Consider the following 66,367-nt stretch of genomic DNA (forward strand, 5'->3'; position numbering starts at 1 on the left):
GAACTAAGTCTATATATGGGAAGCTGATCAGAAAAGGTAGCACTGAGAATGCAGCTCAACAAAATTTTTGGAAAGTAGTATGGAGTATGAAGATACCTCATAAGATAAAGACTTTCATATGGAAGCGTGCTCACTCGACTCTACCCCTTAATGAGAGAATAACAAGGATTCTCCCCCATGTAAAAAAAACGTGCTCCATGTATGGAGAACAATAATAAACTTTAGCATGTCTTTTATGTTTGGCGCTTTTGCTAATTCTGTCAATATTGCTTTGGGTATAAATGATATCATGTTTCTAGATGGTCATGAGAATTTCCATAGTGGGATAGCAATTTGGTATGATAGGGCAGAAAAACCTAACATTGGAATTCTCGTTTGGCATGAGTTTTTAACAAAAAAATTTTGTGGGGAGTATGGAGGGCTAGATGTAATTTGGTGTTTCAGAAAATATAACTGGATCCGATTAAGACAGGTTATAGCGTAACAGTCATAATAAGTAGTGTAAGGAGGTCTTTAAATAAGACTATACAGGAAGAAGAGGTACAAGTGAAAAGTAGACTCGACCTATTAGGATAGACTTCTTAACAATAGAGTTTTCAATAGCTATAATAGTAAGTATTAATTATCTGAATGGAGGAATGGCTCTAATGTTATCTAACTATGCAATAAGATATTTTGGAACACAATGCGAATGCATGTCAGACAACTCACGAGAAGATGTAAAGGAAGAGGCAGCTTCAATGACGATCCATTGGTTACACCAACTAAAGCACCCGGCAATTCAGTTGGAGAATGACAACGTGACAGTCCTCGAAACTGTCAAAAGGAAACTGATCACCAAATAAATACTTACAAAAATTACATGAAGGCAATAATAGTAACTATAATCTATGTATGAAAGGGTTAAACACTTTAAGATTGATCCCAAGATCAGAAAATTTTTATCCGGTTAAGCTTAGGTTCTTTATGCTTAAACCAGCAAGTATGTAACTATCGGGATGATAATGCGATTGTTCCTCTTTTGGTTAAATTGCAGAATCTACATTGTAAAATAACTGAATTCATGTGACTTCCATAATTATCCCTCCGATTAAAATAAAATTCACGTAGATTTGCCATATGGTTCAGATGCATTATTTTTGATCCTATCAATACCATTAAACTTCTTAGTATGCCTCTGGGTAATCTTCTCTTCGTTAGTAATCTTCTCTTCTTATCAATAGTTCTTTTCTTTTTCCTCTACTCTTCGTTATCTTCTCCCTGATAATGGAGTAATCTTCTTAGTAATCCTTTGGGTAATGAATCAGTCATGAGCAAAGAATCATGGATTTGAGTATTAGGATAGATGTTTTTAGTTTCTTTTAGGGATTAATCATCGTTTTTTTATATTTTACTTTCTGTAGATTTATGTTCGGTTTTTTTAAGATCTGCAGAGAAAGTGTTTTGCTCAATCAAACAAAAATTTTTATATTCTTGGCAGTAATGGGTTTTTTTAAACTTTTCTTCAAGATTAATTTGGGGAAAGTGAATCTACATATTCCGGTATCAACAATAGAGAAAGTGCGGTGTTTTTTCTTCAAACACAAGACTTTTTATGGAATCGGTAGGAGGCTTTCCCTATTCAGGACTTTTTTTCTTTCTCTATTATTGTTTTTAATCTTCCGCTTCTGTTTGCTTTGATTTGTTACTTTATTTAAGATGGGTGAAATATACATATTCTTGTACTTCATTAGAGAAAGTGAGGTGTTGTTCTTCAATCACAAGACTTTCTACGGAATTTTGTAGATGGCTACACCTATTCCGGGTATCTTTTCTTATCTTATTTTTAATTTCTACTTTTGATGCTTGATTCGTTACTTTTGAATGGAAATCTCTGAAATTAAGTAGGAATTAGGGTCGGATTTAGAGAAATCTTTTGAATGTGTTGTGTCTTTGGACATGATTAGTTGGTTATGGATCGTCAATTATCCGAATCATAGTCTTTCTTCTAGTTTGTTTCCTCGGTTCTGAATATGTCTCTGAACTCTCCATTCCATTGTAGATTGGTATGTTTTTAATTTTTCTTATCAATCTTAAAATGTTTGTTGGCTTATCCCAATTTTGATTGGGTTAGTGTTTTTAATTTTGTATTGGTACCTCCCCTATTGATTTTGATGATCTTCCTATTTTCTACCCTGGTGATGATTTCTAAACCAAATTTTATTTGGTTTTCTATTTTAAACTGTTTTCTATTTGTAACCAAAATCTTTTTAGTTTCTTTTAGAAAAATATCCTTAAAGTTGGCTTGGTCTCCTTCACCACGGTATGTATTGAGGCTGTGGTACGGTAGCATTTAAAAAGGAAGGAGATCAACTATTTTTCTTGTTTAGATTAGTAATGAAAAATGTTTTTTCCTTATTATTTTTTAAAAAAAAAACAACAACGGAATTCACGAGTTGAAAAGGAAGATTATGGGTAGGGGGTTGATCTCTCTTTCAACACATTAGTGTTGTTGACTGTGGCAATTGGAAAGGGAAGAGGATCTTGCTTTGGTTATCAATTTATTAATTAAAAAAAAGGGGAAGTCCTATTGTTTATTGTTAAGTTGGTTTTTGAAAAATTTGTCATTTGGATAGTAAGTTTAAGTTTTTGCATGAATGGAAGGGAATTCAATTTATCGGTTCCATAGGCGACTCTAGACAATTCAAATTGATTGTGCAAATCTTTTTCTCTTTCCTGGCTTCTTTTTCTTTTTTGTGTGGCATCTTTGCCTCTCTTTGACAATGTTTACATTTTTGTTTCCTTGTTATCCTTTAGGCCTCTTGGTTGTTGCTTAACCTAGGAGTTGGATATTTTTCAACTAATTTTTGTTCAAATGCTTAGGATCTCTTTTTGTTTAGTTGATCGTGTGCCCTTTTCTGTTTATTTGCGATGTTAAATTATTAGGGTGTTGTGTAGCTTGTCTTAGTGTTGTTATATGTATTAATCAGTTTGTCTGGATGATTATCTACAGGTTAGGTTTTTTGTTCTTCGTTTCTTCTTATCTTTATTTTCTTGATTGTTAGTGTCTTTTGGTTCTATTATTAGTTGTCATTTGCATATTGTATAGTAACTCAGATCCACACTTTTGCTCCGCTGACCTTTCAGATCCCAAAGGCTTGCTGATTTTAAATTTTTGTTTTCTGCGTTCCTTTTTTTTTTTATAGAAAAAAAATTTATTATAAATATTTCAATTTGTTTCTTTAGTCTTTGGAACCAACTTATTCACTAAAGATTTGGTCACAACTAAGGCACATAATGAATTCATTTCAAGTTCACTAGAAAAAAAGCATCGAACAGGACTGAGCTTTGGGCTATACAGAGGCCATTTTCTTTTTAAACTTCTTAAAAATTATATGCTTTGCGCTTCTAGATTAGCAATGTTATTTCAAATGTTTATTATTTAAGTTCAATAGTTTTGTCTCTGAATTAAATTAACATCCTTAGTATGAATACTTTGGGTTTCTGCATTATTATGAGCTTTTCTTGATTTTGAGAGGTTTTAAGTCATCACCTGGTCATTTAGCTTAGGAATCTTAGATCTACTTAATAAAACAATATCAACAATTAAGTGTCTTATCATTTTAATTCTTTGAACAACGTTTTCTGCTAATCTTTCGATTATCATTTATACTTTGTCTTAATTCTTCCTTATATTCTTAGTATTGTAGTATTTAGTGTAGCCATTAGTAATTCTTCCTTTCAAGAAAGTATGATTGATCCTTTGAAACAACATGATGTTGAAATCAATGTTGGTTTTGTATTGTCTTGGTCTGGTTTTATAAACCTTGACCCTTCTACTTGTATTTATTTGGAGATATATTTCTCATTTTATAAGTTCTTGATTGCAGATAAGCGTAAAATGGCATCTACGATCGCCAATAGGACGAATTACTTATCATGTACAAGCCATCATGACACTTATGTTAATCTTTCTATTGATAGAAGGGCTCAGGACAATACTTTGATAGTTTTATCGCGGGTGAAAACACTCATCTTCCACAACTTGCTTGTGACGACATACATGCAGCCAACATTAGAAGACAACTCATTGGGTACCGATGGAGAACAAAGATTTTCAATGAACTTGAGGAATTATAAATGTACTTTTATCTTTTTAGGTAGTCTTACTATAGTTTTATGGACTTTCGGCGTTGCACTCTTTTCCTTAGCCAGGGATTTACCACAATGGGTTATCCTTGACAAAGTTTTTTATGAGGCAACAAAAGTTAGTCATTCTTTCCAAATTTCCAATTTTATTTGCCATGTATTTTTTATTGTGCTGGTGATTTGGGATGACATTGGAGACATATCCCTATCTAGGACAACCTTTAATGATCATGTTATAGTCACTTAGCCGATTTATTAATATAAATCGATTTATTTCCAAAAAAATCAATACCATTAAACTTGTCGTGATATCTCGAGGAAAAAGAAATGGTTTGTGAGCTTTGTTTCTGATTCAAATCTTCTAAATGTGCACGATTTATAAAGGAGGATACCAGTCCTAAGTGCTGATACCATTTCGTCGATCCAACGGTTAGGATCGGTGGGATCTTTTTATCCTATATGAAACTATAACAACACTTAATAGAACTGATATCCCCTTTATAAATCATGTAAATGTGAAACAAAACAAACGTAAACTTTAACCAGCACTCATCAGTGTGGTATGGTGTGTGACAAAACACTGCGTCCTAAATAACACAGCGTTTGACAACTGCCCTGCATCCTAATAACACAGCGTCACACACATGATACACCCACAAACGAAATTCTCGCCTGAATTGCTGGACTAACTTTAGCTAACCCCCAAAATCCCTTCTCCACCGCCTCTCCCCGTAAACTCGTTTTTCTCCCTGAATTCTTGTTTTCTCGAGATTTCCGTTCTTTCTCGGCTGCCGTTTATAAACAACGTGTCTAAACGCCACCACATTCCCCTTTTACGGTTTTTGCTTCCATATCAAATTCCGATTTCTAAGCCACGATTTCATTCCCTTTTCTATAAACCGCCTTGTCCATATAAAATCTTCTTTCTTCTTTTCATTCTTCAGTTTTACAGTGATTTTCTTGACAGTAATCAAGATCTGGTAATGGCAATGGCGAGATTGAGTCTCTTCTTAGTAGTTTTAGGGATTCTTCTTGTTACAGATGTTTCTTGTGTAGTAGATCCACCAACAATTGCTCCAGTAAGTGGTAACGATTCTCCAGTTTCACAACCTCCGATTCAAAACGTTGAAGCTCCATCACCAGCAGCAATTCTGACATCTCCACCGTCTCCTCCACCATCAGAAGATGTTTCCTCTAAAAACACCTCTTCTTCTCCATCACCATTGCAGTCGGATTCTCCATCGCCGTCGCCAGAGAGTGATGTTGGTAATGTAACAAAGAAATCTTCTCCTCCTCCTCCTTCATCATCATCTTCTTCGATTTCTTCAGGAAAGAAGGCTGGAATAGTAGTTGGTGTGTTGATCGGTGCGGTTCTTGTTGGATTAGGAGGATTTGTCTATAAGAAACGTCAAGATAATATCCGAAGAGCTCAGTATGGATCTTATGTTTGAAGATATCAAAAGATATGATGAAATCTTTTTTTTTCCGATTCTGATTTTCTGATTATTCAATTCGATTACTTTTGTTTGTTAATTCTTTGTTCTTGTTATTAAATTCTCAGTCAAATACTTTTCAATTCAACAGATTTTGTTGAAGAAATACTTTTCTATTCAATAGATTCGATGTTGTTGAGGAATTTTGGATTTACATTGATAGTCAAATTAGGTTTCATTATTTGGTTTCTTCAGTCAAGAAGATTTTAGGCTTTGTGTTAGTCCAGTCTCTCGTCAGTGTCAAAGTCCGGTACCTTCACCGTACCCAAAACATGTTATTGACTAGCCTCGATAGGACCAGGTTCTAGGTTATTAATGTAGCATCTTTTTTTCTCTTTGTTTTCCAGATGTGTTGACTTAATTTTTTAGTTTTGGTTTAGCTGAAATTCAAACGATCGATTGGATGCCAGGTGTAATTTGAGTCTTTGAATATCTCAGTGTTAACAAGATCTCTCGAGAAAAATAGAGTGTTTTACCAATCACCATCATAACCTACTAGGATATGGAATCACCTTTGTGAACTAATGAAAGTATTGAGAGGACTCAAGTAGGCTTAATTTGTGTGCAAAAACTTCATGAAGACGGACCAAGCATGTCAGCTGTGGTTTTCATGTTATGTAGTGAAGAGTACTACTCGAACCCGAACAACCCTTGTTTTTGTGGAAATCAAGTTAACTATTTCATTGGGGCCAGGTAGAAGTAATGGATCACTTGATCTTAAGTTTCATATTTCCTTGGATTGTTTGACATACTAGTTTATCAGCACGGGTCTATTGCTTATGGAATATTGAATGCTCTTTTTATAAACTCTTTTTATATATATAATATATTACAAATTACAAAATCGGAGTAATCCAATAAGTGTTTATGGAATATTGAATGCTCTTTTTATAAACTCTTTTTATATATATAGAATATATTACAAACTTTTTCTGAACTCTTTTTATATATAGAATATATTTCAAATTACAAAATCGAAATAATCCAACAAGTGTTCAAGAAAATAAAATGAACCAAAAAGGGCCAAACACGACGATTATTAAAATTTTATAAGCTCTGATAAAATTATCTGGCATATAAATTATCGTCAAACAAAAACAAGCTCTAAATTACACGCCAAAATTATTTATAGCAACACAATTTTATTTCTTTTAGTTATGCAGCCAACAAATAATTGATCTTTTGTCGTCTATGGTTTTGATGTCTCCTTAGCTGTTTTCACGATGATTAAACTTGTTTTGGTTGGTTGAATAAAATCATACTATTCTTATCAAATCGAAGATTCACACCCCTTTCGCCTATGATTTCTTTGTCGTCTTTGTATGTCTCTTTTTTCTTTTTTGTTGTGAAGTTCTTCAAGGTAGAGATAAGTATACTTTGCCTTTTCATATTGTTCCGCAAGTCTTCTTTGTTCTTCTTTTTGTGAATATGTTGTTTTCTGCCATTTTTTGCTATTCTTTTTTATTACCGCGTGTAGGTAGTAACCTGTATATATTACGAAGATTTTCTAGTTTCATCATGTGTATTTTTTTTTGTGCTAAAATCACTTACATTTGATTTATTTATGTAGAGGATAATTAGGGTGTAGTGTTTTTTTTCCATATTTTGTTTTAATATTTTATCTAAATTCTGAATTATATTCTTAAGATATCTTATTTGTTTCCATATTTTTATCTAAATTGAGAAACCCTAATTTTTATCTAAGGTAAGCAAACCATCTTTTCGCACGAAAAATATTTTGGACAGTGTACCTACTCAAATTTTACGGCAGCAAAGATCTAAATGCATATGGTAATTATAATCCCATACCATTTAAAGGATGATGGGAAGATTTTGGGCAATGTAGCTACAAAAATTTACGGCAGCAAAGATCTAAATTCTAAATTCATATGGTAATGATCCCATACCATATAAATTCATAGGGTTTTTTCTCCAAGAAAAATTTGCCTGCATAGGATTTGAGCTTAAATTTGCGCATATACCTTGGACATCTGGTAATCAATTTATCTAAAGTCATTGCACCGGGAGGGCTTTTCAGATGCGTTATTGTTTGGAAATTCACGAATAACCACTTCACAATAGCATATATCAAGTTAAACAAATTATTCTGAAAATGGTAGCATAAGTGCAAAACTAGAAAAACCATAACATTTACTAAAAGGGAATCCATAACAAAGTTGGAATTGTTTGTGATATACAAAAATCACATCTAAACAAATCTATTCCTAAGAAAAATAAAACAAATTCATTCCTAAGACAAAATAAAAGCAAATCTCTAATTCAAGATATCTTAACCTTCTACTCATGAGTCTCATTCCAATAGGTCACTGCTTGGAGAATAATACGGTCTATAGACCCGAAATTTTCAGGAATGTGTTGATGAACAATAGTTTTGGTATATCCATCTGGTAAATCATTCTTTCTGATGGTAGTGATTTTTGTTTTTGATGGCTCCTTAGCTTTATTTGAAATGCCAATGTATGTGGGATTGTCATTTTCATCGAAAGCCTCATCAAAAGCCCCTGGTTTCAAGTAAAACCCAACACTTTGTAAGCTCTGTGCCTTGCATCTGTCAATGTGCATTGCAAAGACAATTTTTATTGGAAATTGACATCTAGTTAGTGGTATGGTGTTCTTGATTTCATCACACTTCTTCCTATCACCACTTCTTCTCCAACTGCAGCTCTTGTTAACACTTCCGCAACAATTTCATGTTCTAGTAGCTTTGTTATAATTAACATTGTGCCCGCAACAATGTCTTGTCCCCTGGTTAGTCCACTCAAGAGAATAATTGGCAGTCCAATTTTTAATCTTAGTTCATGAGGCGGCATGTACGCATCTTCAACTTTGTTTAGAAATTCTTTGGAATACAACCGCACTGCTTTAGTGTAATTATCAGTAGTAAAAGACACATAATCCCTGCTCAGGTATTCACGTCCTTCTCCTGGAAACAGGGCTGCGATGCGCTTATTTATTTCATTGATCTTGTCATCTTGATAAGCGAGAATAACAACATGAGCGACGTACTTTTTTCTGAATCTATTTCTTACCAAATCCCCATATGAGGATGAGACTGGATTGAGAAACTCATTCTCAGTGGATAGAAATTGAAAGAACTTTGTCCGCGTAGTAACCACTGCTTGAGCTCCTCCATTAATGGTATTTAAAAGATTTCTCAAATATTGATTTTCTGTCATACCTGTGGTTCAATAAACAGTATGCCACACGAAAAGATTCCTCAAATATTGATTTTCTGTCATACTTGTGGTTCAATAAACAGTATGCCACACGAAATTGATAATACATCATGTTTATCATACGATCTAACATATATTATGCGCCATTAATATGTTTAAATTATGCGAAAATTTTAAAACACACAATGCTTATTAAACGATCGACTATATACGCGATTAATATGATTAAATCATGTGAAAGGTAGATGAATCTCAAAAGATAATGACTAACCTTGTGTGTACTCAGAAAACGAAATCAATCGTGTGAAACCCGCAACGATGTATTAGTCATTTCCTATTTATATATAATTTTTGAAACACGGTTATATATGGTCTATTTTATGAAGGCTACATATGATGACCATTGGTAATTGGAATCTTGAAAACCAACGTGTTCCATGTTGATCTGATTGCTAGCATTTCCAACCTTGAATCACTGCCATTCCATCAGTTCACCGGTATATTAGGACATTCATTTTGACATAGTAACCTCATGTCCAAGGTGATCAATTCTCTCATTAGGGACTCTTGTTGGTCTATCCTTTTCACAACTTGCACATTCTATATCCATCCCAAAACAACAATAAAACATTAGGTTAAACCCTCATCAAAGAGCAGCGGCATTATGAGATAATATGAAAAACATATAAGGTTAATGTTGGCCATTGTGACAAATGGAGTTTGTGTCGTGAAATCACAGCTAATTCGATTCAATACACCTAAGCACAGTATTCCATTTACGAAATTCAGTTAGCATTGTTTGCTGGTCTTATTTTTCCTTTACTTGTCACCAAAAATGACAAATTTCCAGATCTAATTATTGGGTATCCCAATATTACTAAACAAAATATCATCGATAATCCTCTTATGGAAGATATTTCACACTATGGACAATGTGAATATGTGCAAGAAGGGTTTATATATGGTGATAACAAATGAAAAACATTACAACTGTTTCAGTTTCAAACTACTCGTCCAAATACATTAAGCCCTATATGCAAGATATTTAAGACATTTACAACATACAAAAACTTTAAAATATTGAAAAGTACTAAAGAAACCATTATCGTTATCAAGTATGTGTATTCTCTTCCACATAAACTGGAGATCGATGTTTGAGATAAGTCCATGGAACTTGGGTAAGAAGTTAAGAACGTCCCTTATGGATAAAAAGAAGGAGACTATATAATTCCAAATTTTCATGATAAATTTAAGTTTTGTCAAGAAAATTTGAGATATAATTGGATAAAAAGAAGGAGACTACTGATGACTTTCCTTTCCGCCACATCATTGGATTGCATGACATGCTACTTGAAGAGATTGAATTAATTGTTTCGGTAGAAATAAACCCTTTATAAACACTTCCAATTCCTTCTCGACTCCTCCATGGCTCTATCTGATCGAAAAAACATATACAAATTTTTATTTTAAATTTGTGCGTTAAACAAATAAAAACTACTAAGTAGGCAAAATAAAAATAAAATGATGGAAGAAAAAACCAAAATTGTGTTCCATGTTAGTTACCTTTTTCTCTATTTTTCTTTAAAATAATCCTTGAAAAAAGAATCAAAAGAAAATATAACAAAAATATCAAAACCAAAAATAAATGATATTAATGGTCTGCGTAACTAAGAAAATGAAGAGAAAAAAAAATCAAAAATCAAACCAAACTATTTGATACAACAACGATATTAGCATGATATCACAACAATATTAGCAGAATGAATTTATACCTCGACGTTGTTAGATTTATGCCTCTTGCCTGGTTACAACAGCTTGGGTTAGTAGTCATAAATCTAATCACTTTGAACTATTATAATTCAGTTAGCATTATAGTAGAACCTCTATAAATTAATACTCGTTAAAATAATAATATCGCTAAAATAATAAAATTTATTAGTCCCCTTGTTAGGCCTGTAGTGCTAAAATAATAATCTCGAAAATATAATAATTTAATACGTTTCAAAATTCTCCCTTAAATATTTATAGGTCCGAAATATTATATAAATTAATAATTACTAATAAGAAAATTGCAAAGTTTTTTATACATATCAAACTTTAATTAGGGTTATTGACCGATAATTTCCAATGGATGAATACGTATCTAATTTTCTATAGGCAAAAGTCGTAGAGTACTTCAAATTCCAAATCCTTCAAATTAAAGGAGTAAATTCAATTTATGGACCTTATCAATAGGAAATATTCTCTAAATTAATATATTATTGATTTATCTTTAAAATAATAAATTATTAATTTATCGATAATTTAATATCTCTTTAAATTAATAAAATTTAGTGGTCCCAACATTATTAAATTATAGAGGTTTAACAGTATTTGTTTCCCATGAGGTTCATCATAGAGGTGTGTACTACCATGGTTTATGTAGTCACCCGAAGACATCCACTAAAATCGAGCAATAACAAAATTTAATGCATCGACAACAAAAACATAACTATCAATTATTCTGGCAAGTGTCACTTGTCCTCACCGGAATTCTTCAAAGCCAGTCGCAACAAAAATGAGAACATAAGGAATACGTATAAACATTATAATACAAATCAAAATATGGTAATATATAAGGGCAAGGTAAAGTTGAGAAACTATAAGCTCCGTTTTGCATCAAAATCTAAATCGTTCACGGATGCATATTTTACCTTATTAAAATGCATCTCAGCTATAATAAATACCAATGTTGCAGTGATATGACGCGAATAAGACATAAAACACAGAAGATTAGCACTTCAACCATGTCCACGATCTCTGGCCTATTGAAGACAACATTGGACTTGATGGTTCCTGCATGGCACCTGAACATGATTATTATAATCCACAAATTCGCATGCAAGTGGAAAAAACTCTTCACTTTTTTGAAAGTTCGAAAAAACTAATGGAAACAACTCCCGTATCACTTCCCAGTTATGTGGTCACGTATACTCTTCCGCGTCACTAAGAAGGTAGAAAAAACATGTCAGAAACAATATCCATGATAAGGAAACTAAACTAAATATACATATTGCAAACCGCTATACATATAGCAAACCCCAAATTTGAAACCGATCACATCAAACCCTACAAAAACTGCGAGTAAAGATAATGATACCACCAGGTCAAAATTAAATATTAAGAGGGATGAAACGCACTTGACAATTAAAGTCATATTCATCTATGTATACAGAGACACATCTCAGTTAACTGCAATGCCACCGCTTAAATCGATTCTCCGCCAGGTTAAAAAAAAGTATCGAGAGAACACTAATGCACATAACCTTTCATAATGGTATCCGATCGAGGCATCATAACCAACACCTAACGCGGAACATCTAATACCCCTTCACAGGCTGCACTATTAAATCATTAGTAGGTTGCAATAAATCATCAACATAAATCAAGTTACATGAGAAATTTAAAAGCTAAAGAAGCAAAATCGAATTTAATAAGGACTTACTCCGTGAATGGTTGTCTGAACACTAAATGCAACAGCAACAGAGGGAGGGCAATGCTTACAGTAACTTCTTTTGCAGTAACTAACAGTAAAATAAATTAAAGTGCTATTTCATATGTACACAGCAATTAGAATAAAAAGAGGAACACAAATAGGGAAAAACAAATACATGGTTCTAGCCACAAAAGAAAAAACAAACAAACGATAAGTCCCATTAGAAGTTCAAAAAAGAAAACAAAAGACAAATCTAAAAGACGAAAAACAAAATATTAAAACCACATGAAAAGCTAAAAAACCAACAGCTAGTTTATTTTTCCTCCCTATAAATGGAACGCTCAATAATGAATACTTTTACTTGTTTATCTATTCATCATCATTAAGACCGCGAAAGAGAACAATTATGGATTACTGAAAAAATTAGTGTTTTCTCACCACAAAATAAAACCACATCTAAGCTAAGAACTTAAATCCTAAAAGAAAAAAAATCACCTTGTGACATGAAATACACTTTCTATGGTACCAACAAAATAAACGACAACTACAACACCTAACAAAAAATTAATGTAGACAACTATGCAATAATAAGATATTCAAAATTTGCCTTTCCATCATGTGCATATAAAAACTACTAAATATTAAAACATTTATCACAGAACAAAAACTTACCGATATTCGATACCAACAAACTTCAAAGCGAGATAAAAAAAAAATCAACCGAGTTGTTTTTGAAAGAGAAGCAGCGCCAATGATTAAAAAAATCACCTAAGTTGTTTTTGAAAAAGAGAAGCAGCGCCAATGGATTACACTTAGAGGATACCTGCAAATCAAACGACGACCACGGATTAGAAAATTAAAATCAAAACCAAAAAGAAAAAGTATTCAAGCCGCCATCAAAGAAGCATCGTGGACACAATGAATTTTGGCCTTAGCTCGGGTGCTTTATATAGAGGGTTACCAAGTTTAGAGATTCCATTTAAAAAAAAACTCTATTTAGGTAATAATACCATTTATTATCTTAAATGTTATGTAGTATTTATGATTTCAGATATTGACTATATTTTTTTATATCCACATTAATTGTTGCAATATCTTTGTCCAAAAAATATCGAGCATATCTGTAGAATTTTCTTACTTTTATTTTTTATTTTATTTATTTATGGAATGAATATTATTAAAAATATTTTTTTTAAAAAATAATATTGAACCTTGTTCATTGTTATTTTCTCCTTTTTTTTTTCTTTTACAATATCATACTTTTATTCTCCACGATTTTCTATTAATGATTTTGTATTTCGACTACTGCACAGGACAAACAATGGATTATTTAACGAAAAAGGAAGCACGCTTCGATCAGGTAAGTATTCATAACTTTTATATATTTTGAGTTTAAATTTTAATTCTTAATCAAAATTTGATCAAAGCTTTTTAATTTTTTTTCTTGATTTCTTTGGAGTCGTAGTTGGAAACCACAATTAGTTTATTTTTATTAATAGAATTGTAATAATTAGGTTTAGTTTATTTATAAGATGTGTAATTGGACATTGAATATTATTTATTTTTTTAAAATTTTATCCGTACTTTGGAGTTGTAATTAGGCGGTTTTATTACAAACACTATAAATGGACATTGGATTTTTTTTAATTCACATGATTGATCTAATTTTATGATGAAATCATGATGAATATTGCATATTTAATTTTATCATGATGAAATTATTTTTTTCTTTTTTTCTGGTAATGTTGAAATTGTTTATATTTGTTTTATTATGTTTCCAAGATTAATAAGATTTAGTAATTTTAGGTAATTATTTTCAAAAATATTATTGGTAAATAATATTTCGCGGGACCAAAAGATTCCCTTCAATTTCTATTGGCTGAAATTTTAAATGGTGGATCCAGAATCAACCAGAAGCTCCGGTTAACCACATCGCTTAAAAAAATTCTATTTTTATATAGAGAATATATTGGTAGGATGCATTTCACTTGTAATATTTTAAAATACCGGGAAAACACTTTTGTATGTCAATTCTTTGTTTCGATTATTAAATTCTAAGTCAAATACTTTTCAAATTCCGTACATTTTGTCGAAGAATTTGGATATACAATAGTCAATAGGATTCATATTTGATTTATCAGTCAAAGAAGAATTTAGTTTGGGTATATGCCATTATCTCGTAATTTTGCCAAGTCCGGTACCACCATACCCAAAATATGCCTTAGGCTCTCGATATACCTAGAACTGTCGACCTATCAAGAACACAATTTCCTGATGCATTGACCTTTGTTTGTGATGAGTTCGTTAGTTAGCAGCTTTCAAAATTCAAACTGGTAGATCGATCAACACTTGTACGACTCCATTTCTTTCACATCTGGATAGTTCTTGTACTGCCAAATTGAAAAATCCTAGTCTTAGTCTAATTTGTGAACTTTGAACCAAGTGAATAGCCATTGTACCTAGTGAAATTTTTAGAAAAAGAAAATTTTAAGGAAATGAAGATGCCGATGGCTGTGAAAATGATTAAGGTAGTCTACAATGAATTAAAAATAGACACAACACGAGACGAAGGATTAGCTGATAACATCTGCAACTCGGTCTAGTCTCTATGATTTATACAATTGCATAGATAGATACTCGGTCTAGTCTCTATGATTTACCATACCAAACATTTGATTTCTAAATTCCATGTTTAAATGTTCAACATACACATAAGTTAGCTATCAATTGCTTTTGACTTCAATTTCTTGCTTTTGCGAATATCATCAGCGATCATGTCGCTGCTGCTTCTTTTTTTCTGCACTTGTCTGTTCTTATTCTCGAAAACCTCCAATGCAAAGGATACCATGGTTCAAAACGAATATCTCGGTGTTAACAAGACCTTAGTGTCATCTGGTCAAACATTCGAATCAGGCTTCTTCGGTACAAATAATACCAAGAATTTGTACTTGGGAATATGGTATAAGAATATAACACCAACTTTCGTTGTATGGGTCGCAAACAGGAATCATCCGTTGACGGATGTAGCTGGGGTTTTTAAAATAGTAGATGATGGAAATATTGTTGTTCTCAATGGTTCAAAAAGGATTATCTGGTCATCTAATTCAACAAGGTTAAAGCCCGTTATTCAACTCTTAGAGTCTGGAAATCTTGTTTTCAAGGACGGGTTTTTTCACAACTCACCAAGTTACATATGGCAAAGTTTTGATTATCCTACAAATACTCGATTAACTGAAATGAAATTTGGATGGGACCTAAAGATTGGCCTAAATCGTTATCTGACATCATGGAAGAACGTCAACGACCCTTCTATTGGGGATTATTCTTATGGTGTTGAGCTTACTGGATTACCTCAATTTGTTTTACGTTATGGATCGGTGAAACAGTTTCGTTCTGGGGTGTGGAATGGAGTTCAATTTAGTGGTCTTCAAAATATTAAGCCTAATGAAATTTTCAGCAGCACTGTCGTCATAAAAATAGAATCGTACACAGGGATCTCAAAGCCAGTAACATTCTTTTAGACTGAAATATGAACCGGAAAATCTCAGATTTTGGGTTGGCAAGATTTTTAGGAGGCGAACAAACTGAAGCGAAGACAGAGAGACTAGCTGGAACTTATGGTTATGTCTCCAGAGTATGCAGTAGATGGTCATTTCTCTGTGAAATCCGATGTTTTTTGCTTCGGGGTACCAGTGCTAGAGATAACAAGTGGAAAGAAGAATAGAGGGTTTCACCATGACAACCACCATCGTAACCTATTAGGACACGCATGGATATTATGGAATGAAGGTTACCCTTGCGAACCAATGGAGCCAGGTTTGGGGGACTCAAATTCTGCAACTTCTCTTGAAGTTTTGAGATGTATTCAAATAGGCTTATTATGTGTGTAAAAACTTCCTGAAGACAGACCAAGTATGTCAGATGTGGTTTTCATGTTAAGTAGTCCAAATTCACTACTACTCGAACCCAAGCAACCAGGGTTTTTCGTCGAAAGAAGCTTAGACGGTCATGTGAATACTAATCCTAGAAATTCTGGAAATCAAGTAACTAACTCATTAGAGGCCAGGTAGAACTAGTGAGTTACTTGTTTGTAATTTTTCATATTTTCTTTGTATTTTTGTTTTCTGACATGAAAGAGGCCGGTACTAGGCATACTGAAAAGGCCAAAGTAAATAAGATGCAACCAAATAAGCCTCTTAAAATTGAATTTACATAATCCCTCCGTTCCATTTTAATATGCTGGTTTTGTTTTTGGAGAAAATTAAGAGAACTAATCATTGAAAGTGGTCCTCATGACACTTGTCAATAAAAGAAGTGAAGTGAAGTGAAATGGTCCCCATGACACTTGTCATCAAAAGAAATATAGTGAAATGGTACACATGACACTTGTCATCAAAAGAAATTAAGAGAAAAGTGGTTCCACAAAACTAAAGTAACATTTGACTTTTCCAATTAGGAAACCAGCCTATTTTTTTGAAACATTTATTTTAGGAAACCAGCCTATTAAAAAGGAACGGAGGGAGTATGTATTATGTATACGTTCAGTTATCGCCTCAATTAGCATCTTAATATTGACTTAAGTATGTGTGTGAAGGAAATGGTAGGTCTGAAATTAGCCAGGAAAGCTAAGCATTACCTTAATTCGTTTGTCATCCTGGCACTACACTTTCTGTCAAGACACCTAAAATAAAAATACTAGCAAAATTACTAACTCGAGTCAATTCTCAAATTTGAGCAAAACGGGGTTGCATCCCCAGTTGATGGGATAGTGTTACAGTTACTTGGTGAAAAAATCCTAAATCTTGAAACCACCTTAGTCTTGGTCGAATTTGAGCATCGTGAATGAAGGGGTAGTCTTTGTATTCGTGTACCTATTGAGAAAATATTGAAAACGAAAATTCAAGGAAATGACCATTTCATTAAGGCAGTTCTACAATGATCTAAATTAGGAGAAATTCATATCCTGAGACGAAGGTGCAGCTGGCAATGCTTGTATAACATTTTGCGACTCAGTCTAGTCTCCTAAGAATAATATAAATGCTTAGATAGTGACAGCACTATTTTAAATGGTCATAGTTTAAATGTTCAAAATACAGATAAATTATCGGATTCATTACAGATTTTGTATTCATTTCATTTAACTTTTTATGTCATTGACTTTTTGACTTTAGTCTCTTGTTTGAACTATCTAGGAAATTTCTTAGCGACTTCGGTTTTAGACTAAATTGTAGTTTAGCCTATCAACTAGACTTTTTTGCACTGCAACGAGAATTATTGATATTCAAGCTATCATGTCTCTGCTTCTATTCCTCTGCACTTTTTTATTCATATTCTCGAAAAGCTCAATTGCAAATGATATGATGGTTCAAAACGAATATCTTAGTGTTGGCAAAACCTTAGTTTCATCAGGCCAAACCTTCGAATTTGGCTTTTTCAGTAAAAATAATACCAAAGAATATGTATTTGGGAATTTGGTTTAAGAATATAACACCTATTACAGTCGTATGGGTTGCAAACAGAAATCAGCCGTTGACGGATTCAGCTGGAAATTTTACTTTTAACAGATGAGGGGAACATTGCCATTCTCAATGGTTATTTGGTCAACAAGGTCAGCAGTAGGCAACCCCGTTGTTCAACTATTAGAGTCTGGAAATCTTGTTTTAAAGGATGATTCCGCAAGTTATATATGGCAAAGTTTTGATTATCCTACGGATACTCGATTACCTGGAATGAAACTTGGGTTGGACCTAAAAAATGGCTTCAGTCGGAATCTGACATCATGGAAGAACGCCGCCGACCCTTCTCTAGGAGACTATTCTTATGTCATGGATATTACTGGCTTACCTCAATTTGTTCTTCTCAATGCATCAACGAAACAGTTTCGGTCTGGGGTATGGAATGGAGTTCTATATACTGGTCGTGTAGGTTTTAAGCTTTTAGACATATTCAGAAACATAAATGACATAAACGCCGATGAAGTAACTTCTTCATTCGAAAACGGGGGCAACCACTCATCTGTTATTACAAGGGAGCTACTCAACGAACAGGGAAAACTTCAACGATTTCGATGGGATAAGCAGACTATGAAGTGGATTGAAATGTTGGTGCTCCCAAGAGATAAGTGTGATGATTACAATCATTGCGGTATTAACAGTATTTGCAACATAGCTAGTACCCCAACGTGCCAATATTTGCAAGGTTTCACAGCGATATCACCACAGCAACGGAGCATCAACAACTGGATAGATGGTTGTGTTCGAAAAAAAAATCTAGAGTGTGCAAGCAATATATTTGTACAAATTAAAGGGCTTAAATTGCCTGACATGATACATTTTTTGGTGAACAAGAGTATGAGCCTTAAAGAATGTGATTCAGAGTGTAAGAGAAACTGTTTTTGTACAGCTTATGCTAACTCAGATATTCGTGAAGGTGGAAGTGGTTGTATACTCTGGTTTGATGATCTTTTCGATGTTAGAAATTTTAGTTTTGTCCCTCTTAACCAACCTCTCTTCATACGATTAGCGTCATCTGAAGGAGAACCGATATTCAATAACACGAAGAACAAAAAGAATAGTTGAATGCTAATGAAAGTCCTAATCCCAGTAAGTTCAGGTATGTTATTCTTTTGTTTGGTCATCTTCTTAATCATTTGGAGAACTAGGGGAACGGACACAGTACTTAATGATGGTGAGAGACAGAATGAAGATTTGGACTTACCTTTGTTCGATTTGATTACTATACAAAGTGCAACAAACAACTTCTCTCACACAAACAAAATAGGAGAAGGTGGTTTTGGGCCTCTATATAAGGGTAAGACATCAGAAGGACAAGAAATAGCTGTGAAGAGGCTCTCCAAGGATTCTGGTCAAGGCATCACTGAGTTTAAAAACGAGGTAATATTGATTGCAAAACTTCAACACCGCAATCTTGTTAAGCTTTTAGGTTGTTGCATTCAAGGAGAAGAAAAGATATTGGTCTACGAGTATATGCCAAATGCAAGCTTGGACTATTTCATTTTTGATAAGAAGAGAAGCAAACTGTTGGATTGGGATACACGTCTGAGCATTGTGAAGGGTATTGCGAAAGGACTTCTTTATCTGCATCAAGATTCTAGTTTGAGAATTGTTCACCGGGATCTGAAAGCCAGTAACATTCTGCTAGACTGGAATATGAACCCGAAAATTTCAGACTTTGGAATGGCAAGACTGTTAGGAGGCGAACAGACTGAAGCAGAGACAGAGAGACTAGCTGGAACATATGGTTATATGTCTCCAGAGTATGCAATAGATGGCCATTTTTCCGTGAAATCCGATGTTTTCAGCTTCGGCATACTAGTGTTAGAGACAATGAGTGGAAAAAAGAACAGAGGGTTTTATCATGACAATCACTTGTGAACTAATGGAACCGGGTTTGGAGGACTCAAATTCTGCAACATCTCATGAAGTGTTGAGATGCATTCAAGTAGGTTTATTATGTGTTCAAAAACTTCCTGAAGACAGACCAAGTATATCAGCTGTGGTTTTCATGTTAAGTACTGAAAATTCATTACTACTCGAACCCAAAGAGCCCGGATTCTTTGTCGAAAGAAGTTTTGATGATCATACAAACTCTTATTCAAAAAATTCTGAAAATCAAGTAACCGATTCATTAGTGGCCAGGTAGAACTAGTGACTTGCTTGTTTGTAAATTTTCATATTTTATTTGTATTTTGGTTTTCTGACATGAAAGGTGTCAGTTCTCAGTATATTGTAAAGGCCAAAGCAAATAAGATGCGCAGTTAAACAAAACAAGCCTCTTAAATTTGAAGTTACATATGTACATGTTCACTCATCGACTCGAAATTTTGCAAGTCATGGTTAATAAAGTAAGCGAAATTGCAATGCAAATGTCATATTCCCTAACCCGATACCCCCCACATCAAGCCTATATTTGCACCACCAGCGGTTGCGGCTGCCAGTGCATTGTTGTTCGCCATCTCTTCTTGGTAAACCAAACACTGCTTCCCGTAACTGATTCCACTGTAAAATCTCTGACCAAGGCATGAACTAGTATCATAATTCTCAATAAAATTCATATCGCTTGGCCTGGCTTTCTCCCCTGCAAACCGCTGGTATTCTTTTAGCACACAAGACAAACACCAGTTCTTCACTTTCCTGTAACAACCGACAACACAACCTGTCCTGTGTTTCCCGTGTTTGCAGTGAATCAAAATTGGATGATTTCTAACATCAAGCAACACCTTTACAGCCTCGGTGATCGTATCATCAGAAACCGACTCCTTTTTAGTTCCCTGAAGGCCGAACTGAAAAAGCTTAACGTTCTTAGACTGCAAAAACTTTGTATTCTCTTCGGGATATGGTTCGGGACACAAACATAGAATCGATTTCAGGTTTAGGGTCTCGATGAAGGGGAAATTAGAAGAATTTGGAAAACTGCACCTGTAAATCCCTGTTTCAACAATCGCGAAGTTCTCTGGAGTGTTTTGGTGATGATCGGCCCTTTCTCTAACTATTCCCATAATCTGTATTCTCAAAAACTAGCTAATGCCAAAGTGCTAAACAGCAGCTAGATTGTTTGATATTGAAAGCTCGTGCTGCGCTAGGCTATATATATTGAGTTAGAATCTGCGTTTGGCCTTGGCTTTTCCCTTTTCTGGTTTGAATCGGAAGCTCAAGGGAATCCGGAATCCTAAAACAAACCAATATGACAAAAAAAACTTTAATTTTTGAGTGGAGGAAACTTTTACAGAGCATCCATGCGGCTCAACTTTTGATACTATCTTACAAAAAGCTTTTAACATCGTCAAATTTGGGAGCTGATGATATATTAGCCATGTGATAATTCCAACAAATTTAAGTGGGGGTGTCTGACTCCAAGTCAATTTTGGGAGAAAATTCAGTTGCTGCTTAACAAAGGCTGCTGGAACGGGAAGCGTTTCGAACCGATCTGGGTCCTCTCAGGTATCATTAGATCCGGACCCTACTTATAAAAGTCAGGTCCGGTTCCTAACGAATCGGAATCCGATTCCTAAATTCGTGGACCCAAAACCGGACTCGTTTAAATTCCGGAACTCGTTGGGTATTAAAAAAACTATAAAAAAATTTATAAAAACTTAATTTCTTTCTCTTTTTAACTTGAATCTAAATTATTTTTATAAAAACTTATTATTATTTCTTCATTAATGTACTAGATAAAGATTAAATGCAAGAAAAAATGAAAAATGAAAAAAGTATCAAAATCGTAACTAGCAAAATACCTATAATTTTACTAAAAAGATGAATAAAAGGATAAATAATCGGGTACCCGACGGGTATTACCCGTTTGGACCCATTAATATTCGGGTCCAATCGGGTCTTAAGTTGCTAATGGGTCCAACTTTAAGACCCAGAAGCGGACCCGAATCTAGCTAGTCTGGTTTCGGTTCCGGATAATGGGTACCCATTGACAACCCTATCAATTTTTGGTTGTCGGGTCCAAGGAGGGAACCTAGGGGTGCCAACAGGTCCTATCAGGTGCGGGTAGTGTACTACCCAGAACCCATAATTTTAGTCGGTTCCGAGTCCTAACAGTTTCGAATCTGGTTCCTAATTGATGGACTCGGAACCGGACCCGATAAAAAATTTAAATACCCATCCGATTCGAGTATTTGGTAGCGCCCCCAAAGCTAGCAGCTGACTAATCCAAGATATTAACTAAAAATAAAGAGGCTCTAAGAATCTAAATCATAATCTTAAGCATTCAATTAAGAAATCTGCTTTAAAACTTAACCCAACAACTAGCCCCGCTCTGAAACATACAAGAACTCCTCTCAAATGATACATATACAATAGTCATTTGGTTTACAAATAAAATATATAAATTTATAAACATAGTCGAAGTTAACCAAACTAACGAACTCAACTCCTCGAAGCTTCTGCTGCGCGATCTGATCTGTCTCTGGAACTGAAAGTGGAAATGGTGAGCACATCATCCCTAAAAGGGGTGCCCAGTAGGAATAACATCTAACTTTCAAGTAATCATTGGAAATGATTTGGAATACAATTCATGTTTTCCGAAAACACTAAAGACAATCAATTCACAGAGATAAACAATCATGTATATAGAACTAACTCCTTCGTCAAACAATGTATAATATTCAATACCAAATTCCAGCACCTAGTAGGTAATATTGCGGTGTATCGCCCTAGCCATAGCATAAAAGCTCGAAAATAAGTAGATATAAATGAAGGAGCAGTATCCTGTATACACACAGATGGAAATTCTCATTTCCAAACATACAAATGGAAATTCTTATTTCCCAAACAATTCATGGAGATAAACAAAGCATTACTGTTCATTTCCAAACAATGGAAAGATTAAAAGACATAACAGAACTTTCGGAATTTAAAACTAGACAATGTAAGGAAAGCACAATCAGACAATGCATGAGTTTGTTAAACCATACCTGACCAGACTTGACTCACTGAATCTTGACCGAGTTAAACCTTTGACCCTGGACTTTAACCTTTGACTAACGTTGGTTGTTAATTGACCCCGTTGACCATCAGTGACCGTTAGTTGACTCAGGTAGACCAGACCTTAGATTAATGGGGTAGAGTAGAAGACTTGGGCTTAGGACTAGTTAAGTTAGTAGGATGTTTTGGACTAGTTGTGGTCTGAATTAGCCTTTGGCTTCTTTTAAAAAGTTGTAGATACTCATTGGACTTATCGAATTGACTATAGAACCAATATAATAGAATTAGTAAACCTTATATAGAATTGTATGATTCTTGTGTGCGCCATTTTGGATAGATTCTTAGACTTCTTGTGTGATTAACAGTTAGACTATATTAACAACAATCAATTCAAAGGATGAACCAGTGGATCGTGGATTTCAAGGTAGGCGTGGATTGTCATCAAAAGATGTGGGAATACTTTTAACTCTTATGAAACCATTGTTGCTTCTTTTGCAAAAGTTTATGTTTTACAAACTCATGCTTTATCTGTTTGTGCATTCCATGCGTTTTTCAGTTTGTATTATGATTGTTTTGTTGGTTCTTTGTAATCTTTCCATGGTTTGGAAAGGACTTGTAATGTTTTGTTGTCGTCAGGAATTGTTATGGGAAATAAGAATTTCCACCTGTGGTATATAAGATACGCTCCTTCACATTTATACCTAGAGCTTTTATGATATATTGGTCGGCAGTTTGCGAGTTCGAAATTTTCGACATCAATACTTACGATTAGGTGTGGATTTGCGAGTTCGGAATTACACAACCATATATACATTGTTTGAGGAAGGAGTTTGTCCATATACATGTTTGAGTATTACCAGTGACTTAGTCACTTTGTTGTTTTGGAAAATATGTATTGTTTTCCAAATCTTTCTCTTGATTTCTTTAAAGTTGAATGTTATTCCTGCTGGGCACCCCTTTTAGGGATGATGTGCTCACCCTTTCCCACTTTCAGTTTGAGAGACAGATCAGAGTTGCGCAGCGAAAGCTTCGAGGAGTTGAGTCTGTTAGTTGGTTAACTTCTAATATGTTTATTATGTTGTATATTCCATTTGTAAACCATATGACTATTTTATATGTATCATTTGAGAGGAGTTCTTGTATATGTATATATTTCAGATCGGGGCTAGTTTTGGGTTAAGTTTTGTAGCAGATTTCTTAATTGAATGTTTAAGTAAATGATTTAGATTTTTAGTGCTTCTTATTTAGTTAATTTCTTGGATTAGTCAGCTGCTAGATTAGGGGGCGCTACATAAGGGTGCACAGGAACCGAGCCGAAAACCTGGACCGGCCCGGAACCGGTGGAACCGTACCTGTTTTGTACGGAATCGAGGAAGGTAGTACAGGTACCGGTCCAAAAAATAGGAACCGAGGCTAGGGAGGTACAGGCACACGGTCCTATCCAAGTCCCTTACCGTCCCGGACCGAATGTACCAAGTAGTAATAGCCATTAGATTTAGGGTAATAAACTAATAATAGCCGTTAGATTTAAGGGTGGTATGTATAGAACAATAAGGATAGGGTTTCTCATTTTCTTTTCTTTCTTTTATGCGTCTTCTCTCTCTTTGAGAAGGAAGAACTCCATTAGATTTACATGGAAAAGTTTTCTTCTCTTCTCCATTATACTTCAAGTCCACGAACACCAGATACACTTACACCACCAGTTACACTTGCACCACCTCTCGATCTAGAAGAAGAAGGAGAAAAAATTTCAAATTTGAGTCCATCAATGGTGTGCTTGTTAGGTAAATATTGTAAATTAATCAAAACCCACTTCAATATTTTAGATTATTAATCATGGGTTGTTTGTGGTTTTTGATGATTTGCAGTATTAGAAGAGGAAAGATCAACAACCTCTTTTTTGATGTTGTACTGAGAATCCAAAAAGGTAAACGGTAAACCTCTTATCATCTCTGTAACCTTCTCTCATTAGTTGATTCAAGCATATAGGTTATGATTGATGGAGGTAATGAAATCTTAAAGATTTTTGCATGTTGTGATTTTGCTGAATTGATGCTTTTAGGGTTCAATTTATTGGTACTGAGTCAAAGCTCAATCTCTCAAATCTGTGCATGTGATTGATGCTTTTGTCTTTGTTATTGTTACATTGTCAGATGAATCTTTTTTGGTAGATTGGGGTTCTTTAATATGGGTTCTCCCAAAAGCCAAAACTGAATTGGGTGACTGATGGATGAGACATGGGGTAGCAATACACTACACCATTTTTCCCGATTAGCAACAGAATTTTGAAACAGCTCTTACGCAGTTGCGAATTTTTTAGCGGTGTTGCGATCCGCAACGGATGACCATAACACATGTGCGTCCTGCTTGTGTGCAAGGTAACACCAACATTATACGCGTGTGAGCCGGTTGCGTGGGTGGGAACACTAGTCTTATATTTTAGCCCAGATATGTAAAATCGTTTTACATGAGAAAGATTATTCCACCCTTTTCCTTGTCATATATCCAAAATCCAACCCTACCTTATCTTCTTCTTTATCTACCAGGACCAGCGCCTCCCTCTCTCTCTCATTTGGCCTCATCTCTATTCTCTTCATAAACACAAACGAAATTGAAGATCCATCGAAAAAATCAATCAATAACATCAGCTCTTCTCTATTCTCCTCATCAACACCAGCTGAAAACGAAGATTCATCAGCTCTTCTCGATGCTCATCATTAACAAAATCCATCAGCAGATCAGTTCTTGAGGATTTGTTGTGAATCGATGAAGAACATTCAATGAGGAGCACCAACAATATTCGAGAGTAATTGTGTGTTGTCTAAAGCAATTAGTAATTGTACCGAAACTCAAGATTATACCTCTTCGTTTGTATGTTGTTGGTAAGGGAAACCCTAATTTTGTTTTTGCTTTGATTGATGCTGGTGTGAATTTTAGGGATTTATCAAATGGGATTTTTTTTTTGTTTGAGATTGATGGTTCAATTGATTGTTGTTTGCAGTTGTTAATTCCAGAAATTTGTATGAATGGGTGTGTATACTTAGCTCAGCAATGGATTTACTTATAATAGTATAGAAGTTGATTAATCTAAACACCAAACCCGCAGTTTGAGGTATATAGAAATAGGAGTTCATCAACTACGTATATTTCAGATTCGTTATACTACAATTTTTGATTAACACATCTTTTGTTTGCTTGCTTGTAGTGTTTTTGTCATTGAATGGGACACACCAACAGATTTGAATAACAAGTTCCACTTCCGGGCCTACCAAAAACAAAAAATCTTCATATATTTTAAGCTATGAGGTGGTTCAATACATGCTAGGATTTATTTTATCATAAGATTGAGTATCGATCATACCCCTATTACACTTGAGGTCAGTTTATTTGGCTTCGGCACAGGCTCTTGCTTGTAGATTTGTTTATGTTCATGGAGATGTACGTGAGAAATACTGGAAATGCTCAGTTTGTAGAACCTGTTCACCTTCTCTAAGAAGGCACATCTCATGTCCTGCTGGTGCCTCCTCATGATTTTCCATAGTTACAAACCTCATGATTTTCCAGAGTTCCTTTGTAATTATCATTTCAGTTGTACATCTTAGTCTGGCAGTGCTCGTGGAGATGTATTTGAGTTGTACATCTTAGTCTTGTTAATTACATTTTTGATTACTATACTTCGATTGATTATTGTTTGAAAGATGACACAACATTTAATGGTATAGGTGCTCCAGCTTGACTGGCAGTTATCATGTTTTTAAATTCAACCATCCATCCATTGATCCCAGTAACTCTCTGTTGGTTCTTACTTGACAGATAACACTATTATCTGCTCATACAGCTGATGGAATCATTGCTTGGCGAGGTTAGGGAGGAGTTCGAACATCGCTTGGCGACCCATAATGAACCGATAAGCTTCTCTTTGCTTTTTTAGTAATAAAGAAACAAGAGATTTCTAGTAATAAAGAAACATAAGTATTGTAGATTGTTTGGCAGGTGGTGGTGGTAGATACCACGGAGGAGGAGATCAGGGAGGGTGTCTTGGTGATGGATATCAAGGTGGGGGAGATCAAAAAGAAACAAGAGATTTCTTAGTAACAAAGTAACATGTTTTGCATGTGGTGGTGGTGGATACCAAGGAGGAGGAGATTGGGAAGGGTGTCTTGGTGGGGGAGAACCGGGAGATGATGGAGGTAGTGGTAGCGGAAGAGATGGTGATTGGATGTGCCCTAATTCAAGGTATGTTGAGTTTATCTTCCTAATATATGATACGAGCCACAATATTGTTTACGGAGAAGTAGGATTACAATTGATTTTGGTTTTTTATTTTTAACTTCAAAGTCTTAATGTTAGTATCTTGGAAGATGGAAGATGTTTGCGGATATACCTGCCATTTGATCAGGATCCATTGATAGTTTGTTTCTAAATCATCCTGATTTTGTGCATTGAACGGATGACATCTGCTGAATCATCTAGAACGACACTTGTGTCTCATTTAAAAGAGGCTCTCCAGTGGCAGGTTACTGTTTCATTTTTGTATCTCTTTCCCCCACCCTCACCAGCAACACAAAAAAAAAATATTTCTTTTTCGTATCACTATTCTATATTCATTTACTTTTACTATTTATTTTATTTTCCTAATTTAGATTATGTTATTCTTGTAGGAGTTTGAGCTGGAACAAGTACGCATTCTGCTTCAGGTAATAATTAATGAGATGACTTATGGGGATACTTTTTCCTTCAAGGTTGTCTAATGTCTATGAATTATAAGTTGAATTGGCCTTCAGAATTCTGTGTTATGTGTTAAAGTTGTGGGAATCTGAACTTCGTTATTGCGAACTGAGTGTGATAAATGTGGTACTGCGAACTGAGTGTAATAAATGTAATACTCAATTTTGTTGTAGTGTACGGTGTTCGCACTATGTTTACCTTATGTCTCACTTATTGGACTTTGTGAAATTCAGTGGTGAGTGTAAGTAACCCTTTGAAGAACCTGCTAAGTAAATTTTTGTTTGTTAGATTACTTGTGTTAACTTCATAATTAAGGATATATTGTATACTTCTATTAGAAATGAACACTGTGAACATGCTTTCGAAACTACAAAATAGAAACTTGAAAGGTCACCTTATGGTTGTGTTCACAATGTATACATGATGACTATCTTTCAGTTGTGTTTTTCTAGGAGTTTGGAGAAGGAGCATACTTGGAAGTGTACAAGGAACTTAAAGCATGGCAACTTGAAGGCTGCAAGTGTGGGGAGTGATGCTTAGATGTCTTGGAGGGTAAAGTGCGATAATGTGCAACTGAGCAAAAGTGAGTAAAGAAGACATTTCGTTTAAGTTTGTGGTATTATGTCGTAGAATGATTAAAAGCTTTTGTGGTGTCCGTTAAAGAAAACCCAACATTTTATGTTGTTTATTGATGGTGGCTTATAGCCTATGTAGGGCTATGCTAAATCTATAGCTGTCTACTGAACCTCATCAGTTGTTCAAAAAACACAACAACTTATGTTCAAAAGTAGTGGAGTTGTATCCTCATAAGCAAATGAATCTGTAGATGTCTACTGAACCTTTTCACTACGCAAACATTGAAGTATGAAATCCTGTGAAAATTAATAGTTATTGTTATATGGTTACCCTGAAAATCGCTTGAATATACTGTTTAGATGGGAGGCTTCTTTGTTCAATGTGCACTTCATAGCTGCAGAGGACAATGACGAAGATGCTGATGCACAAGAGGGTGGGGGAATTTTACCTAGTGCAGAACCATACTTTGTAAGTCAGCTTATTTTCCATTTGTATAATTTCTGAAATTATACATATACTATTTATCGCGATTTATGAATCCAAAATTTTATACTCGGTACCGCAGGCTGAGATTCAGAAGAAGCAAAAACTGATCAAAGATTTGCAAGATGCGGGGTACTCCCCCAGCAAACACAGATGCATTGATTGAAGCATTTGGAAAGGATTCTGCGCATGCTAAAGTTTATGAGTTTAGAAACTGAACTTCATTAGGTATATTGATTGTATGTTATTGGCCTGAATAAATTGTTCAAGTGGAAGACTTTGTTGTTTAGTGCGCATTCAATGTGTCTCTCAGTAGCCTGGATTTGGCCTGAAAACATTACAGGAAACTCTTGACTGAGTCAATGACTAGTTGACTTGACGTTTTTTTCATGTTGCGCCACAGCCAAAACCGTTGCAAAGCCAGGGAAAAAGAACCTTGGGTGAACCAGAAAACGTTGCGAAATAAATTCGCAACGGCTCCCGAGCTGTTGCAAATAATATGCAACGCCACATTTCGCAACGGATTTCTGCTGTTGCAAGTAATTTTTGCAACTGCATTGCTATTTTGGAAATATGGTGTAGTGATAGCATATACAAAAGGGGTTAGCAATAGGCAAAGTTCTATGTTATTTATGTCGAATATTTGGTTGAAATGTGCATTAATTTGATCTGTATGTAGTTCCCTGTCATCTAATTTCTCTTGTATGTGAATCTATTTTACCAAGTTCAACAATACAGAGGTATCTGTGTTAGTCCAACCTAATCTACATTGGCATTCTCAGTGATTAGTTTTGCAATTCAGGATGTTTACCTAAACAGATGACAATGTTGATACATACCAGATGACAATGTTGAAATTGAAGAAGGTAACATACTAACATATACATATTACATTATTACTTGTTTTTGGCAGTAATAGACATAGACTAATGGTTACTAACTGCTATTGCTTGTTTTTGCAGCGTTACTTGGTCATATCAACAATAATGCCACCACAAGTGCTGCTTCCATGGAATAGATTTTCAAGACTTTGTATTTTCCATTGCCACAAGTGCTACTTGTTACATTTTTACCACCGCTGTCCATTCTGTGCTACTGCTACTTGTTACTTTGACTCTTTTGCTACTTGTTAAGACTACTGTTTAGTTGTGTGTGCGAGTGACTGTGTCTGTCAGTCTTTGACTCTTTTGCTACTTGTTACTTTTTCAGTTTTTCAAAACTTGGTGTTTGAGACTTTTCTTTGCTGGTATTAATATTATTATTACTTGTTGTTAGTTTTTAATATTTATGTATTGTGCTTTGAGACATTTCTTAATATATTGTTGCTCCGTAAAACAGGTTCTTAACAGGAAAAAATTTGTCTGGAAAAATTAAGGACCGAGACTAGTAACGGAACCGTACCTGGTACCGTACTGGTCCCGAATAGTACCGGAACCGAGGTACAGGGTACAAGTACCTGTCCAAAAAATAGGAACCGAGGCTAGGGAGGTACACGTACTCGGTCTCGGCAAGAATGAGCCGCACTGTACCGTGTGCACCCTTAGCGCTATTTATTCATTGGTCCTCTAAATTTAACTATATTTTTTGATGAGGGAGGATCCATGGACACATTTAGATGGACAAGGTCAGACATGATTTGCGCCATTTTCTCCGCCAAATCCAAACGGAAACGAATTTAAGCCTAATATTTTGATTATATGTTCCTCTTATAAGACTCTATATTTCTACAAAAAAAAAAATGAACGCAATTCAAGATGTATAAAGCCATCATCTACCCCTTTGAATATCAATCGTTCAAAGTTAACGGTTGAAATTAATATCGATAGATCGTGAGGTTTGCTATCTCGAATTGGGTTCAAAGTTAACGGTTGAGATTAAGATCGATATATCCGGGTCTGATTCGGTTCCGGGTAATCGGGTACCCGTTGGCAGCCTTAAAAACCACCTTGGGTCTTGAGGTGTAAATTGGGATGGGTCAGCACGTTGAAATTCGAGCACAGCATGTGACCGGCCCAGCACGGGCACAACACGTTTGTTTAATGTGTTGTGTTGTGTTGTGCCAGACAAATAGGCACAGCGGCACAGCAAAGCACGCGACACGTGTTAGCATGCGGCACAGCACAGCACGACACGCGAAGAAAGCACGCCACGTCATGCGTAAAATACTACACAATACATCACATTTGATACATATTTCACAAAAGAATTATTGTTTTAGCCAATTTCTGACATTTTATTTTTGTTATGCTAATTTATTCCTGTAATAATACATGTACTAACTAAAATATCTCAAAAATATTTATTGTGGAAAACATAAAATAAGTGTGCTAGCACGGCAAGACACATCACGTTTATTTTTCTGGCACAGCACAGCATGGCACGCCATTTAACACAGCACAGCACAACACAACTGAATCTCTGGCACAGCCCATCCCAACACGCAGCACGCTAAATATGTGACTTCGTGGGCTGGGCTGTGTCGGGCCAGCACGTTTTACACATTACGCTGCTCTACTTTGAGCTATACCCGTCCTAATACTGGACTACAGCTCAATCTCAAGAGTTGAAATTGCAGCTGACCATTAATGGACCATGGGTGATGTGGATTAATCGACAAGGTGGCGACAAATCAAAAGAAACATTTGATTGCATTTTGAATTGATGAACTACACACAGGAAACTGTCTCTTGTGTTTTCGAAGGCTAACAGGGAAGTGGTTTGTTACATTGAATTTGAGAATAATGCATAAATGAATGTTGAGCTTACACTGCAAATGTGAAGTTTGTCACTGAAGCTTGAGTTGTTTAATGCAAGTGAACCAATCTTTTGCTAGATCCAAGTGCAGGTCAGTCATCTGATCCAATCTTCCTAGTCTTCATGTATATCAACCACGGAAGATGCCAATTGTAAGCTTCTCCTGAACTTTGCTCCATTGTACCAATTTTCCTTGAAAATGTTCCTGTTCTGAACATGACCCCAAATCTGCACCAAGCCCAATATTAAAAGATGTATCTTATGGGTCTCTCAGATTTCTTAATTTGGATCGTTAATTACCTAACGGTTAAAAATCAAATTGATAGATGATAAAATTACATCTCTTGAAATGTGCTCATTTTTTTTATGGAGGTGTGTAGTTTTTAATGTAATGAAACATTCAATTAAAACACATTAACATCTAATTTGTTTCCATATGGTCTTAAATGGAATAGTGACAAAAATATAAGATCATCTTAATCTAACTATGCATCAGTAAAACACTTTAAAATCTTTGACATACGAAATATTGCTCAGTAATTCTATATTTTTAATGTTACTTTGGATGAAACTGGGGTTTGGATTCAAAGTTTTATACTATGGAATTTTTGTTTATGAATCAGTAATTATATTTTTTGAAAGATAAGTATCTGTAATTTTGATTGTGAAATTTGGTACTGAACAACAAATGAACTACAACCGCAGACCCCTCCAGATAAGCAACTAAGCTAGGGATACACCTGTTTTCGTCAACATAATGTAAATACACCAAGGTAGGTTCATTTATGGAAGCTGAAACTTTTCACAGCTTGAAGTTGCATAATTTCGTGTCTGGCAAACATTTGAAGAAGAAGGTGAAGAGGGGATGTCCTCCTCCACACTGCCAGGTATGATAATCACACCATCTGGACTCATTTCCTTAGCAGGGCTAGCTGTGGTTTTTTCACTGTCTGAACACTGGTTGCGTTGGTTTACCCGAATTTTTTTTTATTAGTTGATGCGTTGCATTTTGTTAATTTGATGCCAACTGAGTTAAATGAGCAGTACTGTTGTTTAACCAGGCCTGTTGACTCTGACATAATATAATCCAGGTGACAACAAAATCAGTACAACATCTGACTAAGACTAAAGGAGACTCCATTCCAAGTCAGCTGTCAGACACAGAGTTATCAAACAACAAAAAACATCTCATCTGCGGTTTCTGAAATATTCACAAAGGACTACTTGAACTGAACCCACATTTATGTGACATCGTGTCAACAGGCTTTAGAATCATGGTTATGTAGCCAGTGATGCTCATTCTGATATTTTAATATTGGGCTTGCTTGTTAGAGTTAGAGGACTAGAAAGCTAAACTAAGGTGGCGACGGTTTATTTTGATTGCTAATGGAATCCTACTGAAGGCATGTCTTAACTGTTTCTGGACTTCTTTGGTAGATGGAGGTTTAGATCAGTCTGGATTTGATAATCAAATTCCTCTAGTTAGTGACTCATGAATGTTGATGCCACTTCAGAATTACAAAAGAGGTGGTGTCTCCGACAGCTGACAACTACAAATTTATTTGGTATAAAATGGGTAGAATTAGGCATCTTCACGCTGTGTGGTTCTTCGTTTTATTTGGCATAAGGTTGGTAGACTTAGGCAGTTTCATCCTGTGGTGTTTCTTCGTTTTATTCACAAATTACATGATGTCCATAGATTTAGTATTATTGAGTTGCTTGGGAAAATTTTAAATGATGGAGGTAGTAGTATCAAGGGATTATCCATTTCATGTAGGCAAGATGAATTTTCAAATTCTCAGTTTTTATCAATCAGCTTGCTTTAATCTGACCGTGCATTGGAAAATAGAGATATTTCTCCTGCCTAACTTATTCACCTCGTCTATTCTGTGCTCCTTCGGGTCATTTCAAGTCTGTAATGTTCAAGTTTTTGGTGGGTTTGTCATTCATAGTGGTTCCTTTGGTGGAGAGACTGGCACAATTTCTGTAGGTGATAAAGTGACCTGCAAAGTAAGTTACGGTGGCGCCATCATGGGGAAAAACCTGGACATAGAACAGATTCGAAGTTCATGTTGTGAATTAGCTGATGTTGGGACAGATAGCGATGGACGCAAGCAGCTGATTATGTGAAGGTAGTCGTGAAGTGGTGATGGTGGTGAATCAGTTTGGTGCTGTTATTGTTTGTATTTCAGTTTCAAATATTGAACTATTTAAATTTTTAGTTTGTGTATCAGATTCAAATTTTGAACGGTTTAAATATTTTAATACATTTACAGAATTTTTGAAGATGTTGGTTGGAACGTATCTTTACAGATTTTTTGAAGATGTTTGGTACCCTTTTACCAATCGTGCCGCGAAAATGCGTGAAATACCGTCACGGTCGGGCCTTAGCACGTGACTCATGTCGAAGTCGCTAAAAGCATAGAAGTTTTCTCCAACTCGTAAAACCCCCTGCTCATCATACACTCTCTTTGGGTTCTTGACGATTCAAAAATTCGATCAAAATTCCAACAGCAATTTCTCAATCGATACATGGAGATTTAATCTGTAAGTTTAATTCTTCTTCATCATTGTTTTAGGGTTTCAATTTCATTAATTTCGCTTTGAGTAGTTTAATACTCCTAATTTCAAGATTTTTCCTTTGATTGATAAACCCTAATTCCTTAAAATTGTTCGGCACAGATTTTGCAATGAAAACTTCATCACAAACTCAATCATCGTCATTATCTCCTTCTACATCCCCTTCTACATTTTCATTCGGAACAGCCACCTCCTCTTCCTCTTCTTCCTCACAATTTTCATCTACCCCTTCTTCCACTGGATTATCTTTTTGTATTACAGCAGCATTTGGTTCATCTGCTGGACCTTCAACAAATCTGTTCTCCTTAGGATCTCAACAACCTTCCACACCATCAAACAATTTATTTGGTTTTTCTAGTTTTGGAGTCACTTCTTCATCTATCACCACTACACCTGCATTGGGGTTTCCCAAAACAGCAGCACCTGCAGGCGGTGGTTCTTCATTGCCTGGTACAACATTTTCAGCCCCATCTGTGTCTAATGCAGTACCAACGTTCTCTGTTCCTTCATTTGGATCAGCTCCCTCTACTTCGTCAGCTGTGTCAAATGCTGCACGAGATTTTACTATGCCCTCGTTTGGAGCTCCCACTGCTGCTGCTGCCTCAATTACACAGACGAAAACTCCTGCATCAGTGGCACCTGCTGCAACCTCTTCGTCAACGACCACCTCGTCAAATTTTTCCTTCCAAACTACATCCTCTTCCCCATTTGGATCTAAACCAGCATCTGCTGCTGCTACTACAAATGCAGTTTCGGCTGGCGCACTCTCTAGCCCTGCACTTGCAAAGCCTATGTTCTCAGCATCAACAGTCACCACCACAGGTCCAGTTCTGCCAGCAAGTACAGCAACTGTTACCCCTGCTACTACTACAAATGCCCTATGTACTGCCGCAGTCTCTAGCCCTGCACCCGCAAAGCCTATGTCCTCAGCATCAATAGTCACCACCACAGGTCCAGTTTTGTCAAACAGTACAACAACTGCTACCCCTGCTACTACTACAAGTCCAGTAACAACTGGCCTACTCTCTAGGCCTGCACCTGCGAACCCGGTGTTCTTAGGTTTGGGAGGAACTACTGGTTCCGCATCAACAGTCATGACACCTGCTATCCCTGCTCAGGGTCTTTTTTCTTCGCAAGCTGCTATCTCTGCTGGTTCCGCACCATCTATTACTACTTCTAAACGAGAAACTGAAGTCCTTAAAGTTGCCTATCGTTATTTTTATAACTTCGGCTGGAATAAGAGTGAAGCATCCTTTAAAGTTAATCAGATGTGGGCCATTTTTGGCGATTTAGATTCTATGCCTAGAAAATATGTTCGGATCAATGAAGTGTATTCACCTTTCAAGGTGGATGTCACATGGTTGGAGTTTATTGCTGAGGACGTAGATGAGACTGCTTGGAAGAGAAGTGGGTTGCCTGTTGCTTGTGGGAAGTTCAGATACAACAAGAGTCAGAAGACTGATACAATTAAAGATATGAGTTCATTCTCCCATATGATCAGGGAAAAATATGTTAATGAGGATTGCAACATCTATCCCCAGAAAGGTGAAACTTGGGCCCTCTACAAGAACTGGAACATTAAATGGAGCTCTAATCCGGACAATCACAGAGAGTACGAGTATGAATTTGTTGAAGTCCTGACAGATTACACCAACAAATATGGCATTGTGGTGACCCATTTGGTTAAGTTAAAAGGTTTTGCATGCCTGTTTAAGCCCAATGGCATGATTTTCTTTCAGGTACCACCCAATGAAATCTTAAGATTATCTCACAGGGTTCCTTCATTTAGAACAAACGGTAGAGAACGAGAAGATGTTCCTGAAGGTTATTTTGAACTTGATACTTCTTCCCTGCCTAGTAACATTGAAGAAGTGTCTGGGGTAATTGATGTGGAAGCTGAAACAGTTGATTGTAATATTAATGGTTCGTTGATGTCCGTATCAAAAGATAAGCATCCTATGCAGAAGAAGAGAAAATATCCTGATTCACAGAGTACCTTGGATGTAAGTTCCCCCGGTGCAAATAAGTTTTCTAGGATGCCAAACGGATGCTATAAGAATCCAGATGAAGAAAAGCGGGCAGCAGAAGCTTATAATCAAACGGATAAGAGTAAGGCTACCAGTGTTTCAGTCAGCGAGAAAATTGCAGCTGCTTGCGCTAAGGAAATTAATCCAGATGGGGTGATTACGATACCTGACAGTGACGAGGACATCCCCTCTTCACCTTCTTCGTTGAGGATTTTTGAAATGCCAGACACGGAATTCTGCAACTTTGAAAGAGAGCGATCTTGTGAAAAATTTAAGATCAGCCAGATATGGGCTCTTTATTGCAAATTGGATAAGCTGCCCATAAGCTATGCTCAGATAGAGAGTGTTACATCATTTCCCGTTTTTAAACTGTCTGTAAAATGGCTTAAACCTTGCGATCCACCGAGACGTATTTTTCCATGGGTTGACAAGGAAATGCCAGTAAGCTGCGGAACATTTAAGGTCACATCTAGCGAAGTTGTTGTCTTTAGTGATTCCATTTCTTTCTCTCATCAGTTAACTGGGGTACCAACTGTTAATAACATATACACGATACTCCCAAGAGCAGGGGAAGTGTGGGCGCTATATAGTAAATTTTGCTCTGACTTGATGTGCTCGGACTTGAAGAAATGCGAGTACGACATTGTTGAAATATTAGAGGTGGTTGATGTTCATTGGATAATTGTTTCGGTTTTGGAAAGAGTTGCTGGTTTTAAGACGGTATTTAAAGCTAAATAAAAAGAGGGACTTAATTCCACTGCGGCTGTTCCATGGATTGAATTGTACAGATTCTCTCATCAAGTTCCTACTTTCATGATATCAGGAGCAAGGTATGGAAAATTGCGTGGTTGCTGGGAGCTTGATCCTAGATCATTGGCAGCTTCTGAACGACCTCTGGATAAGAGTAAGGCTACCAGTGTTTCAGAAAGTGAGAAAAATGTTGTTGCTCTCACTAAGAAAATGTGTCTAGATGGAGTCATTGCTGTACTTGGCAATGTGGATGAGGACATCTCCTCTTCACCTTCTTCTTTGAAGAATTTTGAAATGCCTGACACAAAATTCTGCAACTTCGATCTAGTGCAATCACGTGAAATGTTTAAGACTGGTCAGGTATGGGCTCTGTATTGCAAATTGGATAAGTTGCCCAAAAATTATGCTTTGATAGAAAGTATTAAACCATTTCCTGTTTTTGAACTGTCCGTAAAGTGGCTTAAACCTTGCGATCCTCCAAGATGTATTATTCCATGGGTTGACAGGGAAATGCACGTAAGCTGTGGAACATTTAAGGTTGCATCCAGTGAAGTTGTTGTCTTTAATAATTCCATTTCTTTCTCTCATCAGTTAAGTGAGATACCAGCTGTTAACAACGCGTACACAATCCATCCTAGGGTAGGGGAAGTGTGGGCAGTGTATGGTACATTTCGCTCTGACTTGATGTGCTCGGACTTGAAGAAATGCGAGTACGACTTTGTTGAAATTTTAGAGGTGGTTGATGTTCATTGGATAATCGTATCGGTTTTACAAAGAGTTGCTGGTTTTAAGACGATATTCAAAGCTAAAGAAAAAGAGGGACTTGATTCCACTGTGGCTATACCGGTGCTTGAATTGTATAGATTCTCTCATCAAGTTCCTAGTTTCATATTGTCTGGTGCAAGGTTTGGGCAGTTGCGTGGATGCTGGGAGCTCGATCCTAGATCATTGGCAGATTATTGATATTCGACGAAGTGAAGATGAGCAGCGTGGTATAGGCTTTATCCAGTACGACAGTCTACTCCGGAAGTTGAACCATTCATAAAGGTATTGTTTTTTTTTGTGAAAACTGGTTATTTTTAATAGGTATTATATGAGCTTTCCTTGTTAGCTTGTAGAATTTTGGATGTAGTCGATGGCGTCAGTTAGTATAGCATCGCTTTTTACCTAGGCGTGAAAGTGGTTGTGTTTTGTGGAGCTTAATAGAGATGTACTCTGACATTACGTGTTTATTATGTGAAGTTGTATTGGCGTCAGTATATAGTACTATCTCTTTTTACCTAGTTGTCCTTATAGTATTCTTGTTTGGTATATATCTTTATAAAATATTCCAGGTCATATTGGACAACAAAATCAGTCCATCATCTGACTAAGGAGACTCAGTTTCAAACTATAAGAACCTCTTATCTGTGTTTTCTGAAAAGTTTCATGAAGGACCACTGAAATGAACCCACCTTTATGTATTTACATTGTGTTGACAGGCTTTAGGGATCATACGGTTATGAAGCCGGTGTTGCTCATTATGATTTTTCGATCATTCCACTTGCTAGTTAAAGAACTCGAGAGCTACTGAGTTGAAACTAAGTAATGGATGTGTAACAATTTACTATGATCATTACTCTTTACATGGAACCTACTGCATAAGAGTCCTTGCATAGTATACATCACATAATAGGAGTGCTGGCATCATATGGTATCCGTTATGATGGATTGATGCCCAAGTTCTTAAGAACTTTGTTGGTATTCTCTTGCATGTGTTTTATATTTTGGATTGTTTGAGGATTTGCCCTTTGGGGTACCTGTAACTGAATATTTTAAGATATTTTGTTTGATAAACTACAATCTACATTTCAGTTTTCACCAATGGGCAATGGGAGAATGTCCCTTCAAACACTGGATAGCACGTCCATCTCTGACGAAAGAGCTACAAACTGGGTGTGAAAGCATTCACTGGCAGGTATTACAATCAGTTTGACAAATACTTTCTTAGATGAATATTTCCTAATACATTATAGGAGGAATACACACGTTTCACTCCCAGTTTCCTCTTCATCTAATCCCACGGACTTAGAAAATCAAAACCCCATCTATAATAACTTCAGACCCTCTCTCTTAAGAATTTCCACAAACACGTTTTCAGATCTGAAATCCATATTCATTCTTCCCTGAAGGAGAGATTTAGGGTTTTTTGATCTGATTGATTATCATCAACAAAGATGAGGAAAGGAGGAGTGAATAAAAGTGTTTTAAAGAAGATTGCATTATCATATGCTTATGTAAGTATATGGATCTTCTTAAGTTTCACTGTAATTGCTTTTAACAAATACATTCTAGTCAAAAAGATGTATAATTGGCCATTCCCAATTACTCTAACAATGAATTCAGAGAAGACACTTGAACTTTCATTGTGGAGACTTGAGTAATTTCATTGTTGACAGTATAAGCTAAATGCACCTCTGGTCTTTTATGACCCAAAGATGGCTGTTATATCCTTTGAAAATTTCCACCTATACTTTTACAGGGAGTAGCATATTCTTGATATTTCATACCCTCTTTGTATCTGCTGAACCTTTAATTTCTTGATAGGAAGGTGGATGAGTTGGACATTGCTTTGGAAGCTAGAGAGCCTCCCTGGTATGGCGTTGACGAAGTGGAGCTTGAGAAACGTAGAAGATGGACCAGCACTGCTCGCATTCAGGTATATTGCAAGAATTCATCCGATGGAGACTTTTTATTAGAAACACTCAAGGTCCTACAGTCATTATTTTAGTTTAAAGAAAGCTGCCTGATATTAAATTTTAGGTGTGTGTCATGAAAAAAGCTGGAAAAGCTAGAAGTGCGAACGGTATGCTTCAGGAGCTAATGAGGGTCCCTAATGATCCTTACCAGGCAGTAAAATCCAGCTCATATGCAGCACAAGATAATAATGATTTCATCATCTTAGTCAGATTGACAGATGCTCCTCATAAAGTAATCTCCCTCTCTGTTATTTCTCAGTGGTCCAACAAATGTACCAAGATACATACTTGACTCTTATTGGTTGCTTTTTGGCCAGCTGATATTTCTAGGCAGAAAGATAATGAACTGAAGGAGTTAAGTGCAAGCGTGCGAATAATTGGAGGTGTGGGGCTTACTTTACACGAAGAACTTACTCGACAGGTAGAATTTCTGATTGTCATTCCTTTTGTGAACTGTTTGTCTTGTTTGTCGGAATTTGGAGATACTAGGTTACTGAACTCACACCACTGCTATCCAGCATTAGATATAGTTAGATTTTCTCAATGGAAGCTCTCGTTGGATTGTCTTCCTCTGCAGTTACAAGTCTTGTTAACTTGTTTACAATATCATACGTTATCTGTGTATGTCAGTGTTAGAAGGGGTATAGTCTATCAAGTAGAATTATGGCCATTCCCGTTGTTATTTGTAAGGTTGAAATACTGTCTTCTTTGTTAAAATTTGAAGATAGTATGTTACTTAAGTCACACCCTTGGTCCTGCTGTCCAGCATCGGAGATAGTTGGATATTGTTTACGGAAATGTCTCTTAGGATAATTTTCCCCTGCAGTTGAAAGTCAAATTGACTTTTTATAATCTCATAATTCCATTAAGTATGTCAATGCTATTGCTGCGCACCCATAGTTTACCAAGTAGCTGCTGCCAAGTTTTCTGAGTTTATATAGAGATTTCTTTGTTATTGTAAAATGTTTTACTAAATTTTAAACATTTTGTTTCAGTTTTGTTTACGCATCTATTGTTGCTGTTGGCCTTGTTGCATTTGTATACTGAGTCAATTTTATCCAATCAGACCCCAATAAGTTGGCTTGATTTGCACAGAATGCCAACATTATCTCAGGCTTTATTAAACTCAGATGAGTCAATTTGTGTTGAAACACCTAACAAAAGGAGTTGTCAGTTTGCCACCAATTTGTTGTTATTGATTTTGAATTACTATTCCCATTCTTGTATTTGTTAGTGCTTGTCCTGAATTACTCTTGTTTCTAAAAATTGTGGATGCAAAGCGTTTGATTGGTTGAAGGTTTCAGATCCATCAGTTCAAGCTGAGATGAAGTTATGGCCTTTCAAGGTTATTGCTGGACCAGGTGAAAAACCTATGATTACTGTCACATACAGAAACAATTTTCATCTGAAGAAATATCATCTATGATTAGAGATTATAGAAGCTTACCTTGGTTCTTCTGTAAAGAATGCTGTTGTTACTTTCCCTGCATATTATTAGCAGCGTCAAGCTACAAAGGATGCTGGCGTCACTGCTGGTCTTAAAGTCATGAGAATCATCAATGAACCATCTGCTGCGGCAATTGCTTATGATGGTCTTGATAAGAAGGCGTGGAGTACCGGGCAGAAGAATGTTCTAATTTTCTATCTTGGTGGTGGTACTTTTGTTTTTCCTTACTGCCTATTGAAGAGGGTATTTTCGCTGTAGATACCCATCTAGGAGGAGAAGTTTTCGGTAACAGGATGGTGAATCATTTCGTGCAAGAGTTTAAGAGGATGAATAAGAACATGAGTGGAAATTCTAGGACATTAGGAAGGTTGAGGACATCATGTGAGAGAGGGAAGAGGACTCTTTCATCCACTGCTCAGACCACGATTGAGATTGATTCTTTGTATGGAGGTGTTGATTTTTACACATCTGATACTCGTGCTAGATTCGAAGAGATGAGAAGTGGTTGAGGGATGCTAAGATGGACAGGAACAGTGTTCATGATGTTGTTCTGGTCGGTGGATCAACTAGGATTCCTGAAGTGCAGCAATTGTTGCAGGAGTTCTTTGATGGGAAAAAATTCTGCAACAGTATTAACCCCGATGAAGCTGTGGCTTATGGAGCGGCTATGCAGGCTGCGATTTTGAGTGGTGAAACTAATCAGAACTTGGATCAATTGTTGCTGTTGGACGTTACTCCTCTCTCCCTTGGGCTCGAGACAGCTGGAGGGGTACTGACTACATCAATTGCACCAAACACCAGTATTCCCACCGAAGAGGAGCAAGTTTTCTCCACCTACTCCAACAACCAGCCTAGAATATCAATCAGGTGTGTGAGGGAGATAGAGCTAGAACCAAGGATACAAAACTTGCTTGGTTTCGAGCTGTCTGGATTCCACCTGCCCCTAGTGATGTTCCTCAGATTACCGTTTGCTTTGACATTGATGCAAATGGTATTCTAAATGAAGAACAATGTCACAATCACTAATGATAAAGAAAACTTGTCCAGGGAGGAGATTGAGAAGATGGTGCAAGAAGCCGAGAAGTACAAGACTGAAGATGAACAACACGAGCAGAAAGTTTGAGTCGAAGAATGCTTTGGAGAATATGAGGAATACCACCAAGGATGAAAAGTTTGCTGGGAAGTTAACACCAGCTGACAAGAAGAAAAATGAAGCTGCTATTCAGTGGCTTGATACCCAATTGTTGCTGGGATGTATCAAGGTGGTGCTGGTCCTGACATGGGTGGTTTCGGTGGCATGGATGAGGATGATCCTTAAATGGGAGGTGCTGGTAGTAGTGCAGGACCTAAGATTGAGGAAGTTAATCAAGTGGAACTTGGTGGAGGGATATGACTGCTTGGGGTCCTAAAGCTGGAGGGGATTTATTTTGTTTAGCTCTTTTCAGTTTACTTTTCAAGTTTTCATTTTTATCTGACAAAATGATGCTACAGTCTGGCTGTTGGTTGTAATTTCGATACGGAATGGAAATATTTCAGTTTTAGTTTGTTAATCAAGAATATGCTTGATTCTTAAAAACTACTACTTATGATATCTCTGACCTTACACACATCCTGTGCATTATCTGTCTATACAAGCTCCAGAAGTTTTCAAAGAACATGAAAAATTTCTGGGGTATCCTTTTTATCAATCGTGCCGTTAAAATGCGTGAAAAACCGTCACGGTGGGCCTTAGCCCGTGAACTCTGTGTCCAAGTCCGCTTTTCAAACTGCGGTTAAAACCTGAAGACCTTCAAAAGCATAAAATCTTCTGCAACTCGCAAAACCCTTACTCATGAACTCTCTTCTGGGTTCTTTCCGATTCAAAATTTGAGCAGCGGTTTATCAATCAATTCATGGAGATTTAATATGTAAGTTTACTTCTTATTTTCATCATCAATTTAGTGTTTAATTTTGATTTCAGTAGTTTGATTTTACTCTTCTTTGTTTTTTATTTCCAATTTCAAGGGTTTTTCCTTTGCTTGATAAACCCTAATTCCGTAAATTGTTCGGCACAGATTTTTCAATGACGACTTCATCACAGACTCAATCATCGTCATTATCTTCTTCTACATTTTCATTCGGAACTGCCACCTCCATTTCGTCTTCCTCACAATTTTCATCTACCCCTTCGACTGGATTACCCTTTGGAACCAAAGCAGCATTTGGTTCATCTGCTGGACCTTCAACAAGTCTTTCATCAGGAGGAGGATCTCAACAACCTCCCACACAATTATTTGGTGTTTCTACTTCAACTCCTAGCTTTGGAGTCAGTTCTGCATCTACCACCACTACACCTGCATTTGGGATTCGCAAGACAGTAGCACCTGGTGGTTCTTCATTATCTGGTTCAACATCTGGAGCACCAATGTTTTCTGTTCCTTCGTTTGGAGCAGCTCCCTCTACTTCGTCAGCTGTGTCAAATGCTACACCAGCTTTTACTATGCCCTCGTTTGGAGCTCCCACTGCTGCTGCTGCTGCTCCTTCAACTACTATTACTGCTTCTCCAGGATTCACGACTTCAAATTTGTTGGTAACACCTTCATCTGCTGCTTCGAGAACATCTACTGCTGCTCCTTTTTCTAGCATGTCAACTGCTGCCTCTTCTTCTTCACCCATTAGCAAGTCAACAGTTCCATTTGGAACTGGTTCAGCATTGTCCTATACCACTGCTAGCTTTACACAGACGACTTCTCCTGCATCAGTGGCACCTGCTGCAACCTCTTCGTCAACAACCACCTTGGCAACTTTTTCCGTTGGAACTCCCCCACTTGGATTTAAACCAGCATCTGCTGCTACTACTACAAATGCAGTATCGACTGGTGTACTCTCTAGCCCTGCACCTGCAAAGCCTATGTTCTCAGCATCAACAGTCACCACCATAGGTCCAGTTCTGTCAGCAAGTGCAGCAACTGCTACTACTACAAAAGCAGTATCGACTGGCGCAATCACTAGCCCTGCACCCGCAAAGCCTGTGATCTCAGCATCAAGAGTCACCACCACGGTTCCAGTTCTGTCAGCAAGTGCAGCGACTGCTACCCCTGCTACTACTACAAATGCAGTATCGACTGGCGCAGTCTCCAGCCCTGCACCCGCAAAGCGTATAGTCTCAGCATCAACAATCACCACCAAGAGCCCAGTTGTGTCGGCAAGTATAGCAACTGCTACCCCTGCTACTACTACAAAAGCAGTATCAGCTGGCGCAGTCTCTAGCCCTGCACCCGCAAAGCCTAAAGTCTCAGCATCAACAATCACCACCAAGGGTCCAGTTCTGTCAGCAAGTACAGCAACTGCTACCCCTGCTACTACTACAAATGCAGTATCGACTGCTGCAGTCTCTAGACCTGCATCCGCAAAGCCTATGTCCACCAAGGGTCCAGTTCTGTCAGCAAGGATGGCAACTGCTATCCCTGCTACTACTACAAATGCAGTATCGCCTGCCGCAGTCTCTAGACCTGCACCCGCAAAGCCTATGTCCACCAAGGGTCCAGTTCTGTCAGCAAGGATGGCAACTGCTACCCCTGCTACTACTACAGGTCCAGTAACGACTGGCGTACTCTCTAGCCCTGCACCTACAAAGCCCGTAGCTGCTGGTTTGGTATCAAAAGCCTTCACCACGACACCTGCTTCTCCTGCCCAGGGTCTCTTTTCTTCGCTAGCTGGCCCAGCTGCTAACTCTGCTGGTTCAACACCATCTATTACTACTCCTAAACGAGAACCTGAATTGGTGGTCCGTAAAGTTCCCAATCCAGAGTTTTATAACTTCAGGAATAAGACTAAAGCATCCTTTGAAGTTGGTCAGAAGTGGGCCATTTATGTCGATTTAGATCATATGCCCAAAAAATATGTTTGTATCAATAAAGTGTATTCACCTTTCAAGGTAGATGTCACATGGTTGGAGTTTATTGCTGGGGATATAAATGAGACTGCTTGGAAGACAAGTGGGTTACCTGTTGCTTGTGGGAAGTTCAGATACGGGAAGAATCAGAAGACCGATACAATTACAGATGTGAGTTCATTCTCCCATAAGGTTTTTAAGAACAAAAGCGTCAGTGGGAATTGCGACATCTATCCCCGCAAAGGGGAAACTTGGGCCCTCTACAAGAACTGGAACATTAAATGGAGCTCTGATCCGAACAATCACAGAGAGTACGAGTATGAATTTGTTGTTGTCCTGTCAGATTACAGTAAAAAATCAGGCATTTTGGTTGCCTATTTGGTTAAGTTAAAAGGTTTTGTATGCCTGTTTAAGCCAACCAATAACAATGGCATGGCTTCCTTTCAGATACCATCCAATCAAATGTTAAGATTCTCTCACAGGGTTCCTTCAAATAGAACGAACGGTAAAGAACGAAAAGACGTCCCTGAAGGTTATTTTGAACTTGATCCGTGCTGCCTGCTCAGTAACCTTAAAGAAGTGTCTGAGTTCATTGATAGGAAAGCTGAAGTTGTTGATGGTAATAATAATGGTTCGTCAATATCTGTATCAAAGTATAAGCATCCTGTGCTGAAGAAAAGAAAAAACCCTGATACAGAGATTACCTTGGATGGGAGTTCCCGAGGTGGAAATAAGTCTTCTAGGATGTCAGATGGATGCTATAAGAACCCAAATGAAGAAAACCGGGCAGCAGAAGCTTCTCGTCAACCTCAGAATAAGAGTAAGGCTACCAGTGTTTCAGATGGCGGGAAAATTGTTGCTGCTCACGCTAAGGAAATGAGCCCAGATGGTATGAATGCCATACCTGGCAGTGTGGACGAGGTCATCCCCTCTTCACTTTCTTTGAAATTTTTTGAATTGCTAGACACGGAATTTTGCAACTTTGACGAAGAGCGATCCTGTGAAAAATTTAAGACGGGTCAGGTATGGGCTCTGTATTACAAATTGGATAAGTTTCCCAAAACCTATGTTCAGATAGAGTGCGTTGAGTCCTTTCCTGTTTTTAAGCTGTATGCAAAGTGGCTCAAATCTTGCGATCCTCCAAGACGTATTATTCCATGGGTTGACAAGGAAATGCCAGTAAGCTGTGGAACATTTAAGGTCACATCTAGTGAAGTTGTTTTCTTTTATGATTCCATTTCTTTCTCTCATCAGGTAAGTGGGGTACCAACTGCTAATAACGTGTACACAATACTTCCAAGGGCAGGGGAAGTGTGGGCAGTATACAGTAAATTTCGCTCTGACCTGACGTGCTCAGACTTGAAAAAATGCGAGTACGACATCGTTGAAATTTTAGAGGTGGTTGATGTTCATTGGATAATAGTATCAGTTTTGGAAAGAGTTGCTGGTTTTAAGACGATATTCAAAGCTAAACAAACAGAGGGACTTGATTCCACTGCGGCTATTCCGTGGATTGAATTGTATAGATTCTCTCATCAAGTTCCTAGTTTCATGATATCAGGAGCAAGGTATGGCAAATTGCGTGGCTGCTGGGAGCTCGATATTAGATCATTGGCAGCTTCTGATCAACCTCTGGATAAGAGTAAGTCTACTAGTGTTCCAAATGGTGATGAATATGTTGTTGCTCCCACTATGAAAATGAGTCTAGATGGTGTCATTTCGATACCTGGAAATGTGGGCGAGGACATCCCCTCTTCACCTTCTTCTTTGAAGACTATTAAAATGCCTGTCACAAAATTCTGCAACTTTGATGTAGTGCGATCCTGTGAAATGTTTAAGACTGGTCAGATATGGGCTCTGTATTGCAAAATGGATAAGCTGCCCAAAACCTATGCTCAAATAGAGAGTTTTAAATCATTTCCTGGTTTTAAACTGGTTGTAAAGTTGCTTAAATCTTGCGATCCGCCAAGAAGTATTATCCCATGGGTTGACAAGGAAATGCCAGTAAGCTGTGGAACATTTAAGGTCACATCTAGTGAACTTGTTGTCTTCAAAGATTCCATTTCTTTCTCTCATCAGTTAAGTAAGGTACCAGCTGTCAATAACGTGTACACAATCTATCCAAAGGCAGGGGAAGTGTGGGCACTATACCGTAAATTTCGCTCTGACTTGACGTGCTCAGACTTGAAGAAATGCGAGTACGACATTGTTGAAATTTTAGAGGTGGTTGATGTTCATTGGATAATTGTATCGGTTATACAAAGAGTTGCTGGTTTTAAGACGATATTCAAAGCTAAAGAAAAAGAGGGACTTGATTCCACTGCGGCTATACCGTGGCTCGAATTGTATAGATTCTCTCATCAAATTCCTAGTTTCATATTGTCAGGAGCAAGGTGTGGGCAGTTGCGTGGATGCTGGGAGCTTGATCCTAGATCATTGTCAGTTTATCGATATTCAATGAACTGAAGATGAGCAGGTTGGTATAAGTTTTATTCACTCGACAGTATATTCCAGAAGATGAACTATTCACAAAGGTACCATCTTTTGATTTGAAAACTGGGTCTCTTTTAATAGGTGATACATGAGCATTCCTTGTTAGCTTGTAGAATTTTTGATGGAGTCAATGGCGTCAGTTTGTATAGTATCTCTTTTTACCTAGGCCTGATACTCTCTGGCATTACGTGTCAGTTATTTTGTGAAGCCATATTGGCGTCAGTATATTGTTTTCACCTAGGCCTGAAAGTTTCTTGTTTTGCGTATTTTTATAACGTAATCCAGGTTAGATGTGACAACAAATTCAGTCCATCATCTGTCTAAGGACACCTAGTTCCAAGTCGTCTGTCAGACACAGTTTTTAAACAACAAGAAGCCTCTTATCTGCGTTTTCTGAAATGTTTCATAAAGGACTACCGAACTGAACCCACGTTCATGTATTTACATTGTGTTAACAGGGTTTAGAATCATATGGTTATGAAGCCTGTGTTGTTTGTTCTGAGTTTCCGATTATTGCACATGCTAGTTAGAGGACTAGGGAGCTAATGAGTTGAAACTAAGTAATGCAATTTTACTATGGTCATGACTCTGCTTTGATATAGTTCTACCAGTTATGCAGGGGAACAATCTCATATCTCTACTGTGAGTCTTAGCCAGTAGTATTGAACTATTGTCGGCCTTGAGGTGCATATAAGCCTTGAACTTGTGGTGTTATACTAAAACATAGATTTCAGCATATTATCCTTCAGAATTTTTAGTCAGCCGATAGATTTGTTCAATTTGGGAGCTCCGGCAAATGCAGTTGAACTGCCATCAGAATACAACAGAGGTTAAAGACAGTGAAACGGCATGACTTTCCTTTACACATTGTTCACACCTCCATATCTGTTAGTTTGGTTTGTGTAGGTGATTACTTCTCTGGTAAAATTTCTTACAAGATGTAGTATTTGTTCTTCAATTTGTTTCGTTGTCGTCTTCATGATTTCATTTGAATTATTGATTAAAGTAAAGATTTTTCAACCTCTTTCCCAAGCAATTCTACTATTTTACAAACTGGAGTCATGTCGTTGATGGTGTTATCATCCTTCAAATTGTTGAGTACTTGAATTATTGTCTCCAGGTATACTGAAAATTCAGAAAAGAAAGTTGTTTCTGATTGAATGTCCTTTTCCATGAGAGAATACTATAGTGGTTAGTGTTCTTCTGCTGATTGTAGTATGAAAGAATTTTTGATACTGTTCTTGAATGCGTTCTTTGAGGAGTTTTTATGACAGGCAGAGGAGAGAGCGACTTATAAAACCTTCTTCACCTAGTATGTAAAAGAGAGATGTAATAAGTACTGTACTGGTTGATGCCTGAGGTTTAACCATATTATAAAACCAATCTACTACTGCCATGTGTGTGGAGGGTGCGACCCACATGTCCAATCAACTACTGCCGTAGTAGTACAGAATGATTTTGAAAGACGTTCTGTTGAGTGATAAAAAGGACAGAATTGGTCAATTGGATGTAGTGTGAGTTGGTAGTTTACGAAGAAACTCTCTCTCCCTTTCACGATTTATAAAGGGGATATCAGTCCTACCAAAGTGTTGATATCATTTCATCAATTCAACGGCCAGGATCGATGGGATCTTTTTGTCCTATATGAAACCGTATCAGCACTTAGTAGAACTGGTATCCCCTTTATAAATCATGCTCCCTTTGCTCCACTTGATAATACAACGAAGTTGACCTGAATACATTCCCTTTTCAAACATGATCTGATGAATATTTCAAGTCATCTCAAAGCATCTGATTGACAAGCATGGTCAAAAGTAAGACAAAACAGGCCCTGTGCATTGCTGAATTCAGATATAATACAATTTTATACTTCTCCCGAACTCCCAAAAGAAATAAATTACAGACCTTTGTCATCCGCCTTCTGCAGAACTTAATCATTAACCAAAATTTTCAAAAGCTCGACTCAATCGCATAAAAGTTAAATTTTATTTCACTTTGGGACCACAAAGAATAAGAAATATACTTGCCCATTGGTACAGAAATGCCCATTGGTACAGCTTCTCCTGCATTCATTGGAAAGGATCTTGTTTGGGTCCGATTCCCTTCATGCTTTCTCAGCCTTTCTTGGACTGCCACAAGTTCATCCTTGTCTTTGAAACCCTGCAGTAGCCAAATATAATACTTTAGGGATCTACTCTTCATCACGAAAAGCATACACATACAGTTCTTCTGGCAATCATGCATCTATAGGTGTATTAGATCAACTACCTATTACTGGAAAAGTCAAGGAACTACGGAAACTCGCATATTATTTGGATGGTTAAAAAAGTGAGGGGACCTCGTTAATTTTAAACCAAAGACATATTACAGCTCTAAAACAAGGACTAGATGAAGAAAGAAGGCAGTGGGATGAATGTTACCCAAGAGAATATGGCATCTTCAAAAAGCTAGAAGATGGACTCATGAGGCTCTTGCTGCAAGCACTCCACCTTTGCTCTATTGGAGCAGGTGCTGGTATCCCTTCGCTCTCTACGAGCTTTTGCAGCTTCTCCAAGAATTCTAGGTCTTTCATGCTTGGTTTCGCTAAGCTTCCAGCAAGGAAGAAGTTCTCTGAGATCTACTGCTGACCACCACAATCAAAACCCAAAATTTCATCACTCCATCCCACTCTGTATCCCTCTGACTTTCTCCAGAACTCTGCCTCTCATCAAGTGGATCAAGGGCGAGGAGCTTATCTCTCAGCTCTGTAAATGAGAGTTCTTTTATGTCTGGCTCATCGTTTTCTGAAGGTTTAGCAGCAGTTTCTCCGATCCTGCAAACAACAAATGTAACAGTTCATTAGTTAACACTATTATTAAGAGTTTAATATAAAGACATAATAGACCTTACAACATGGATAAACTCCACGCAAACATAGGGAAAAGAACAGAAAATCACTTTAATCAGCAGCCTCAAACTCAACATTATTGACCAGAAAAATAAGTATGATACCTATACAAGCTACAAATGTACAGCGAAAAAATCATAAGTGATTCCTAAGGAGAGAATCGAAGAAAGAGAAAACCTGAACCATAATACCAATTCACTTTTTTCAACCCAGTGGACCTCTACATTGATAGAATAGAGGCGTAGAGTTTAATTCTTCGGGAGCTAGAAAAAAGCGTCAAAAGGGAACATCGTCGGCATGGACACTTGAAAAGGATGAGGCAACCAAAAAAAAAATGACCAGATTTTTATATACTTTTTATTCCTGCTTGTAGGGAAAAAAAAGGTAGCACTTGAAAATGAGTTGATTATAGAAAATAAAAGAAAACTTTATAGTTTCGGAACTACTGCTAAAAAGATAACTAGGAGAAACTGATTTACAGGTCGATAAAATTAGTTTCTAGCCAATGTATTCTTTAAAAATAACTATCAAGTTCATCTCAAAGAGAGCGTAATTAAAGCCTGCATTCTGAATAATAAATGGCAATAGTTTTTACCTGTACTTCTTCACTAACTCCAGGTAAAGGTCACGCTCATACTGCAGCGCTTCATCCTTCCCATACTTAGGGGTGGACCTTGCCACTTTGAAAAAGGATTGCAAGTAACAACCGCAACTGTCTCTGAATACGGGATCCACAAGATGCTTATTATCGGTAAGCCATTTTCTGAAATAAACCAAAAACAAGAATCAATAATAAACAGAAATCAAAGGTCCTGGAGATGATTCTTTAATGGAACCCTACGTCAGATCACCAGATACAACATTAAGAGGGTACTACAACTTGATGAAGAAATGTCCAGAATTGGACTTGGTAATAAACAAAAGTTTTGAGATGTCATTACTTGTGGTTTTTCTTCATTTCTGTCATGTTGGAAACAAATGTGTGCTCCATGAGTTCCTGTCTCTCGACACTGCAGTGTGACCTCAGCAACCACTCCAAGGCCCCCAATACCACGGCGAGCTAGATAAAACAACTCAGGATCCTTCTATTTTGAAATCTCTGTTGATCCCTTGGCAGGGGTAACTAGTTTCATGCTAATGACTTGCTCATCAATGGGAGGTAATCTTGCACCAGTACCATGAACACTAACCTACCAAACAATGATTGCAAAAAAAGAGAACGATAAGAAACAAAAATTCAAATGAAATTCCCGGGGTAACTAAAGCTGTTTGAAATAGTGAACTAAGTATTACAATTTGAATTAGCACACAACACATGTAACTACACAACTCTAGCAATCAGAATTATTTGTTGCCTCACATGATAGCACTCTTGTTTGTTTTTATCAATATCCAAAAAAAAATCAGATAACCTATTATTTGTCCACTATGCTATTCTCAGTCAACAAGATTGATTAATGAACCATTAACAGACAGAGATTCAAATCAACAAAAAGGAAGTTTAAGATGCTACATTTCTGTCTATTTTTGCCCCAAATTGAATCCAGGCTAAAACAAACAATGATTATCATTTTCAAAATTGAATTACCCTAATTTTAAACACTGTATGTATCAATTCACTGAAATAACCTGCAAGATCCGGCTATTTGCTGCTCCGTTATCTATGCGAAATTCTGCAAAGGAAGGTCCATCCTCCTTAATTCCATCAACAAGTGGCTGAACTCTAATACCTTCTTTTGTTTATCAACCTCAAAACCTTATCCGTGAGTGCTAAATTCACCCATTCCAGCTCTTAATAAAACAATTCCATTGGTAGACAACCCTTATCCAACATTTCTGTCTAATTTCTGTTCTTTATCATAATCTTTTCCGATCCTTCGAGATTCTCTGGTTGTAGAGAAACCCTAGTTTGAACTTCATGAGTACCAGTCCATCTGGAAGCAGTATGAACATCTTCAGGTAATGGAGCATAACGAAATACTGCTCCATTGTCAACAATGTCAAGTGATAACATCTTCGGACTTCTCTCTTGAGTCAGTTTTCACCTTCTGGTCCGAGTCAGAGTATGGAATGGAGTGTTTTCTATTTCTACAGAAATTATTAACGAACCGAAAAAAATAAATCGCCCCTATCTTTTCTCACAAATACCGTTCCCTGCTGTCCTCCATGGGGTCCACCGGGATCCACTAAAAATAACTGAGTCTGACGGTTTTGCCGTAGTCAGTTTTGTCGGTCCATAAAGACTCACCCCTATTTCTATTAAAATGAGTTAGGTCAAGTATAGCGGAGTGTTTTCACAATCTCAGGTTTTGGAAGATAAAACGTTTAAAATTAATTATGCGATTCTCGTCGTTACAAAAATATAACCTCCTTCGCTTATAAAAGATCGGTAGAAACTACCCAAAACAATTAAAAGAGTAATTATTGTCTAAGAAATAAAACTATTAATAGTACATATCAAAAACAGCTTCCTCGAAAACTCTAGAGAATAAATTAGCTACTCATATGAAGAGATATGGAAGAAAATCGATTAATCATTGTATTAAAAATAATGAAAATTGCTTACAACGATTCTAAGTTGCTAATGACCTCCAGTGACCAAAGAAGTACAGTTAGCAAAAGTTTATTGCAAGTGGAACTGTAAACAATAAATATTACTTGTTGTTGAATGTAAGACTGCTTTCCGCGGCTGTTTCTGAGGGTATAATGTTCTTCGTTCTTCCTCTTCAATGGCAGCAGCAGAGAGGTTTGGTAACTCTTGATTCTTTGCTCCCTAGCCTCCCCTAACTCTCCGCTTTCTTCTCTGCTTCCCAGAAGGTCTTTATATACTCCACAGACGCACAAAAATCTCGTGTTCAATGCGAATATCATCTCTTCATTACTGTTGCCATATAACGAGAATCATTTCCTTCTTTCTCTATCACGCGTCCTGTTGAAGTTTATTCTCTCTAAACACGCTTATTTCACTGCCAGAAGAAGTCAATATCGTGCATGGTTGTTATCTCCACGTAACTTCCATAAGAAAAACGAGAATGATTGATTGACCGAGAAAATTGCGCCGAAGGTTACTGTGTGAGGGAAGGGGAGGGGCACACATCTGCCCTTCCCAGATCCAAATGTTAAGAACGATAAGTACTGGTCGTGCGATCTAATCTCGGGACACAACGAAGTGTAAAACTTCGGTGTGTCTAGCATCTCTCTAAAAAATCCCGAGAAAATATCTCTAAATATCTCTTCACCCTGCTTCCTTCAATCCACGTAAACTTTCCTTCTTTCTCGATTCCAACTCATATATCGGCCCTGTTTTAGTCAAACAGGATATTATGAATCCTTTGCAGCCATTTAATCTTCTTCAGCTTTTCCCAAAATCTTCACAGAATCTCGAAAATAACTTTAACCCCTGATTTGCTTCTGCCCATCAATCCATCCCAATTCCTTCGAATTCAATGCCCATATAATTCATGTTTAGTTGTAACAGGCCCATACCAATCTATCGGAGCAATTAAATCTCGCCAGAAATCTTCGAAATCAAAATTAAAAAATCTGGCAGTTGATATATATTTGAACTGAGCTTTCCCGCCAACAAATGTTTTTCTTAATCTCGACATTCCAGCCAATTCTACATGAATCTGAGGTTAATACCAGCTTTGCTATGCTAAATGAATTCTTCCCAATAAATTTAAGAGCTTTAGTCTCATTGTAACACCTTCAATTTCCAAACCCTAAATCTTCATCCATTAAAAACCAGTTTTCTCGCCAAAAATTGAATTCAAAATGTTGAAGATGAATGCCCCTTAACCAATTCCAGTGTCCCTTTAGCAATTTGGGGTATAAATAGAAATTCACGAGGTGCGAATAGTAATTTGTGGGGTATAAAGAGTAATTTTGGGTTGTAAATAGTGAAAAACTCCTGAGTGCCTTTATCAACTCTCCTGGAACATTTCCTGGGGGTGCCCTTATCCAAAGTTCAGGTGCCTTTAGTACTTTTCTGAGGTCCAAAAACCACTTTTCGAGCCGATTTCTCCATAAGAACTTATTTCCTTGAAAAGCCTTAAAACAAATTTATTAGCAATAAAATGAGTCATAGCTAATATAATTATGGGTGAAAAATCGTCGCACTTACGTGCTTATCAATCTACTTGACAAATTTAGTGGGAACAATTTATTTGTTGGAAACTAAATATTAGGTCAAGATGATCATGTGAAAATTACCTTGAACATCTTACATGATTTGTGTGAGACAATCATTTGATGTTAACTTGGGAAGTTTCGTATTGATCGATTAGTCACTTGAAAATTACTTGGTGTAAGATTACCATTGTTGTCTTCCAATGATGTTTCAATGATTAAATCAGAGTTTTAAAACTGCTACCATTGGCTGGATATAACACAGTATGTATACTTTGTATGCTAACAGTGAAGTTCTAGTTCAGGTCCGGAACTCTTGTTTGCGAACGGGTTTACCTGTGAAAGGTCCGGAACTGTGGTTCCCGTACTCTGTTTGCGAACGTCTAGACAAGGATAAGTCAGGAACTGTGCTTCGCGTATTCCTTTTGCGAACGGTAAGACTAGGCCAAAGTCTGGAACTGTGGTTTGCATACCCTGTTTGCAAACACAGTGGTTAGGTTCTAAAATCGGTAAGTATGAAATTCATACTCATGAACTCAGGTTCGTTTGCGAACTAAAGTCCTTGGAACTTTAATGAAATAAGGTATGCGAACTTGTTTTGCAAACCGTGGCATTATGTTCATGAATTGGTTCTTGTACAGTACTTTGTACAACTACAAACCAAATCGAATATGTTTCAAATAGTTCATATATATTTCTATAAGATAGTTAACATTTGAACAACTCTTTTGAAACATATTTAGATTCATTTTATTATCTACCATGATTGATTGATCATCATATTTGATTTAGAAGTGTTAGATGAATATGGCTAAACTATAAGTGTTCATATGGCTAACTCCGGTTAACTGTTATTGAGCCAACAGGGTATACACGTTTGGGTACAGTTCATCCGTATCTAAATATAGGTATATTTCATTTGTGTGTATCAAGATAATACCATTTGACGGTGGAGATTAATTGCTTAGATTCTAAGCATACTTAGCTTGAATCTTAAATCAGGAGTTCATCTAACGGTGAATATCAATTGCTTTGTTACTAATCTATCTTAGCTTTGATTGTAAGCAACCCTGATCTGAAAGATTATATATAAGGGATAACTCTAGCATCTGGGAAACTTAATCTCGATACTCTCGTGTGTCCTAGTTGCAAATTAACTAGAGTCAATTCTCCTTTAACTTTGGTTTTTCAAAACCATTATTAGGTTAACGACTTGAAGACTTCATTTGGGATTCGTGAATCCAGATCCAACTATTTTCTCTGAAGTTGCGTATTATGATCTTACTGTTTCTATCGTATTGAGTTTTATCTTCTCTGGGATTTACTCGAGGTTTATCTCCGATAGGTAAGATATAAAAACTAACCACAACAGTTCTTATTCTCAGACTCTTGTGATTCCGTAATAACTACTTTTGCTAATCAGTTAGGTTACTGTGAGGTGACTAATATTTCTAGGCTACTCTTCGGGAGTATAAGACCGCATTATTAGTGGAGTTTCCTGTTCACCTTGATTTATCTAAAGACATAAACAAAACTAGAATAAACATATTTGTGGGAGACATATTTGCTTATAAGTTTTCGACTTTGGGTCATAGCAACTCTTAGTTGTAGGTGAGATCAGCTAAGGGAATCAAGTGCGTAGAGTCCTGTTGGGATTCAAGAGGCGTAAGGAACACGACTGTACCTTAATCGATGTGAGACTTGATTAGGCCTCAACTACATTCCAGTATGAAGTTAACTTGTAGCAGGCTAGAGTCTGTAGCGGCTTAATACAATGTGGTGTTCATATCTGGACTAGGTCCTAGGGTTTTTCTGCATTTGCGATTTTCTCGTTAAGAAAATTTCTGATATCTGTGTTATTTCTTTTCCGCATTATATTTGTTTATATAATTGAAATATCACAGGTTGTGCGTAGTTCAATCTAGTTGATAAATCCGACCTTATTTGTTGGATAGGACTTGATTGACACTCGTACATTGGTGTTTGGTACCATCCGAGTTATTCTCATAACAATCAGTCTCACGGATTTCCATCTAGTTGATTTAATAATTGTATTGAAAAAGAAATAAAGCTCTTTGATATTTTTCTTGATTGAGTCTCACTTTTAAGTTGGTGCTCTCGCAATTATATTGGATTATAGTCCATACAGATTTCCGAACAAAATATTGGGTGTGGTTGTTATACCTCCCGTTTTCAATATGTTTTAATTTACCAGCAATTAAACATAGCTATAGAAACATGAATATTAATAATGTACTAAACTAATATTCAATATCTTGAGAATATTTTTGGTTTTGGAATTTCCTTGGTGTCCAAACAACCTTGGTCTAGATAGTTAAGTTTTCATTTCTTGCAAACTATCCTAAGAGCCAGGTAAACTTCATTCGTGTTGTTTCTGGTGGGGTCGTCTATCCGGAGAGGAAAGTACCCTAATTAGGCGAAATCTCTTACGTCCGCTCGTTTAAAGACTTCTGTAGGATCAAGAAGCTCTACGAGTATCGTTGGTGGGAAACTAGATAATTGCATTGTTATTTTATTTTTCAGTTATTGATTTGATTGACTAATAGTTGTTGAAACTTTGATTGCACCTAGTTTGATTATTCTTGAGAGCCTTCTCTTCTGGCATAAGGTCACTCAAACTAGATCAAAGTATCGACGGTATATTTAGAACTGTTGTTAGATTTAAAGACATCTTGTGATATCCATTGTTAACAGACTCCATCCTGTGCGTGATTGACCACAAGAGGATTCAAGTTTTTGTGTGCGGGTACTTTAAAGATAATCAAATATTTAAAGACATAAAAGATTTATCTGATTAGTTTTCGTATCTTGTGAATTTTGTGCACACATCTTGATCGAGTAGGATCCGATATAGATCTAATTTGTCTTTGATAGATTTGATCATAAAGTCGAATACATCGTCAACTATCATTTAGTGGTATTCTTCAGTATCTGAATCTGACAATTGTAAATCTGAATCTAAGTTACTGATTCAGATTGATCTTACCCGAAAAAAGAACTTTATTAGATTAAACATAAGAGCCTTTGTCAACAACTCAACATGTCTTTACCAAAGATTGAATAGAGTGGTCACCAAAAAGATTTGTTCCTTTGCTATTTGGATTACGATCCAAAAGAGTTGAGTACATAAGACTTTACTTTGGAAAGAAAGCCAAGATAGTGATTTATGTCTTGAGATTCACGTGCGTGAGAAAAAGGTAGAAGACGTAGGGATACTGAGGGAACTAAGTAACTAGGGGTATTTTACTTGGTCTCAACTATATGAAGTTGGATTTTGTTATTTGTATAGCGACTTAATTATGAGATTATTCAAAACTGGACTAGGTCGGAGGTTTTTCTGCATTTGCGGTGTCCTCATTAACAAAATCTTGTTTATGTTATTTACTTTACTTTCGCATTATAATTGTTAATTTAGTTATAATAAATTAAATACACTTGTACGTTAATCCATATTACTTGATATTGATCCTATAGTAAATCAGTTTATGTATTGTAACTATTGTCAAGTAAATATCTTGTTCGTATAGTCTCGACTTTTTCCATAGACGATCACACAAGATATCAGACTTACAGGTTGATACGAAACGATTGTGATGTATTTGGGTACCCTCGTCATTTCAGTTTGATCTTATCTTATATTTTGATCCTAATATCAATCTTCCTCCGTCGATTAGTTAGTTCTTAGTCCGATTAAAGTTTACCAAGTCATCTTTAGGTCGGTTAACACAATTGAGGTGTTAAGGAAATGAAGACAAAGTATATTCCATTTTACAAGGAGATGCATCTATGACGTGGAAGCAACATCGTGTCATATTTATCGTTCAGAGATTGCTTTTGTGTATACCAATATCACTTCCACTTTTCAAAATTTTTTTTTTCAAAAAACCCCGCTACCAATAATTTGATAACAATTCAAGTATAAACTTGTTTAGTTTTCAAATTGCATAGTGAATTCAAATCAGTCTCGACTGTATATTCGATATTTAAATCTCTATACCGATTACCATTTGCATCTGTGCTATCTCCACCACAAGAATACTTACTATCGTTTATTCAAATCCAAGTTTTAGTTTTTTAGTCAAACATTGCAATCATAGAAAGAATGAGTCTAATTGTGGTTCTCTATTGTTCGCTTCGCATTTTTTCATTCCCAAAAGGTATGTTTCAACTTTCAATTCAAATTCTCGGTTTACTTTTCGTTTTATTTTGTTCAGTTGATATCTAGTTTTTCACTTAATTGTACAAATATTGGGAGTGTTGGATGCTTATCTAAGTCGAATTTGCAGGGAAGATTATGAAGCACAAAGCACCAATGCAGCACACCTCTTCATCATAAGTTAACGCACACCAAATGTTTGAGATAAGACCTGAATTACTATTTATTAAGGGTATATTCGTCCCCCGCCCGACCTAAACCGTCAAAATATTGGTTCGGTTAAAACCGACCAACTATAAGGAGGGTAAGGTGCGGGTGATGAATTTAGCTACCCGCCATCAATGGGTAAAGTGTTCAAACCCGACCCACCCGATGCGCTGTGCACCCCTAATTCCAAATATCAAAAAGGTATTTAGAATATTTCGTTTCGGGATCACACCTTGAGCATCAAGGAAAATACTTGAACATTAAGTAATAAGAGTTTAACACATGTTCAAATACTGAAAAACCGGGGGTCTAACAACCATACCCAATATTTCATTTAGCCAATTTGTATGGACAAACTCCAATATTCCAAGAGAATCAACTAGACATTCAAACTCAATCAAGGAAAATACATCCAAAATTTATATCTCAATTTGTCAAATCAATCTGCAATCAAACAGATAGAAATCTGTGAGCCGGATTAATATGAGAAATAACTTGGACGGTAACAAAAAGCAATATCCAAGTGTCAATCAATTTATATCAACAACCAAAGGTTGGATTATCTAATTGATTGAATTATGCACAACCTGTGATATTTCTGTTATATAAAAATATAATGCGGAAAAAAAATTACACAGACACCATAAATTTTGTTAACGAGGAAACCGCAAATGCATAACTTCGGACACCATATTGTATTTGAACCCTATATTGTATTTAGACGCTACAGACTCTATCCTACTACCTATTAACTTCGGACTGGAATGTATTTGAACCCTAACCAATCTCACACTGATTAAGGTACAGTCACGTTCCTTACGCTTCTTGAACCATCTAGGATTCGGCGCACTTGATTCCCTTAGCTGATCTCACCCACAACTAAGAGTTGTTACGACCCAAAGTCGAAGACTTGATAAACAAATTTGTCTCACACAAAAAAGTCTATTGAATAGATAAATCTGTCTCCCATAGAAATACCTACGAGTTTTGTTCAGTCTTTTGATAAGTCAAGGTGAACAGGAACCAATTGATGCACCGGACTTATATTCTCGAAGAACATCCAGGTAATATCAATCACTTCATAATAATCTTAATTGTATGGAAGCGAAACAAGATATTATGGAATCACATACGATGAGACGAAGATATTTGTGACTACTTTTTATCTTACCTATCGGAGATTAAATCTCAAGCAAATCTTAGAGAAAATAGTTTTCAACACGATAGAACAAAGTAAGATCATAACACGCAACCACAGAGAAAATAGTTGGGTCTGGCTTCAGAATCCCGATGATGTCTTTAAGTCGTTAACCTATAATGGTTTTAAGGAAAACCTAGGTAAAGGAGAATCGACTCTAGTCGCAACTAGTATCAAACAGGAGGTATGGGGATTAGGTTTCCCAGTTGCTAGAGTTCTCTCTTATATAGTCTCCAAATCAGGGTTTGCAATCATTATTACCTTGGTAACAAAGCATTCAATATTCACCGTTATATGAAAACCTGATTAGAGTCAAGATAATATCTTTCAACTGTTAGATCGAACTTAGCTTGTTATACACAAATGAAATGTGACTTCATTTAGGTACGAGTAACTGTACCCAAACATGTGCACATAGTTGGCTCAACAATAGTTAACCGAAGTTATCCATATGAACAGTTTCATATCAACCTTGTTCATCTTAATCACAACTAGTTCGAATGACTCAAATGAAACTAGTTATTGAGTTTTTCAATTGTTTATGTTCTCATAAAAGTATGCAAGACACAATTGAAGCAAAATCAATTTTGATTCACTTGAATCAATTCATGAACTTTGTAGCCACGATTTGCAAAATATTGCACTCCTTAATATATAAATGTATTAGTTCATAAACAAACCGATTTTAGAACTTAACCCACTCAAGTATGCAAACGGGTACGCATACCTAAGTGGCCGGACATAGTTTGGGTTCGGCAGTATGCGAACAGGTATGCATACCTGCAAATTCACTTGAATTCCCGGACTTGAACTTTACGCCGGTACGCATACGGGTATGCATACTAAGTTCGTGAACTTTCAACTAACCAACCAGTACGCATACGGGTATGCATACTATGGTTCCCAGACTTTGAATAACTTCCAATAGTTAGCATACAAGTACGCATATTGTGCTATATTCAATCGATGGTTAATTGTTCTAAACTCCATCTTAATCATTAAAACATTCTTGGAAGATGGGAATAACTGTCTCACACAAACTATTAGCTTCAAGGCAATTCTCAAGTGATTAACAAATCAATACGAAACATTATGAGTCTACATCAAATGACTGTTTCACACAAATCATGTAAGATGTTACCAGACGATTTTCACATGATCATCTTTTGATTTTCCTCAAGAATATAAGATGAACTTGGTTAAAGCGAAAGCTTACCAACATATATTTCGAGAAATATGTAAACGAGTTAAACTCAGCTCGAAATATCAAATGTGTATAATATAAAGTCTATATAGCTATACGACTTTTCTCTCAATAGGAGATAGAATAAAAATAGACTTCTGAGTGATAGATGAGTTCAAGTATCCACATACCTTTTGTTTATGAAGTTCCACAAGCTCCCCTTAGTAGTTCTTCGTCTTCAGTCGATGAACGGCGTGAAGTCTAAAGCCCAACTACACATTCTATCCTAATCCGAGACATAGCTATAAGTAGACTATAAATCAACACTTATAGTTTTGGCAACTAAACTTGACAACAAGATTGAGATAGCAACGCTTGCGAGTTCGACCGAGCAGTGCTCTAAAAATCTCCCCCTTTGTCAATTTTAGTGACAAAACTATCAATACATATGGATTACAAAATATATAAACTTTGTAACTTCTCATCCAAATGCTTGATTTCATTGGTTCTTCAACATTACTCGAAATCTTCGTCATTTCCAATTAATCCAATGATTCTTAACGTGTTCAGCTCAGCATCATAGTTGTTGAAGATCTGTATCCATAATAATAAGAAAACAATTGTTCTCAATTATGGTAACACAATGTCATAGTATTATTACACAGCATCAAAGTCCAATTGTATCACAACTTTGAAAATAATACTATGCTATCGCTCCCCCTAGTCAATACTTCATCTCACAATGAAAACCACTCCCCATTACATAATGATCCGTAAACCATGTATATTTGTAGTGTGAACCACACATTAATTCTTCCCATTTTTGTCAATATAAATTGGAAAAGGTACGAAAACTTTTGGGATCATAATGAAATTCTCATAGAGATACTTCATGACTAAAATAGAACATATCAACTTTGTTTTGATGATTTCACATAGTCGAAACTTAGTGTATTCATCAAGGAGTTTATATAGATACAAGAAAACTCCTTCAATATTCCACAACCGCACTCCCTATAAAGATTTGGCAATTAAGCACAAGTTCAAACAAGAACCCCCCCCATAAAATGTCATTCCCGAAAGAACAACAAGAGCGACCTTACTTTTGCAAGAAAAGAAGGATTTCTTTGGACATTAAAAAATTACATGAAACATGAATTTGTATCCAGGAAACTCAATCAAATTAACCACAAGAGAACCTATGATTAACTTATCAGAAATGCTCAACATAAGAGAACTTACAGAGCCATACAGTACTTTCACATAAAAGGACTGTCCATCTTCATCCTCGTGAAGTAACATTTTTGGCGGGAAAATATTTATTCAAAATTGGTTTACAGCGTATTTACCTGGATTAATATTGGGCGACATTCTTCGAGATTTTGTTTCGCAGATGGATTAACTATGGCTTGTTTTACCAAAACAGGGTTAGTAAAATCTTAGGATTCGATTGAAACAGAGTCACGTGGAAGAAGAAGAGAAACAGGGTATACATGCGTACATGAAATATTCTCGGGATTTTCCGAGCTAGTTTTGCAGTTCTGGCGTGTGTTATTGATCAGTTGATGTAGTCTATTTCGTGTTTGAGACATAGATTAATGAATGAAAGGAAAGAACGAGGAGAGGAAACAGGTGTTGATCTTTACACGGGTTCTGTTAACTCCTTCTCGAGTTTTATGTGGGGTTTCCGGTGTCTGGCCTGTGTTTAACTCGATCAAGGGATGTGCAGAAGTAAGTTGGAGAGATTTAAGATGGAGTATATCGCATGAGTAGCTAAATTAGGGAAGATATTCCTGTAACCTGCATGGGAATAAAAAAAAATATTTTTTAATTATTATGGGGTTTGATTGGAGCTGTCGAGTATAAATAAAGTGCTAGGATGTCTTAGAAGAGCATGAAGTGTTAAGAGGACACGACAGAGAGTTTAGGCCAGAGAAAGGAAAGTTGTAGACGTCATTGCTGCACTTTCGGGTGAAGAAGAAGACGAATAATAGATCACTCTTTTTAATAGACTGTCATCTCTTCTCTGTAACAGTTTCTCAATTGTAACAGTAGGTTCTGTAACATCCATAAAGCGTTACGAATCCATGTTCAATTATAATTCTTCAATAAAAACATCTTTTTGAGCAATGAATTATCTTTTTGAGTGTGTTTTCACCATGTGGAGCTAGACCCCAACACTGGGAAGACGGAGGAAGACGAGTTCATACTTGGGTAAAATTATTTAATTCTTTTAAGACTAGCATTAATTTTAATTGAAATATGATTTGAATTAATTGATTGTCATTTAATTTGATGATGTATGCTTAGCTTAAATGTTTTGATACATCACGCTTAGGATTTACAACTAATCTTTTGAGAATCTACCTTGGAAAATCAGAGTCCATGTTAATTTTATTTATTGAGCTTTCATTGTTGAGAATGAATAAATTGAACATTATGTTATGAATTCGACGAAATCCTAGTCCCAATAACTCTCTTCGTCCTGTGACAATTTTTTGTACATATATTTTTCTTTTATTTTAGTTTACTAATTCTTAAAATAAATCTCATCAAGTCGAGTGAACGACAACCTTTTCCACTAACTTGAAATTACATCAATTTTGGCGCCGCCGACGCGGACTTGTGTATAGATTTGTTTTTAGGTTTTATTTTTTTATTTTTATTATTTTTGTTCTTTTTTACGCCTTTTGGTATTTCTTGTTTGTTTTCAGATTTGGAATTGAGCTAAAGAAAAAGGGAGAAAGTGCTGAAAACAAAAGCGAAGCCAAAGAAGGAAACAAAGGAGGAATCCAAAAGGAGTGAAGAAGAAGATTTTTTGTATATAGATATTTTATTTTTAGAAACTGTAAATAGGTTTTTATTTTTGTAATTTCTTATTTTTGGACTTTTTGAACTTTATTTTTGGAACATTGGACATTAATATTTTTAAAACCCTAAGGAAGGGTGAATTAAATAAAACTGCTGCAGGGAAGGACGACGATTACGATATCGCCTCGGCCCCTCGGATTCATACATGACATAGGAGTCATGGCCCGAGTCGACTTCAGCGGTTCATCGCCCGTCTGGTACGGGAGGTAATACTCTATCCACCCACGAATCCCCTGTCAGTGGGTGTTATTTTGTTTTGAGAATGTCATATTGGTACAATAGCCAATATAACGAATATCCAACATAACAAAATGGACATTAATACTTTCACCATAGTGTGAATAGTGGTTGGGAACATCAACCTTTTGAAGGTTACGGGTCATACCATGGTGAGCCCAATTACTATCCACATGCGCACAGGTCATACGAGCAAAAAAACCCTCCTATTTCTTTAGAAGAGTCTCTCAAGAGTTTTAATGAGTCAACACAGAAGTTTCACTTATTTATGAAAGGGACTTATAATATTCGCTTCCAGAAGAGTCCGTAGAGCAGACAACTAAGATGTCTCTAGAAGATTCCCTCAAGCAATTTATTGAAAGTGCAAATAGGATGGTGGAAATTTTTTCTCAAGATAGTCTTAAATTCTAATATAGTGTTTCCAATACCACTCTTGAAAATAAGGATAATTTTTATTCACATAATCAAGATGACGAGTTATAATTGGTAACACTACTTGTTTATATGAGGTTCGGTCATTTTCATGTTATTATAATGATGACCGTGATGAGGATAGTATTGATGAAGAATCTGAAATATATAGCAATAGTGATGAGGAATTTGTTACTCCCAATGAGATTTATAATGATAATGTTAATTCTAGTACAAATCCAAATAATTTTAATAATTATTCACCTATTCAAAAGGATGAGGATTTAACTAGAAATATCCCCGTTTTAGACGATGTAGTATTTCCTTTTCACGAAGCTAGCGAAGGTTTAGAGGAACGAGTTTATTTTGAGTCTAGCGATTTAGAAACAATAGTCTTAGACAAAGAACTCGTAGAGATGAGTGAGGATGAATTTGAATTAGAAGAATCAATTGACCATTTCTAGGAATGTGATGACCTAGAAATTAGGAAAGTTGTGACTAGTCTTTCTAGAGACACTGAAAACTCTAAGTTTGGGGTTGATTATCATTCTCCATATGCTTTAACTCTTAGAAAGGTCCCTCACTTGGGACTTGATATATGTGCCTCAACCATTGTGCCACATTACCTTCATGCTAGCTCTCCCGAACCTGATAATGTCCAGGAAGAAGTTCAGTTGTTAGAAACCCATCCTCTGGTTGATGTGGTTTACCCAGGCGATAATACCCAGTTTGACTTTGTTTTCCCACCAAATATTTTCAACCAATTGTGGGAACGTATAAGTTTCAGATGTGTCAATTATTAAGTTTTGAGACTAAACCTAATTATTTTAGGAGATTAGGGTCGACACATTTGCTTAAGAATGACCACTACTGTGGTCAACTGTGTGAGTCAAATATGATTGACGTAGAGGATCCCCAATTATTCAGGTTGTTGTTATGTGCTTCTGATTGCCTAGTTAAGTATTTACAGGATCCTACCTTTGAGGAAATTCGTCCGTTGAAAACATTTTATCTGAACCACAACTAGATATAGTTGTCTTAATTTAAAAATTAGATAAGGGTATGTTCGGTATCTTCATGGTCTGCTGTAATTTCCTTTTCCTTTGGGTAACACTTTTTGATTCAGATGACCCGCAGTTGTTCAAGTTACTTCTATATGATTCTATGAGGTGACTAATTCCTTCCGATGTCTGGCTGAAGAATTTAAACTTAGCACTTCTTGGGAGGTAACCCATGCTCATGTAACACGGTAATATCTTTCTTTAACTCTTTTGCTTCAAGCGGTAATAGTTTCTCCTTGTTCATGCTTTTAATTTTATCTTTAGAACATTGAGGACAATGTTAGGTTTAAGTTTGGGGGTATGGGAGAAACTTTTTAGTTGCAATAAATAAACTCCAGAGCCTAGAAATTTATGTTTATTAAGGATGACACTAACCAATCTAAGTGGATGGAAGTATCTTGGTTGTAGGAATTGAGGAACCAATATGAGTTGGATGGAAACATCTAAATAGAGTCTATTCATAAAAGCACAGAGCTCAGGTGTTAGAAAAAAATGGTAGCTTTGCCATATCTCGTTGAATCCTTTTCACCTTCTGTTTTTATTTTTCTTTTCTTATAAGTGATTTGGTGGGGCACACGATTCAAGTTGTTACCATTGCTAGGGTGAAATAGAGTGCTTGAGATACCAAAAAAAAAGAAAAAAGAATTGAGACCAGACCATCAGACCAACCTGAATAAATTCAATAAAGTCGACCACTGGTGCCCTTGTATATGCCAGTTGTGTTGACCTAGAGTTAGGATTATCACCCGTTGGTCCCTTGTATATGCCAGCTTTGTTGATATTAGTCAGACCGATATCCCAGTCCATTAG

General features: G+C 36.5%; 5 protein-coding genes, 1 long non-coding RNA gene and 3 pseudogenes across 20 annotated transcripts; 7 read left to right on the forward strand and 2 right to left on the reverse strand.

The window, feature by feature from the left end:
- The first annotated feature begins 4,601 nt into the window (after positions 1–4,601).
- On the forward strand, positions 4,602–5,731 carry LOC113323352 (proline-rich receptor-like protein kinase PERK10). Its single transcript, XM_026571639.1, has one exon. The coding sequence runs from the start codon at positions 5,112–5,114 to the stop codon at positions 5,577–5,579; it is 468 nt and encodes a 155-aa protein (XP_026427424.1). The 5' UTR covers positions 4,602–5,111; the 3' UTR covers positions 5,580–5,731.
- Positions 5,732–15,139: 9,408 nt separating this feature from the next.
- LOC113324585 lies at positions 15,140–16,363 on the forward strand (annotated as a pseudogene).
- A 1,231-nt stretch (positions 16,364–17,594) lies between these two features.
- Positions 17,595–19,957, forward strand: LOC113323349 (annotated as a pseudogene).
- A 7-nt stretch (positions 19,958–19,964) lies between these two features.
- Positions 19,965–20,864, reverse strand: LOC113323351 (tyrosine-protein phosphatase DSP3-like). Its single transcript, XM_026571638.1, has one exon. It carries the CDS (start codon positions 20,809–20,811, stop codon positions 20,191–20,193), a length of 621 nt encoding a protein of 206 aa, XP_026427423.1. The 5' UTR covers positions 20,812–20,864; the 3' UTR covers positions 19,965–20,190.
- A 4,441-nt stretch (positions 20,865–25,305) lies between these two features.
- LOC113321436 lies at positions 25,306–29,699 on the forward strand. Of its 6 annotated transcripts, XR_003346652.1 has the most exons (11): positions 25,306–25,629; positions 25,749–25,859; positions 25,953–26,124; positions 26,561–26,983; positions 27,098–27,263; positions 27,409–27,444; positions 27,928–28,058; positions 28,411–28,519; positions 28,617–28,762; positions 29,337–29,400; positions 29,497–29,699. It is a non-coding gene; the product is annotated as an uncharacterized LOC113321436 (long non-coding RNA). The 6 variants fall into 6 exon arrangements; XR_003346651.1 differs by lacking the exons at positions 29,337–29,400; positions 29,497–29,699 and having other exon boundaries at positions 27,086–27,263; positions 28,617–29,258; XR_003346655.1 differs by lacking the exons at positions 29,337–29,400; positions 29,497–29,699 and having other exon boundaries at positions 27,914–28,058; positions 28,617–29,258.
- A 5,263-nt stretch (positions 29,700–34,962) lies between these two features.
- LOC113324586 lies at positions 34,963–36,633 on the forward strand. Its single transcript, XM_026572896.1, has one exon. It carries the CDS (start codon positions 34,963–34,965, stop codon positions 36,631–36,633), a length of 1,671 nt encoding a protein of 556 aa, XP_026428681.1.
- Positions 36,634–36,637: 4 nt separating this feature from the next.
- LOC113322219 lies at positions 36,638–48,208 on the forward strand. Of its 10 annotated transcripts, none has more exons than XR_003347085.1 (7): positions 36,638–37,692; positions 38,500–38,602; positions 39,236–39,343; positions 39,448–39,615; positions 39,701–42,737; positions 42,885–47,238; positions 47,809–48,208. XR_003347085.1 is itself a non-coding variant. In XM_026570275.1 (7 exons), the coding sequence occupies exons 6-7, from the start codon at positions 42,893–42,895 to the stop codon at positions 47,168–47,170; spliced, it is 4,047 nt and encodes a 1,348-aa protein (XP_026426060.1). In that variant the 5' UTR covers positions 36,638–37,692; positions 38,500–38,602; positions 39,236–39,343; positions 39,448–39,615; positions 39,701–42,737; positions 42,885–42,892; the 3' UTR covers positions 47,171–47,419. The 10 variants fall into 10 exon arrangements, 9 of the variants coding, with proteins under 9 accessions (XP_026426060.1, XP_026426055.1, XP_026426057.1 ...); XM_026570275.1 differs by lacking the exon at positions 47,809–48,208 and having other exon boundaries at positions 42,885–45,727; positions 45,959–47,419; XM_026570270.1 differs by lacking the exon at positions 47,809–48,208 and having other exon boundaries at positions 39,701–39,804; positions 40,664–42,737; positions 42,885–47,419.
- Positions 41,351–42,239, forward strand: LOC113324587 (probable mediator of RNA polymerase II transcription subunit 37c). The gene is made up of 2 exons (XM_026572897.1): positions 41,351–41,697; positions 41,837–42,239. Exons 1-2 carry the CDS (start codon positions 41,351–41,353, stop codon positions 42,237–42,239), a joined length of 750 nt encoding a protein of 249 aa, XP_026428682.1.
- An 806-nt stretch (positions 48,209–49,014) lies between the features above and the next one.
- On the reverse strand, positions 49,015–52,098 carry LOC113324588 (annotated as a pseudogene).
- Positions 52,099–66,367: the final 14,269 nt, after the last annotated feature.

This window comes from Papaver somniferum, chromosome 11 (genome assembly GCF_003573695.1).
Source record: "Papaver somniferum cultivar HN1 chromosome 11, ASM357369v1, whole genome shotgun sequence".
Lineage (NCBI taxonomy): Eukaryota > Viridiplantae > Streptophyta > Magnoliopsida > Ranunculales > Papaveraceae > Papaver > Papaver somniferum.

What these genes read in the sequence shown, in the direction of transcription:
- LOC113323352 (XM_026571639.1), top strand. Translation starts at nt 5,112, where the DNA reads ATGGCAATGGCGAGATTGAGTCTCTTCTTAGTAGTTTTAGGGATTCTT.
- LOC113323351 (XM_026571638.1), bottom strand. Translation starts at nt 20,811, where the DNA reads ATGGGAATAGTTAGAGAAAGGGCCGATCATCACCAAAACACTCCAGAG.
- LOC113324586 (XM_026572896.1), top strand. Translation starts at nt 34,963, where the DNA reads ATGACACCTGCTATCCCTGCTCAGGGTCTTTTTTCTTCGCAAGCTGCT.
- LOC113324587 (XM_026572897.1), top strand. Translation starts at nt 41,351, where the DNA reads ATGGACAGGAACAGTGTTCATGATGTTGTTCTGGTCGGTGGATCAACT. An exon ending in CAGCCTAGAATATCAATCAG is followed by an intron (nt 41,698 to 41,836) that starts GTGTGTGAGGGA and finishes TTCTAAATGAAG; the next exon opens with AACAATGTCACAATCACTAA.
- LOC113322219 (XM_026570269.1), top strand. Translation starts at nt 42,893, where the DNA reads ATGACGACTTCATCACAGACTCAATCATCGTCATTATCTTCTTCTACA.